Consider the following 71604-nt stretch of genomic DNA (forward strand, 5'->3'; position numbering starts at 1 on the left):
TAACCACCTAGAGTCCACTACGATCATGCATCTCTAACTATCCTAATTTGAACAGAATCTAAAAAATATGCAATTATCTAACTAATGATAAAGGAATCGGTGTTCGGCGGAACCTGGTGTGTGTATGAACAAGGATTAGGGAATGGAGAGATGGTGGGAGCGTGGTAGTGGCAGTGACACGGTGTGGCGCGGCAGTCTAGGTAGGGGCGGGGTTGGTGGCAGGGGTTGTTTGGTTTGCTGGGTTAGGGTTAAGGGTGGTTGGAAAGGAAAGAGAAAGAGGGCGAGGGGTTGTGGGTGGTGGTTATGGTTGGCGCGGTGATGGGAGGCGGCACAGTGGTGGGGTAGTGCGGAGGGGGTGTTTGGTGAGAAGGAAAGGAGGTGAGGGAAGAGAAGAAGGAAGAGATAGGGGGTGTCGTAGTGGTGGCGAGGTGGCGCGGCGCGGCGGTGATGGACGACTGGGAGTGGTGGTGGTTGGTGAGGGGGAAGGAGAGAGTGCAGAGGAGGAAGGAAAGGGGTGAGTGGGTGACGCGAAGGGGTAGGGTTTCGCGTAGGTGGGTTAAGCGAATTCGAATCGACGCGAACACGTGGGGCACGCGAATGCGTGAGTAGAATGAAAGGGGTTTGACGCGGTCACGTGATTGACGCGATCGCGTTAGTTGGGTAGAGGATAAGTGACGCGAATGCGTGGAGCACGCGAACACATCGCTGTAAATTGTGCTAGACGCATAGTTCCAGTGTCGTTTCAGCGCAACTCTCTGTTTCCATTTAGGGGGCCATAATATTCACGCGACGCGGATGCGTCGCTCACGCTTTCACATGGAATGAGTGTTGCACGAACTGACGCGAACGCGTGGGCCATGTTGTGCTAAACGCACACCATCCGCACGATTCCAGCCCAACTTTCTGGGCGTTGAATCTTTACGCCGATTTCCATTCGACACCCACGAGTGGCTTACGCGCTCGCGTGGGGTTTTTTTTGATGCAGTATGCCAAATGCAGAATGCAATGAATGTTATGCACAATTCCAGGTTCAATCAAAATTCAAAAACAGATTAAAATGGAAAAGGAACGATCATACCATGGTGGGTTGTCTCCCACCTAGCACTTTTAGTTAAAGTCCTTAAGTTGGATAGTTGATGAGCTTCCTATTATGGTGGCTTGTGCTTGAATTCATCCAGAAATCTCCACAATGTTTGGAATGCCAACAGCCTCTGGGGTTCCAAACAAGGCACGTAAAGCCCTTGAGCAGTTTCAAACAGGTTCTTAGGCTTCCAGTGTGCTGAATGTCAGAACAGACTCCAGGATCCCAAACTTTATTTTTATACCCATTTTTATCTTGATCTGCATTTTTCCAGCCGGGTGATAAGTAATTTGAATTCTCACTGCAGTGACCAAACTGCTTCCGAGACCCATACAATTGAGCTTGACACCAATCCATGCACCTCAAATCGAAGTACGAAACCTCATTGAATCTCGCATATCAGCTCTGAGTGCGAGTCATTTCCCTTTTACTCTTAAAGCTGCAAAGAGCTTTAAGCTGGCCATCTGTTTCAAATAAACCATATTCAAGTGGAAAAGTAAAGATAACAGTTAAGGATTTTACCCACTTGAAGTTTGTATTGGGCGGTAATGGCCTTAGGATAGGTGTTTCCAGTGGTTTTGCAAGCTCTACTCCCTTGTGGTCTTCTGTGAATTCCTCCACTTCTTTGCAAACTTCTTCAATTTCAACCATGTCTTGATCAAAGTCTTCGATATCTTTCCCATCACTTGAGTCATAATTGGGAGGTTGAGAGAATTCTACCTCTGCATCATCTTCGTATTCACTTGGGGAAGATTTTTCTATCTCAAAGAATTCACTTGCGGATGTAAGTTCATTACTAAGAGAACTTGACTTGTGATTATCATCATCAAGGAAACTTACGTCTTGGGTTATTCTGTCCAGTTCTTCATAAGATACATGCTTCAGGGGTTGTGCACTATCCTCCTTGGCATCAATTGTAACGTCCTTGACGGAATTCTCCACAACTCTGGATTCCCATTGGGGTTCAGCATCTCCTAAATCTTCAATCAACTCTTCTTCTTCTTCTACAATGATAGCTTCCTCCAATTGTTCCAGAACAAGGTCATGCTCCTTACTGTCTACTGGAGTTTCTAGTGTCTCCTTCATGCTACGTTCTTCATTAGATTCTCCACATGAAGTCATGGGGATTCCTTGAGTGTCCGAACGTCTGGAAGATAATTGATTTATTACTTGCTCCAGTTGATGAAAGGTTGCATGAAATTGATCTACTGATTCTTCGAAGCGAGCCTATTATTCTTGAGGTGATGGATATGGACATGGTACATGGAAAGTGGTGGTTCTTGGGAGTAATTGGATTGGAATTGGGGCGGATAAGGATCATACGGTGGTGAATGGTAAAAAAGGAGCTTGTGAGTGTGGTGGTTCAAAGTTATGTTGAGAGGATGGTCTATGAGCACAGGGTGGGGCTTGTTGGTAACTACCAGGGGGTCCACCATATCTATCATCTTGATATACATTGTAGAATGGTCTTTGTCCATGATATCTTGGAAGGAGTTGTTGCCTAAAGGGTTGATGATATCCTCTTGGCTCTATCGATCTTTGATTGCTTTGACCGTGATGCATAGTCCTATTATAGCTTCCATTCCTTTCAACAAAATTAGAACCAAACTAAAAGCGAGAGGGGTGAGAACTCATAGTAGCTATTAGAAATAGAAACGGAAAACGAAAATAAAAACAAATAAACAAGTAAAAGAAAAATATTTACAATAACCAATAATAAGGCACACATTTGCAATTCCCCGGCAACGACGCCATTTTGACGATCGGATTTCTATCGGTAAAAAAATTCACAAATATATAATCGCGTTGTAAGTATAGCTTCTAAACCAACAGAAAATCCTTTCGTACAAACATTTTGGTTGTTACAAGTAACAAACCCCTGATAAAATTGATAACCGAAGTATATAAACATCGGGTCATCTTCTCAAGGAATTGCAGGGAAGTATGATTTATTATTGGTTATACAAAGGTATATTTTGGGATTTTGAAAAGGTTTAAACAAGTAATTTAATTGATAAGAAAAATAAATTAATAATTAATAAAACTCTTGGCAAGGTATGAAAACTGGAAGTCCTATCCTAGTTATCCTTATCAATGGTGATGAGAATTATATCTTGCTCCCACTAAGTCAACCTCTAAATATGAAGGTAAGTCAAGTAGAAAAATCAATTTAACACCTAAAGTCCTAGTCAACTCCTAAGGAAAGACTAGAGTTATAGGAATCTAAATCAATCAATAAAGATAACAATTATCAATCACGATGAGTTTGATAACTCAAGAGTTACCAATTAACCAACTAGAACCAAGAATATAAGAAACTAAATAAAAGTCATATGTCTAAAATACCTCAAATATTAATAAAAGAAATCAAATCCAACATGGAAAAGTTCATAAGTCAAATTGGGAAAATAAAAGGAACATTAAACCTGTGATGAAGAGAAGTAGTCTGAACATAATAGAAATCCTAAATCCTAATCCTAATTCCTAAGAGAGATGAAAGAACCTCTTTCTCTAAAAACTACATCTAAATCCTAAAACTATGTATGAATGTATGTTGTATCATGTATCTTGATGAATGGATGGATTCCCCAATTTATAGCCTTTAATTTGTGTTTTCTGGGCTTGGATCTAGACCAAAAAGGGTCCATCAGTTGCTGCGGCCGACTTCTGCAATTTCTGCAGATCGCGCATGTCACGCGTCCGCGTGGGTCACGCGGTCACGTCATCTGGAGTGTTGCTCTTCCACGCGATTGTGTCAGTCACGCGTCCGCGTCATCTGTGTTTCGCATGAGCCACGCGTTCGTGCCATGTACGCGTTCGGGCAGATGCCACTTTTCGCAAAGCACGCGTTCGCGTCGTCCACGCGAACCCGTCGCTGCCAGTTTCTTCAATAACTCTATTTTGTGCTTTCCTTCCATTTTTGTATGTTTCCTTTCCATCCTTTAAGTCATTCCTACCCTATAAAACCTGAAAATACTCAACACACAAATCACGGCATCGAATGGTAATAAAGGATAATTAAATTTAATATTTTTAAAGCATAGAAAATATGTTTTCTCATATGTCATATCATAAGGAAGGGATTGTAAAAGCATGTAAATTCATATGAATAAGTGGGTGAAGAGTTGATAAAAACATTCAATTTAAGCACAAGATGAATCATAAAATAGGGGTTTATCAGTGCTACCGCCTTCTGTTTTGCCAACCACATCTTTCTGTAAGTTGGCTTGAACCCGTACGTTCCTTCAGTTGCTTCTTGCAACACCTTTATCGATTCCGCCGCATTGGCTCAAACCAGAGGAAAGATCTTCGCATAGATCACGTGATAATCTAGTCGTCGGTGGTCGCTTGATATCGATGTAGCCAAGCATGTGTGTGGTTCGTTGTACTGTCGAACCTCCTAGGTTCCCTTCCGTGCTCGAAGACTGATGCGAATCATCCACATGCAACCCTTCCCGAAGTCCTTGCATCTTCCATGGTACTTAAGATGATCCAACTCCATCACTCTGTACTCAACACCTCGCCGAATGCTGTAATCCTTTACAGTAAGCACCGCTTCCTCTTTATTGTAGAAAGATTGGCCAACTTCAAATTCCGCTACAGAATTTCCCTCGTGCAACCCTTGACCCCCAAAAGTTGGTGCTGACTCCGTCGATTGGCAGATGGCTTCCAGATACAGGATAGAATAATATGCAGGTTGCTCATGTGTGCCGGCACTTGACGGTGGTTGACATGTTGCTAGGTTTGTCAGAATTTCATCATCGCTTTCCCTTCCAATGTCAGTAGGCTCTTCGTCGGAATCATCCTCTAGCATAGCATTTTCCACCGATCCGGTTTCCCCTCACATCCTACATCTGGAGATGGATGAGTTGAGGTGAATAGCCCACCCGGACTGGCTGGCCGATACTCCAACAAACACTCAGGTGCAATGACGGGCATCGAGGTGGAGGCACCCCATTGTGGTAGACTGAGGGTTTGGAGCGGATGCACCAGAACTATCGATCCCATGTTCTAGCTTCGCAAACAACTCATGTATCATCACTTCCGGAAAACTCTGACGACAATGAAACAACACCTGCATATCTTCATCTGTTCGTAACACGAACGTTTCATATTGCACGCCGATTGACACAACCGCAATAGGAATCTTGTAGAACAGCTTCTTCACCCACTTTGTGCCACCCGCGCCCAACTTCTGCAGTATACTGCTCTTCAGATCCAACAGTGTATCAGACGACCTGACGAAAATACTCAGTGGTTCTCTATCTGTAAACTTCACACCGTGCCTCTTACTCTTTTTTATTTTTCCAGAATGGTGCACTAACACCAAAAATCTCTCTTCACTCTCCATTCTTCAAGTTATGAATGAATGAAAATGACACTCTACACAACTTGTTGGGTATATATAGGCATCTTCTCAACCTTCCACACTCTTCATAATCTGCTAAAGGGTGTAGCGGATTATGAGTATATCACCATATGAGCATAAACCGCTACAGGGTGTAGCAGTTTATGAGTAATGCAGTCTTCAACGTAATCCGTGATAGCCTGTAGCGGATTACGTGCAATTGGGTTTCGCTACAGGATGTAGCGGATTACATACAATTGCGTTTGATGCATTTGCGTATGAAATTTGCTAATGTTGTATTTGTGTAAAGATTTCGTTCATTTATTTATTTGTGTAAATTGCCCTATTTGATAATACCAATTTTATTTTAAACTACAAATTCATCGACTAACTGCATAAAAAACTTAATAATAATCATATTATATTAGGTACGTCAAATTTAATTATTTTTCTATAATATAAAACTATCATATTAATTATTCAAATTATATATCTGTATTTAAATTTTTAAAAAATTCTGTTGTATGTATAGCCTCCAGATTTAGCGTGCGCATAAAAGACAATTCTTCAAAAATACTGGTTTACTAGTTCATTTGATATCTCTACCACATTTGTCTCTATAGCGCCATAAGCTTGATCCTCGTCTTTATTTGGATAAACAATCGCATAGTTACTTTCAAACCCCTCCTTGCTGTCTCTGTTGTAGTCTCTCCATTCAATATTTCGATCGGTTTCAAATTATTCAAACACAATGTATAACTCGATAAATGGCACTTGTGATCTAGTTCATCTCTTGCATGCTCGCTTATCAGTGACATACATAGATTGAAAATGAACAAACCCACCAAATACTGATATAGAATGTCTGTGCAAAATTTAAGGATCTATCTTTTCACAAATTACACATTTTAATTCTTCAAATGACAATATAAAATGAACAATAAGATCAGACGAATTCTCACATACAAATCTCTCACTCTATCAGATATTTGTAATAAAATCTAACAATGATAATATACTCTTAACATAATTCTATCATCTATTTTTTTAATACATTATCACTCACATTCTAATCTTGGTAGTAATAAAATCTAGTTCTATTTTGAATTTGTTTTTTTTATTTACATACAAATCTTATCCATTTAATTGTCTTTGGGTTAAAATAAAAAAAAAATCACAAATGACCCCACAATTCAAACTTATCTAACTAGAAATCTGACTTGTAAATTTCAATTTAATTTTTATCTCTATAAATCTGAGGCTCTGATTTAATAATTTAAATTAAAACAAAATTCACCTTCATATTAAATTAAAACACAACTTTTTTATAATTGAGGATAACACAACAACAACTTCCATTAGTTAAAAAAATGAGCCGTTTTAGGACATTCAGTAAAATGCAATTGGAAAATACCTTGCTCCAAATAATGGGTTGACCTGTACCTTAAATGATTAGTTGTTATCAATGAAGGATATCCAAAGTGCTAGAAGTAATGAGTAACACTAGTTTAATAAATAGAAAAAAGAACTAACTAATAGATATTTTAGAAAATAATATTATAAATAGAGATAAGATAAGTGCTGATTTACTAGGTGTAATCGAACTGGACTCAATTATTATTAGAGATAGAATTAGATAATAAATATTAATAAAAGTAGTATAAATAAGAAATAAGTATTGTAATACTAAATTAGTAAATAGAGGTAATGACCAATTCGATACTCGAAAGATTCAAATGCTGACATTTTAGTATTTGACTATTGTTATTGACAAAAAAGTACCTAAATGTTTAAAATTTTTGTCAAGCGTGTCCACGTGTTTGCTGGACCATAGCTCCGGTGAGTACGATGCTTACCTGGACGCTGGTTTTTGCTAACAAGATGAGTTTTATATTAGATGAAATTAGTAATTAAAATTATGCTTATCCTAACTAGAAATTAAGTTAACCTAATTAATCTAGTTTTTGTCCCAATTTAATTTTGTCCTAAAACCTAATTAGCAAATGCTATAGAGTAGTTACTGAATTACTGTGACTTAGTGTGTCACTGCTAGTAAAACTCAAAGGTCACGTAGAGAGGGAGAGACGTTGCTTTGGAAGCTTGGCGCAAAGAAGAACGATACTAGGCGAAAGACATTGTCGAATCAAGTGGCATCGTTGGATCACTATTCTTTGCTAGGAGCAACCCTACGAAGAGGTACGTTCTGCTTCATGTTCTTTGTTTAAGTACTGCTTTATTGTGTTTGCTTGTGACATCTTGTTTATTCATTGTATCTTCCCTCTACTATTTCTTAGATGGATCGTGTAGTAACGTTTGTGTATCATCACATGGGTTGCTTGAAAAGGGTTAGAGATGGTAGTGTGATATACGAAGGGAGTTTAGTAACTGAGATACACAGGGTGAATGTGGAGACATGTAATTTATTTTTTGTTGAGGGATTATTTTTAGACCTGGGTTACCCTGGATAAAATAAAGCGTATTGGCTAGAACCTGATTTCGAATTAGGTAAGGGTCTTAGAGTGCTTAGGATAGATGCTGAAGTGATGAGGATGTGTGAGAGTGCGATTAAAAATGACAACACTGTCCATCTCTATTTTGATCACCCCATTGATGCCAACCATGAAATCTTTGATGACAATGTGGTGTCTGATGGTAGTAATGAGAGTGTGGTTGAGGTCAATCCACCTGGTGATGAGAGGAAAACTGAAGTTGTGAATGAGGCCACTGGTGAGGTTAATCAGTTGAATAAGGCTTTGATAGTTGATGTGAAGGAGACTTTGAATGAAGATGTGACTGAGGAGGCTGTTGATGTTAACGAGTCGGATAAATGTGAGGGTGGTGATATGAATGATGGTGTGAATCACGGGAATAGGGATAAAGACACTGAACAACCTGCAGCTACAGAGAAAGTTGTTAAGAGGGTGAGAAAGAGGCATCCAAGACCACCACCAAATGGTTTATCCCAAGAAAGAAGAGCTGCTGAATCTGAACAGCCTGAGGGTGATCCTCGAGAAGCTGAAACAGTAGATGAACAAACACATGAGACCAATGATGATGATGCACATGTTGCCAATGAAGGTGCTAACACTGAAAAACCAGTGGTGGATGAGTTGAGGGCAGAGAAAGCAGCTACAGAAAATGCAACAGGTAAAATCAATGTTTCTGTTTTGTAAAATCACTGTATCCAATCACTGGTACTCTTATATTCTTATTTGAGTAAATTAAATCTATTAATGCTAATTGGTGAGTTTACCTATGAATACAGGGATTGATACCAGCATTACAGGATGTGATGCCAGGTGTGAAACACAGATTTTGTTGTATGCATATGTGGAGAAACCTGAACAAACGATGGAAGGATAAGGAACTTAACGGAGCATTCTGGCAATGTGCAAAAGCAACTACTGATCAAGAGTTCAAAGATGCAATGGCTAATGTGAAATGGATCAATAAACAGGCGTGGGAGTATTTGGACAAATTTGAGCAAGAACAGTGGTCGAGAAGCAGGTTTTCTGAGTGGCCAAAGGTAGATAGTTTGAGTAGAAATAACTGTGAATCGTTTAACTCAACCATGGTGGGTCTGCGTGGGAAAAGCATATTGACAATGCTTGAGGAGCTCAGGTTCTATATCATGAAGATGATGGCAACTCATAAGGACGCACTGATGGCTTACACTGGACAAATAACCCCTATACAAGTCAGTAGATTAAAGAAGGAGAAAAAAAAGCTAACTATTGGGAGGCACAATGATGTGGTGATGATGAGCACAACGAATTTGAAGTTAGAAAGTGGCAACATAGAGTGAGGGTGAACACACGAGACAGAACATATTCTTGCAGAAAATGGCACCTGACTGGACTACCATGCTGTCATGGTATTGCAGCAATCCAGAAGAAGAATGAGAAGCCTGAAGACTATGTCCATCACAAGCTCACCATTGAGGCATACAACAGGACTTACCAGTTTCACATTAACAGCATACCAAGTCAAGAGTATTGGGAGCATCATGAAGGGTTGCCTTGTCTGCCTCCTCCATACAAGAGGCCTATTGGCAGACCTTCAAAGAAAAGGAAGAAGGACAGCAGCGAACAAAATTTTAGGAGCCAATACAATGCCAAGAAATGATATGGCCAGATAACATGTCAAACCTGCAAGAGAGTAAGTCAAACAAATTTATTCTCTACTATTTACTTACATAATATCATTGAATCATTTCTAAATTTGATGAATGTTGATTTACTTTATTCATTGTGTGTCTGCAAGGTTGGACATAATAGTAGAACTTGTCCTGAGAGATCAACTGGAGTAGCAGCTGAAGAAGAAGGAATTGATGACGATGAAGCTAGAGAGCAAAAAGCTAATTGGGAGGAGATCATATAGGCTGCACATGCTGCACATGTTGCAGATGAGGAAGACCTTACTCAAAATCACCCAGAAAGTCAGCCTGATGAGGTAAATAATTGTGTTTTAGCCAACTTTATTCTTTGCAAAATGTTGGACCTGAAATTGAGAAAGCCTTTTTTTTTAAAACTAAACACCCTATTGATACATAACACTGAGCCTGATGTGTTTACTACAACAACTGATGCACCCCCTAATGCCAATACTACACCAGCAACCATATTAGAAGCAGCACCTCCAGTGGCAGCAAGGCCACTAGCACCAACACCATCAATACCACCAACAAGAGGAAGGGGCAAGACCACTCGAAGAGGAACAATAGCAAGCTCAGCAACACCTCCCACTCTCACACAAAATGTTGCAGCTGCACCACCACCCCTACTCAACCTAGGGTTGTCAGGCATGCTGCTGGGTCTAAATCTCAGATCCCACATCCTCCAACCAATGCTGCAGGACCAAGTATTGGGTATGGGTCAATGCCACAAGGTCCATTGGTTAAGCCCACTCTTCAAGTCCAACCTTCAGCCACATTTAAGCCACCAACTGTGACTAGGAAAACCATGGCAGCAACGAGCCTAGCCACACAGAGCAGGTTCACAGGCTTCATGCCCACCCCATCCTTAAAGAAGAAAAAGCAAACTGGACCACCACCATCAAAGCCTTCAGCAAGCAACAAGAAGTGACCTTACTTTTTTGGGTTTTTATTTTGTTTTTAGTTTCATGTTGGACCTGATGTAGTTATTTTGCACCTAAGTGCCATTATGGCATGTTAAGTGCTAATCAAGTTTTTTGTGATTTTGTTACTGTTGGGATTAGTAGTACTTGCTATTTGCATAAGTGTCACTATGCCATGTTAGATTTTTTTGGGGCTGGCTTGTGTTATTTGGGTCTAAAGTATGTTAATCTGAATACTTACGGATTATGATTTCATGCTATGAGACAAGTCTTTTATTCAGCTTCTGATTATGGCATCTTTTCTTAAATGCTTACCTATCTTATATATAGCTTGCTCACAATTCAGCAACAATAACTCAGTCACAGAATAATAATAACATAGCATCCATTACTTCATCTCAATTACAATGAGGAGAACCTTACAAAGAAATAAAATTTCATTCTTAACTCTTAAATTTAACCATTGTCTTCCTACTTAGCCAAACAAAGCATACTCAAAACCAAATTTAACCCAAACAATATACAGATAACAATCAACAACAACTCAACCCGCTTCAACTGCTCCTTCATGTCATTCACAACAGAGAGCACCATCATCAGCCTATCCATTTCCCGGCCATCATTACACTCCAGATTGATTCTGCTTTTCTTCTTTGGTTCTGCTATGCCCACCATGTTGCTATTTTCTGAAGAAACTTCTCCTTTCACATATTGCTATTCTATTTCATCCAACCATTGAAAATACCCCCAACGTCTTTGTGTGTTCTAGCACGGCACAAAAATTTTATGAATCAGAGTGCGATCGAAAACTAAATCTAAATAAGTGGAGAAAACAAACCCAATAAGATTGTATCATTTTGTCACGTATCCATCAACATTCTAAGCTTACTTTCCACATAGGGCAAGGTAGAAACTATCTATCAGGGTTGCTACTTGTCTTCGACTTCAACGGAACCACTAGAAGGGGACAAAAGCAACACCCATCGTAGATTTTACTCACAATTCCTGAACCCCCATCCACGTCGAAGGCTTGAATGGATGAGTGCTTTCTCACTGTTCCACCTTTTTCACGAGTCCTAGTTGCTTGCATCTTTCCGATTGGGATCCTGCTCTACGAGTGAACGAAAAGAGCAAAATTGAGTTTTAGGAAAAGATTAAATTAAGACAAAAACTAGATTAATTAGGTTAACTTAATTTCCAGCTAGGATAAGCATAGTTTTAATTAGAAATTTCATCTAATATAAAACTCATCTTATCAGCAAAAACCGGCGTCCACGTAAACATCGTATTCACCGGAGCTATGGTCCGGCAAGCACGTGGACACGCTTGACAAAAATTTTAAACATTTAAGTACCTTTTTGTCAATAACAATAGTCAAATATTAAAATATTAGTGTTTGAATCTTTCGAGTACCAAATTGGTCATTACCTCTTAGTAAATATGTTAATTATAAAATATTTTAGAACGTTCCTCATTCATCCTAATTCTCTCGTTTATCTGATTAATTATTTTTTTTTCGGTTCCTAATTTTCTAATTAAAATAAGTTCATTTTTTATACCATTACAATATAGGTGCAACAATAATGACCGATACATTTTATTTCATCTTTCTTAAGGTTATAATTGAATGTATATGTATTATTATATTTCACATGTATTATAATTTTAAAAGGTTGATCCTTGAACATCCTTATTAAACAATGAATGTTGTATTTTTAGTTTATTAATAATAGGTGATTTTTTTAGAAATACTTTATTTTTTTTTATTTTTGGCCATTACACAAATCACGTACCTACTCACTCATACTAAGGTTATTAAACTCCATTCCAATCCCTTTGAAAATCGAATTTGGTGCAGCTCTTCAAGAGACACTTCAAGAGACAGTCAAATTTACCATCTCATCCAAGCTTCAGCTGCACTATATTCTTATTATTTTAACGAGTAAATAGTTAAATTAATCCTTAAAAAATTATTCATATTTTAAATTGGTCTCTGAAAGATTTTTTTAATTAAATTTATTTTTTAAAAATTTTAAATTAGTCATGTTAATACTTCCATCATTTTGTTTGTTAATAATATCAAAATTTGCTAATGTAACGTTAAATGACACCTCAATACACACCTAAAAATCTTAATAGACTATTAACATGATTAGTTTATTAAATTAGATCAAATCAACTCCAAATTGAGAGATTCTAATTCCTCAAGTTTCTCCCTACAAATAAGTTTTGATTTGATCTAATTTCATAAATTTATTATCTTAATAGTCAATTAAGATTCTTAGATGTGTTTTCAGAGGCGGAGCTAGACTAACTATTTAGGGAAAACGGTGTTTAATAATTTACTAAAAAGTTATTTTATATTACTATTTCTATTGATAAAATTAAAAAAATTAAATATATAATCTCAATCAAAGTAAGACAATAATAATATATAAAAGTTACCACTTACAATTTTGTATCATGAAAAGGCTATTCGACGTTTTTTTTATTTTTAAAATCATCTATAATTGAATTTGTGTCGAAAATAGCTGCTAATTCTTTTTCTATATAAATGACCGAATTGTCTATAAGAAATTCATCAGCCACATCTTACTTCGAAGTCTTATCTTAACAATTTTCATTGCTGAAAAAGTTCTTTCTGTTGTTGCTGTAGATACTGGTAGAGTCAAAACACGACATATTAATCTATCAACCATATGATAAGTTCTTGATTTTTCCATTTCTTGTAACTTATTGCACAATTCAAAAAGTGTACTAATGCCTTTCAAATAATTTGGTATATCATGCTGATAATGTTACAACTGAGATTTGAAAATATTTAGCTCATTAGAAGAAAAGTCAAAGGGATAAATCTTCTCTACTAACTTGCTAATTTCTTCAATATTAAATGATTTGAAATTGTTCTTAGAATCCAAAGCACAACTCAAAGTCAAAAGCTCTATTGTTTGCTCATTAAATCTACTATTCAACTCTTGTATTTGAGAGTCAATTGTTGCTAAGAATACATCTATTCGATAATGATGCTCAACTATCACACTTGGTTGACGAAATCGACCTCTTCCAAAAACATATTGTGCGCTTATATTAGGGACTTCAATTTCATACTTTTCACAAAAATCTTTAACATTTGCAAGAAAATTGCACTATCCACTATCTCTTAATTGTTGAGGAAGTAACTTTGATGCAGAAACAATATGCATTGCATTAAGAATATATTGAGATTGTTGTTGCAGTGCTTGGCAAAGAACATTAGTAATTCCCATAATCTCTTTCATCAAGTGTAAAGTGAAAACAAATTCAAATAACAATAATATTTTACTAACACCATAAGCCTAATCTCTTTGTGCATAAGTTGTCTCGTCTTTAATAATATTATTGAGAACAATGTTGGTAGCAGTAAACATTTTTACCAAATTGCAAATAGAATTAAAGTGAGAGCTCCATCGAGTATTCCCATCTCTTTGTAAAATGCTTATTTGATTCGTACCTTTGCTTGTTTCTAATTCATTTTGAGCAACCAACTTTGCATTTTCAATTGCTTGAGCTTCTTGTAATTGATCATGTCTTTTTGAAGAAGCACTAACAATAGTAACAATATAGTTTAATTGAGTAAAAAATTCACGAATTTGAAGTATCTCTCTTGAAGCTGCCACCAATGCTAATTGTAACCTATGAGCAAAACAATGTACATAATATGCTTGTGGAGAATCTTTAAGAAACAAAGCACGCAAACCATTCCACTCACCCCGCATGTTGCTAGCACCATCATACCCTTGACCCCTAATATTTTCAACTTGGAGGTTATAATGAGAAAGGACAGAAATCAATTCTTTCTTTAAAGTTGTTGCACAAGATCAGAGAATCTCTCTTTAACAAAACCATCTAGAGTAACAAATCTTAAAACAATGGCCATTTGCTCCTTTTTAGATTCATCTCTAGCTTCATCAACAATAATACAAAATTTGGCATATCCAATCTCTTCTCTAATTGAATTTCTCACCTTAGTAGCAAGAATATGTAGAATTTCTTTTTGGACATCATTTGAAGTATACTTAGCATTTTTTGGAGCATTTCTCAAAACATTCTTTTTCACTCTTTCATTGTAAGATCCAAAAAATTTCAACATTTTAAAAAAATTACTCCTATTGCTTGAACTTTGGCTTTCATCATGTCCTCTGTATGCGCAACCTTAAAATGTCAACCATCTAATGCAATCTATAAATGCTCCTAGTCGAGTTCATTTCTTTTCAATCTCTTCTTATGTTTGCTTATGAAGAAGTCTGTCAATATGTTGTGATTGTTTCATCAAATCATCACATGATTTCAGCGCCTTATGATGAAATGAGTTGGGACCTTTGCCAATGTGATTCAAAAGAGCACATTCTTTTCCACTATTTACTTTCTTTCAATTCCTGAAACCATTCTCAATAAAATCATTTGAACCCGTATTGATTGAAGGTTCCTTAGCAAAAAGAAAGCATGGAAAACAATATATAGTATCATCTTCTATAGAATATTCTAACCAAGATGGGAACAATTTAAACCAAGAAGCTTGAAAGCGACAATGACTTTTATCACCAGAAAATGAATAATTATCAAGAATTGGTTGATTTGGCCCAACTTTAATATAAGCCCGACGGATTTCATCTCTTTGATTTGGAGGAAACTTCCAAATCATTGGTCGCATTCCAGGATCTCTTTCCAGACGAAAAACATCCAGTTGATTTGGAAGAAATCGTGGACGCTTTGAGCTATTCAATGAAAAACTTGAAGTAATAAAATTTGATGATCCCTCAAGCATTGGAGTAGTAATAGTAGAAGCATTTTCATTCTCTTGATCTTTTCTTTTAAAAAATGTATCAATGGTTTTGAACTTATTCATAATTCAAATGGCCAAATAAATTCCTATAATTAAAAATATATTTAGCAAAAAGTGTAAGTTACAATCTAAATCTTTATAAAATATAAAAATTATAATTAAATAGTTAACTAATAAAAAAACTAAATATACAAACTAACATATAATAACATAAACTTAATTAACAAATAATAATAAATTAAGTAAATAACTAAATATATAAAAAACATAAAAAAATTAGACAAGACTAACAAAAAATAACAAAAAATATAAAAGAAAATTATAATGGTAGATTAAATACAATTCATTTGTTCTATTTTTGTATGACTATGTGTCTTTATTATTAGTTTAATAATTTTATTGAAATAAAAAAGAATAAAAATAGAACTTTTTTGAAAAAGAAGAGTGAAGAATCACTTGTTAAACTACTATATCTTTTTTTAATATGCAAAAAAAAAAAAAACAAGAGTCAAAGAGGTAAAAGATAAAAAGATTAAAGAGATAAAGAAGAAGAATAGAAAAAGTCAAAAGTTGTTACCTGCAAAGTGAAAGTGGGAATAGTACGAACAAAAAGGAGGGACTGAAAAAGTGTACGAACAAAAAGGGAGGAGGGCTGAGAAATAAAAAAAGGGGCAGAAAATAGGCTATTGGACTTTTTTTTTGTATGAATTATAAGAGGGGCTGAAAAAGTGTACGAACAAAAAGGGAGAGGTTGGAAAATAAAAAAAGGGGGGCTAGACTATTTTTTTTAAATAAAAATTAAAATTTTGGGAGGGCGATTGCCCCCTTTAGTAGTATGTATCTCCGTCCTTTAGTGTTTTAGAGTGTCACTTAATGTGTCACATTAGTAAATTTTAACTTTATCAATAAACAAAGTGACGAAATGACTAATATGATTAATTTAAAATTTTTAAAGAATGAATTTGATTAAAAAAATTTTTTGAAGACAATTTAAAGAACGAATGAGTTAAGGCTCATTGCTAGAGTTCAATTTTGTTTTTGGTTAATATCCAAAAAAAAGAGAGTTCTATTTTGTTTTTGGATATATGAAATGAAGTTCTATTTTATTTTTGGGCCTAAGTGACTTTCTAAGCCCAGCCCAATGCATCTGAGAATAAGATCAAGAAAAAAAAAACGAGACTCAGCTAAGAACAAGAACAAGTGAACAACAAACAAAGGAAAACCGCTTCCTCCCGTGCCGTCGTCGTAGGGGTTGCTTCCGCTCTGTCGTTCTTCCGTCGCTGCCTCTGTTCTAGGTCCTCTCTCCTCTGATCCCTTGCTCTGGATTTTATTTCTATTTAAGCCCTTTGATTAGCTTTGATGCTTACAATTGAAAATTTCATTGTATAATATATCACGATGTTCAAGCAATTGTTTAATTTTCTTTGCTCGTGGAGTTTTTGAGTTTACATTTTTGTCTTGAATACTAATATGCATCATTTTGTTTTCTAGGTATTCCGATATAACAAGCACAACAGTGACACATTTTTCACCTGATAACCAACTTAGGTAAGTAATGAAATTGTGAAGGCTACCTATGCTTTAATAATAGGAATCAAATACAGTGAATAATGATGTTGAATTTTTTAACTTTTTGTGCATTTTTTTAGATTTACATTAGAATATATTTATGTTTTTGTGTTGATTATTGGTGATTATGTATTATTTCATTATAATTAGGTTATTCTGTTGAACTAGTTGAACATCTATAGACGGAATGGTTCGATGTACTGTTCGATTTTCAGAACATTGTAGCATTCTCTCTGCCTCTTGTAAAGGGTTAAAAACAGAGATATTGGTCCTCTATGTCATAGTTGTAAGAACCGGATCGGACCGGCCAGTTCGACCAGAAAATCGGTGAACCAGTCATTTGGCCGGTCCGGTTGAGTAAATCGACCGCATAACTGCATAAGGAACAAAATCGGAGAGAACCGTTTAAACCGCCCGGTTTTGGATTAAAACCGGTAAACCGGTGATTTTGTGAAACCCGGCCGGTTCGGAAATCTCTTCTTTTTTCTTTTCTTTTCTTACCGAAAAAGCTGTCGTTTTGTTTCTTTAAAGAGAAAAAGCCCTAACCCTGCCTAAACGGCTACCCCAATCCCCAGTACCCGTCCCCTGACCCCTGGACCTGGAGGCTGGTGCTCTGGAAGCCTCTCTTCCTCACCTCATCACACCAACAATCTCGAGTCTCAACTTCTCGAGTCTCTTCCTCCCCTCATCACACCAACACTCTCTTCCTCGCAGTCTCTCTCAGTCTCGAAGACTCTCTTCCTCTGCTTCGTCTCGCCGGCTTCACGGTGTGTCCGAGTACGTCGGGTTCGTGGCTTCGCGTCTCTCGTCATCGTCGTCGCGTCTCCTGTGTCGCTGCTGCGGTGCTACCTCTCCGTCGCGTCTCCTCCGTCGCTGCTGCGGTGCTGTCTCTCCGTCGCCGGAATCTGCCTCATCCAGGTTGGTCTCCCAACTGTGAAATATGTTCTCTGTTTTTTAGTTATTTAGTTGGATTTTAATTTGATGAAGGGAGTGAATAACTGATAGGTTAATGGCAGATTGTTGATTATGTATATATTGTTTGAGTTATACTTGTTATATTGTTGAACTAGTTAATGGCAGATTGTTGATTTTTTTGTTCTGATTCGTAGTGGGTATAGTTGTTTTTGTTGATGTAACATTGCTGTGCCAGAATCTGTCTCATCCAGATCGATCTGCAAACTAGATTTTAATTTGTTGAAGGGAGTGAATAACTGATAACTTAATGGCAGATTGTTGATCATGTATATATTGTTGAGTTATAACTTGTTATATTGTTGAACTAGTTAATGGCAGATTGTTGATTTTTTTGTTGATGGTGATGCCTTTAATAATAATGTTGCTGCATAGTGTTGGAAAATTTATTGTTAGTTTTGAAATTAGAAAAAAGAATCAATAGTATAATGTGATTTTGAAAGGCTTTTAAGACTTTAATTTGAATAATGTGACCATATATATGAACTAAAACTATATGACAAGGATAGGATTATTATTATTATTATTACCTGCTATAAGTTGGATGAACATGCCATGATGGTGAATTCAGGAGTGATTGAATATTGTCCGAGAACATTAATTCAATTGTAGTAGTACAACTAATTTTAAAGATTATTATTTTTATTGTGTCAAATTAAGATACTATTGATGATATGTATTTTAAAATTTTAAAATTTTTTACTATTTTATATTTTTTATTTATGTGGGACCAGTTTTATCGGTTTAACCAATAATTTATCGGTTGAACCAGTAAATTAGTAAACCAGTCTAACCGGTTTGATCACCGGTTCGGTTCTTACAATTATGCTCTATGTAAAGTGCAGCATCCACTTTAGAGGATAAAGTGAATCACCATAGTCATTACTCGGAAAATTAAGGATCTAGGGTTTAATCTGATACAAGTCTGCCATTGGATTAATACTTTTAAATATCATGCACACATAGTGTTGAAGGACTTGAGTTCAGCAAGTATTTTTATTATGTAGCCTTTGTATTCGATACCTCTTTTGGTGAATGCTGACTATCATATAACTTGGTCTTGGTTTCTTTTCAGGAGAAATTCTTGAAGCAATAGGTTACACATCATGGTTAATGCCATTAAAGGAGTTTTCATTTCCTGGTAACATTTTTCTTTCTTAGTGCATGTTGTTCCTATTTGAAAAGCTTTCTTATGTACTGTTAGATTTATTAATGGAGAGAGTAGTAAGTGATTTGCTCTTATTTGTTGAAGAATTTTGTGTCATTAGATTTGGTTTTCTGATAGTTAGCTGAGATAATAGCAGTCACAGTTGCAGATCTATATTCTGTTTTCTGCTAAAAAGATTAGCAAAATTGGCTTGTGCAGTGACATACCTATGGCTCAATATATCATCAATATGAATGCTTCACTTCCTGCATCTGACAAATTCATCATACATATTTTGGATAGTACCCACATGTTTGTTCAACCCCAGGTGGAACTAATGATAAGAAGTCAAATTGCCAAGTTTAGAGAGGACAATACATATGTCAAGCCCAATTGATTCCAAAAGGGCTTCTATGTCATCATCATATCATGTTATACCTGCATTGAACTACAATGAACATGTTTACACTTTTTTTTTTTTAATTGAATCTGTTATGGCCCTTTCTTGTAACCAAACTTCTTCACAGGGAAATATGATATATTGTTGTTAATATTGAATTTGTGTGCTTTTACACACCAAAGGAACCATGCACTTTAGAGGTTCCATCTTCTATATGCTTGTTTTTGCTTATTGTTCTTTCGTGCATGATTAATCTTCATTGCAGCCATTTTTTTGCCAAAAAAGAAACCAAACCATATAAATCTTGATAGGGGTGAGGGACTAATTCCTTGTGTTTCAAACTTACAAAAAATGTTATTATTTTAAAGCTCTCTGCAACTTTTGTGCACTTTGAATTGTGTTGCAATTTCCTTTGAATAGTGAATGTATTGATTCCAAGTATTGACATCCAAGTAATCCGAATAATAATCAAATCAAATATTTAAACAGGACTTGGTTTATTCTATAGTAAAATTAAATAGTGTTATTGATCAGATATAGCTCATACAGTACAACTCCAAAACCTACAAACTACAACATCACCATTACTGAGATTTGGTGCAACAAGAATAGGTTTAATAGATATGTAGTGCACATAACAACAGTATATTGCTACTAATTAGTTGCACTAGTTTCCTCAACCTTCGGAGCATCTTCTGCCACAGCCACTTCCTTTTGTTGAGCTTCTTGGTTATGATCATGATGATGGTGATGGTGGTGGCGGCGACATGGATGGTGGCCAGCATAACATGCCCTATGGCAGTGGAAATTTCTTGCACCTCTACTCATTAGGGCTCCAAACATGGTTCCAAAGCCGAAAGCAGCGCCTAGCTTAAGAGGAGTACTCATATTAATTGTGATATATTAAGGGTTCAAGATGACAAAAATCTAGTGGAATTTAATTAACTGAAGTGAAGTTTATGATGGTAAAGTGAAACAAAGTATGATATATATAATGAATGAGTATTGAGTATTCTATACTGTCGTGATGCTCACGCTTAGTTTGGGGTGACCTAGTCAAATTTACATAATATTCAGAAATATATATTTTAAAAGAAAAAAAAAAAGAAAAGATACCCCTTCTTCAAGGTTCAAGTTAAGAGAGAAATACTTGCACGACAAGACGGACCCAAACCTTAGTTTAGTACCTTACAACCACATGGCATTTTTTTCAACGTCTTGCTATATATTACAGAAACGGTTCAAAGTTTTCTCAACACTTTTCTAGCCCTTTTGACTAACAACAAATGTATTGTTTTATTTGAGAAACATCTAAATTCCAAGACCCCAAACAAAAAAACAAGAATAAACATCTAAATTGATTTAAAAGAAAAAATTAGATTGGACACTTTTTGGTTCTCGGCAAATTTTTGTTATTCAGAAAGTCTTTCAGGATTATTCCAAGGATTGATCTCTCTGCTGCTTACAATTATATTTTAGTATGTGTTTGATAAATAAGTTTTTAACAAACTTTATTATAAAATAATTAAATTTTTTAAAAATATCGCTATAAAATAAATTAATTTCTGGAGGAATCAATCCTTTTAACCGGAAAAATTCTTGAACATTTCTAAATTAAAAAAAATATATATTAAAAAATAAAATACCTGATCTAAAATTTTTTAATAACCAATTTAGTTGTTTATTCAATTTTTTATTTCATATTCTTTTTAAGTTTTTATTTCTTAAGCCCATATTTTATTTCATATTCACATGATCGTTGTTAGCTGTACCGTGTGCAAGCCCGAGGAACTATGTGTATTGGGTATGATTTTACATGAATGATTCTTTCCTCCTTAAGTCTTTATGGGCCTTGTTATTAGCCCAGATTAACAAGTAATTATGCTTAAAAAATAACGCAAAAATATATATATAATTAAGGTAAAAATAAGATCAAAACTAGTTAAGGTAACAGGTTAAGAACTAATTCGTCGCGAATCTGAGCTCCATTTAAGAGTCTATCGCTGACACTTGCTTAAACGGACGAGTGAGCTGATCACTCGACCAACCAAGTTGGTTTCCAACATGTAGTTGATGTGAATTATCACGTATCTATGAGATAATTTATTATAAAAATTATTAGAAAAAATAGGCTATATATCTTGTATAGTATTGCAAGTTAGTTATAATATTTGCGATCAATATATAATAGTTTAAGAGATAGATTTGTATATGTGTATATACGTCGACAAATACTTGATTATACAACCCTAAAACAAGTAACACCAAATTGTTGGTTGTTACTTGCTTTTGAATTGTATAATTAATATTTCCCATATAAGTTCCAACAAAGTTTTACATTATAGCAAATTATGAGACTACTCATGCATCTTTTTACCATTTTAAAACTGCATTCGGCTTTATTTGGTTTTCAGTTAAATGAGAACCTCTGTTTCCATTATTGACAATTAATATGTAGTTAAGCAAACCAAACTTATTCTCTACTCAATCAAATCGTGAAAATGGAGAATTTACATAGCTAGAGGTTGATGCAATTGGCATCTAATAATGGCAATTAAAAACTATAGAAATGGATCTGATATTGTTTAAAAAAAAAAAAAAACACTTTGCAGCATATGCTGAGAGAGCAACCTTTTTTTATTTTGGTATTGAAAATTTTAAGTAGGTTTGATATCTGTTATCTTACAAGTTAAAATATGTTTGTCAGCTTCTTTGAATATTTGCAAATATACTTATATATATTACTTACTAAAGTGTTCTGCTTTGAGCTACAAAGCTTTAAAAAAACTATGGCTACAAAAGATAATTGTTATGGTAAAATAGTTCAGGATCTTATATTTGGTTTTGGTTATAGGCGTTGCCCTTTTGAGACTCTTTTTTAAGTATTGGTCTTACGAAACTTATAATATAGCACTTTTTTTAAGAGCTGCCATCCGAATAACTTTACGACATTTCACTCGATCTTCTACTGATCAGAACCCCTTCTATAGATCTATTTTGATTGACTGCTTTCAATAAAAGTACCAGTGTAATAAGTTACACAATTTTAAGAGAACAATTACGTTATTATAATGGGAGAGCTCAAAATTTTTTTTTCTTGGTTCAGACCTCAAGGCTTAATATACCAATATTGGCCTTCATGTAGAATTTTTTTTTTCAGGTATTGATCCTATGAAACTCATAACATGCTCTTCATGTCAGTAGCTGATTTTTGAGTTGATTTTTACTAAAATTGTTTACTATATAAACAAAAATGCAAGACATATATGATAAATAATAGTTTTTGGAGGGAAAAATATCTAGGTGTTAAATTGAAAGCATGAAGTAGATGGTAGGGTCTTCAGAATGGACTAAGCAGCCCAAAAAGCTGATGGGCCCTTATTGTTTGTTGAAGGATAAAAGAAAGTTGGGTAGCATTACCATGTTGAAAACCAACTTGAGTTGGTCGAGTGGTCAGTTTACTCGTCCGCTTAAATAAGTGTTGGGGGTTTTCGCCTTGTATATACAGTAATTTATTGGTCAGCGACAAACCTTTAAATGAAATTCAGATCTGCGACAAATCAGTCCTTAACTTGTCAGATTGAAGATACGGCGGACAAAAAAAAAAAAAAAACCAATACCATGTTATATACTTATATTCCTTCTTGCACTAGCACTACCACCAAATCTTTGGCATACCAAGAAACCCTAATTCTGCTATAGTACTCCATATATGATATATCTATCCTTCTTTGATCCCCCTTTAAAAGCACACCAAAATCTTCCATAAAAGTGAAAGAACTGAATATCACCTTTTTAGGGGGTTGCTCCTTTAAATTTAAAATTGCATGTGGAAAGAGACACCTTCCTCTTTCTAATCCCATATGCCACCAACCCACCACCATCTCATTCTTTCTATCCCTTGTTTATTTAAATCATGACATACCACACAAAACCTAATTTGTTTAAACCTTTATATCAATCTGAGAAATAGTAAGATTCTCACAGCACTTGATTGTGTTTGTACCAGATCCAAAGCCGTTATACATATATATGATTTTATATTACAATGCGCTTATTAGTTAAATATAGACGAGTTTAATTCTTATACATTATTGGTAGTGATGTAAAAGTAACATACAAATATTCTATCAAAATGTATTATTTAAATCAAAATAGTTGATTTTTTTGTGCTATTTTTAATGCAGGAAAAGAATTACCAGAAAAAAATTAATTTTAGTGGCGATGTATTATTTTCAACGACAAAAATAACTGCTAACATATTATACTAACAATTAAATATTAATCGTGTTTTGTTACTAAAATATTGATAAAGACATCTTTTATAATTGTAAAAATTCTATAATTTTATCGTTATAATTCAAATTTCGCCTTATGCATGCAGCAACCAATTAGTCAGTGACAAACCCTTAAATAGAGCTCAGTACCGCAACGGATTAGTCCTTATCCTGTCGGATCGAGGATACCATAGAAAAAAAGAAAACTCAAGAAAATAATAGCCGTTGTTGTCACTTAAAGTTTGCTACTAAAACTAATTTTAACAAAGTATTAAAAAATCAAATTATAATTTAAAGGAGATTTATTTTGTTAATTAATGGTTAATGATGTAGCAATAGTTAGGGAAGATTGGAGTAGTAGATGGAGGGAATGGTACGTGGTGATTTAAAAAGGAGTAGCACAGAAACAAAAGCACATAAAAAGTTTATTCTTGTCTTGTTATTATTCCATGTTCATTCAATTCCCTCTTTATTCCCTTCCCCTCTTCAGAAACTACAATGAAATTGCCCTCTCTTTCTCTCTCTTCAACTTCATTTATATGTTTTAGCTTTATTATTGCATGCATGTCCCATGAAAGAAAAAGAACAAGTATATATCTATAGAATTAACACATGCACGTTACACATACACTCTCTCTCTTTCTCTTTCTTTCTCTCTCAATGGGATAACTACATCTATCTTTATTACTCTATAATAAATAATAATAATAATAATACATATTCAGGGGAAAAAAAGCTCGAATCTAAGACAGAATAAAGCAATAAAGAAGCCTATGTCTCTTAGTAATATCACTCTCTCTTATCTCTTTCTTATTAAGAAGAACCAAACATGAGAAAGAAGAAAAGATAGAAACTTCTTCACCAATAAAATCTAACTTGCATTGTTTTGTTTATTCAAAATCAAACTAAAGATTTTGTTCATCAAGGGTTTTGAACTTCGGTTCCCTCCTCCTCTATCATATCAATTTGTTGATAAATGTCTTTAGTAAAGTGGAGCTTAAAGAGAACATATATAGGTGAAAACTCAGGTGCAGTCGATTTCACGTGAAGTTGATAGATGAGAGTCGTTAGATGAAAATTTAGTCAAATCAGTCAAATTATTTAACAGCTCTCAGATATAAACTTCACGTGAAATCGACTGCACCTGAGTTATAGTCATCTTCATTCATTTACTCATTTTCATGTTATGTACAAAAGAGAAAATAATTAAATTGTTGGTATATTTTATGATAATTAAGCTAAGGGACCCATGGAAACTAAAAGATCTTATTGAACTTCATCTCTTAAAGTAAATTTTCTTTCTATTAAGAAAAAAACCTCATCAACACTAGTATAAAAGGCTCCAAGCTAAGAGTGTTCTTAGTTATTAGTGCAGATTATTAATATATGCATGAGAAAGCATAACATGGTGTAGTAGACATGCATGGAGATTAGTGATATGGGATGTGCAAAGTAAGTTATAATTAATTGCTTTCTAAGCAACTTCTTAATGAGTAAGGAATGAATTAAACTATGGGAAACTTTATACATTATGAAGATGTTTTGAATGAAAAGTATATTAAACGTAAATATGAATCAAATAAAAAATTTTATTGTATAAATAAAGGAATTACAATAATAATTGATTAAATAATATAAATGATAAAGATATAAAATTCAGCATAAAATCAACTAAATTAGATCAAATTCTAACTACTTTAATTTAAATCATAGTAAATTAAACGCATTGCTTGTTACATGTTGTGCATATTCCAAAGAAAATCAAGGTACCAAATGCAAAATAAACTTGTATATATACATGTTCAATTTTGGTCTCCCTCAAAATTTAATTGGCCTAAAATTGTTCCTTAAATTTAACTACCCACTTCTCCTTTTTGAGATACTGAATCAGGTCTTGAAAATTGAAGAGAAAAAATTGAAAAACAAAGTTAAATTTAAAGAACTATTTTAGATTAATTGAAATTTGAAAGACTACATTGAGTCATGTGTGAAATTTGAAAATTCAATTACCTGAATCTTTACTCACGAAATATTAATCATTAATAGTATATTTTCTAAAGCATTTGTGGTGTATATATATATGTCACATCCCACGTTTTGAAAGGCATGTGATATTATGATATCATGTACAAATTTTTTGATCAGTAATATTAGAAAGATAAACAATAATTAGTTTAAACAGTTTAAAATTATTTTATTTAATATTTATTTATTATATAATACATTAAATAAAAATAAAAAATTTTAAAAGTTTTTTATTAATATTTTTTTATTGTCAAATATTTTCATTTTGCGACAAATTAACAACTATAATTTGAAACTGACACCACACTTAATCTGAAATTCTTGCACCGCTTGAGGTACCATGTAAAGCTCCTAATCAATAATAAAATTTCTAAAAGATAAAGTGAAAGCTACATGATTCCTTTCTAAACCTTTCAAAAAATGTGAAAAAGAAGTAGAGAAGGTAAAGCTCTATGACATACTCTTTTGCCCATTTTCATTCCTCTATACACAAATATATAGAAACATAAAAGGGACTAGTATAAGAATAATTTATACTTTGCTATATATAATTAATAATAACAAAGTGAGTAACGACCAAAGCACAAGTAACAAGGTGGTTTGCAGTTTGCACAAACTCATTGCTATATATTTCTATTATAAATTAAAGATATAAAAAAAGAGAGAAAAGTGAAAAATAAATTGTACAAACATTTATAGAAATAATAAAATAATAATATGAATACTAGGTAGGGGATATATATATAGGCAACTACTCCCATGAAGATGGCAAAAACATCTTCTCATGATGATCCTTGTTCAAAAAGTGTAACTTATTTATTTAGCAACATTTTAAATAAAAGTAACACTTTTACTTCAAATCAAATCAAGCCCTACAATCTATCATCCAATGGTCAAAATGATGTATCTTCACATGATGATAATCATTAAATCTTCATTGGAGTAGCCACCATATATATATATATTGTAATCAAAATAGTGATGATTTTTATGCATCTTTGGTTCTTTGTTCCTCTCTATATGTTCTTGTCAGAACTAAGAGCAGCTTTTCTTGGTGTTTCTTTTCTTTTCTCTTCTTTGATTTTCTTTCCTTTTCCTCTTTGTTCTTTCTGTTTTTTTTTTTCTCCCCTTTTCTTTCCAGCTTGTCCAGTGTAAAACACTGTTATAATTATAAACAGGCCTCATTGGAAAAGAAAGAAAAAGAGAAAAAAAAATATAATTTAAAAAAAAGGAAAAAAAAAAGAAAACTATTTGGATGATGATTTCCTTGTCCTTTTCTTGTTGAAAGGAAACTTAAGGGAGGCTTCAAGCATTAATGATGATGACAATGATGGTGTCTCTGTGGTTTTGTTTATTCTCTCTTTCTTCTCCCTTTTTTCTTTTTTTTTTTAAAAAAATATTGATTGACTCTTTGTTCTACCCATGATGATCCGGGTTGTCAGGGTCTGGCCAATAGGAAGAGTATTTCAACCATTCAGCTTCTTGTGGGTTTGTGATGGATGACTCCTACATACAAAAATCAAAAGATTAGGGTTAGGGTTTAGTTTTATGTATAATGAAAATAAAATAATAATAATTTAATATCATGTTCTCTTTTTTATCAACCACAAGACAAGAAAATGGATTTTGTCTGGAATAATATCATCTTTTCCAATTCATAGTCAAAAGTCAAGGGTATTATATTTTGCTAATTAGCAAGCTAAGTCCAAAGAATGGATTTTAAAAAGAAAGGAGAATTTTAACTCATTATTACCTTTAACCAAATTTAACTTATTTATAATTACAATAATAGGCTTAGTGAAAGACCCTAAGAGCTTACAAAACCTTTATTTTAAAGAAACTTTCCCAATATAGTTATTAGTTAGCTAATCTTTAAAATTAGGTTTTAAAAAATTATAAAAATTAAATTGCTTGCGTTGAAAATTATAGAAGCATAAAATATTGCATTCCTTGAATTCTTAACCGAAAATCTTAGAAAAACTCCATTCATTATAATAAAAAATATAAAAAATTAATTTTTAATTAATCAATATTTTTTCATTTTAAAATTTTTTATTTTTGGAAATATTAAAATTTAAGATTTATAGTTAAGAATTTATTATTTAAGATATATAAATAAAATCATTTTGAGAAATTAATTAATACTGGAAAAAAAATTAAGCTCTAGCATTATTCTCATTATAATATTTAGAAAACAAAATGTTAGGGAGAAAATTTGATTGGTTTAGCTTTAGCATATATAAACACACACACTATCTGTCTTCTCTTTTTGTTAGAATTGCATTGGCATTATGACACACAAAGTAGTTCAATTCATAGAATTCGGAGTCAAAAAAGGGTTACATATTTATATATACCTCTTTGATATCAGAAGAAGTGCACCCCATGATGAGTTCCTCCAAACCAGACGCAGACCTTGCTCCAATTTTATGATGATGCTGTTGATGTTGTTGTTGTTGTTGCTGCCATGCCATGTGTATCCATATCATAGTTCCATTTTCAAAGGGTCAATATAACAATCAAGATTTCAAAACACACTTCTCAATCATAATGTTCAACACACACACACAATAATAAATTATTAGTAATAACATACAAAAAGTGAAAAAGACAGTTTTCAATGCTTGTGTTTTAGCAAGCACTCAAAAAATAAACCCTTTAATTTCAACTATACTTGATGGCTCTTGACTCATGCACAATGCCATGCACAACTTAATTGCTTCCTATACTACTACTCTCTCATCACATCTTAACTCATTCTTTTTTAATTTATTGCACCACAAATATACCATAAATTAAATAACTTTTTCTTCTCTCCTTTTTAATTATTATTTACTACTATTATATATTTTTATACATTATAGATTATGAACTCCTCTCTTTCTACTTAGCATCTTTTGCACCTTGATTTTTTACTCTTTTTTTTCACTAGTATTATTATTATAGATTTATTTTAAGATATAATTGCTTTTTATTTGCATAAAAATCTTTCCATGACTATTTTAAACTTAAAAGCATCATGCTAAGGGATAATAAAAAATCATTTATTAAATTAATTATTTATACAAAATACATATTATAATATAAAATACACATTAAAAATAAATAAAATAATATACAAATAACTAGTTTTTTATATACATAGTATTTTTTTATAATAAATTAAATATAGTTTTAATATGTTGGAAATTTTTTTTACTAATTGTACATAGATAGATAATAAGAGAGAGAGGGAGAGGGAAAAAGAAATAGTTGTTGAAAAAGAAATACTGCTAATTAACTCCATGCTTTGATTTCTTTTAATATGATTTAATGTATATAATAAATTTGTAAAAAATGAGTATTACTAGATAAAATTAATTACTAACCTGGAAATGTTCATTTTGGAGCATTATTCTGGAGACTTGGTAGGAATTATCGTCTAAGATGATGGATGTGTGGTGAAGTGGTGGTGGAGATATCAAGGTAGAGATTGGATGTGAAGGCCTACTTATATGGAATGCCGATGTTGCAATTTGATGATGATGATGATGATGTTGTTGTTGTTGTTGATGATGATGATGATTTACATGTTCATGTACTACTTCATCACATGACCCTGATGCTTGAACTTCTCTTGCTGTTGAAGCCTCTCCTATTCCAACCTGATGAAAATCCTCCCAACCATATGATATATCATTTGCAACTGTTAATTAAACCGTCACTACTCAAATACATACATATCACTTTTTTCTTTTCGTTAATTATATGAATTTTGCATGAGTCTATATATGCTTCTAATTTTCTGTTAATTAATTAGTTAGAGAATTTTCAGTGGTAGGTGAAGAAAAACAATTAGTGGTTGGGAATGACACTGATCTATGATCACACGCCATGTCCATACAACACAATTTCATGCGTTCTACCCAAGCAAAATATATATTTATATGCTATATATTTTTAAATTGTTGAAAAAATCCAGTGACTTATTATATGTTTGGTGGATCAATCAACAACAATAAAGCTTATCATTATAAGTGAAACATCTTCATCACTGATATTAATTCATAAAGGTGGCTAAAATCCATCAAATTTCAACACAATTACTTATAAGAACTTCATCCTAATTCATAATAAATATTTAAACATACCTCATCAAAGCTTTTCCTAAATGGGATGAAGCTAAAATGATCCGATTTGAGGTGATGATGAATGTCCAAGGGATGAGCAAAGCTCGTGATTGGAGTATTAGTAACTCCAACCACAGCAGACATCTCATCCCTATGACCGATATTAATTTCCTTAGAAGAACAACTTCCACTTCCGCTATCTCTTCTACTATTTTGTAGTGGCTCTCCACTCCCTTCGGCCGTAGCAATGATGGTGGTGGCGCTCCGATCGGACGACCAATTACACTGCCTAGGCTGAGTTTGGTAGAATATCTTGGACACAACAAGCTCTCCTTCTTTCTCCTCCTCATGCTGCCCCAAATGGTATTGATGCATCACCCAATTCGTCTTTTCCGGCTTCCGATTCTTGCCGAAGTTAGTGTAGAGTACCAAAATCTTCTTGCAACCCTTCTGTTTTCCGTTAACCATGACCGGTCTTGTTTTACCGGTCTTATGCCACCTTGTTTCTCCACCTTGCAAGTCACACTCATTTTGAATCTTTCTCCTCTTTCTTGTTCCTGTTGTGTATGCCTTTGAAGGCCTATGGAAGAAGTGTTTACTTAATCCATCTCTTGTTACTCCTAAAAACATAATAATAATTAAAAAAAAAAATCAAAGTTAGGTTCACTTAGCTGAACTAACTTCAACAACAACACAAAACCCTTTTGCTTAAATTTCTATTTTGATCCTTTTTTTTTGTTAATACAAGGAGATATTTAATTTTGTAAATACAATAATATATGATTAATAATAATTACTATTTATAGATGTAGTCTAAACAAAAATAATTTAGAAATGTTGGCGTTTAAATGTTATAAAGTTCTCAAGTATTAAAATAATTATATAAATAAATGGATGTAACATATATACATACCTGGAAGTTTCTCAGGATGGGTGTAACAAATCCCATCTTCACCTTCAATGGTGGGAATGAATTCATCTATCAAAGGGTGTGATTTCATGTTCTTTGACTCCACTTTGGCTTCAAGATGCTCTATTAGTTCTTGATCTGTTGGATCAAACTTCACTCCTGCTGGTAAACCTAGCCAATCCTGTAATAATAATAATAATAGTTTATTTTCAAGCAAAATTCAAATTTAAATTAAAACAAAAAAAAATAAAGAAAGCAAAAGAAGGAGTAGAGAAAGAAATAAAGAAAGATAGATTGGAGAGAACAAATTAAAGAGATATCAATAAAGAGAGAGTGGATAAAAAACTTTAACACATTAATGCCAAATTAAAACTTTAATTTAGTCATGATATAATAAGTGAGTTTTTTTTAAAAAGAAATTAATTGCTTTCCATAAGGCTATGACAATAATGAGAATATTAATTATTTATCTAATATTTTTATTTTTGGATCATACCGGTTTGGATTCAAACTTGTGGCCGCAACCGGGGCACTGCTTGGATCCTCCACACAACTGATGCTCTTCAAGCTTGGCATCTATGAGATCGGAGCTACTCACGGAGCTCAAGTTGCTTATCTTATTATTATTCATGGCGGCGACTCGCAATTTACACTGTTATTGTTGTTGATATAAAAACACGAGAAGAAGAAGAAGGAAGACGAAAAAGTTGATATAGCTTCTTCAATTATTTGAAGATCTCTTTTTCTATGGAACAGTTCTCCACCACAAATGAGCATGTGTCCTTGTTTCTTCAATAATATCTTGTTGCTGCAAAAAAGAATATTGAGAATTATAACCATTCAGATCAATATATGAAAAAAATTAAAATTAAATAAAAATAAAAGATACTCGGATAGATTATATATAATAAATTGCAGTGACTTGAAAGGCATATATACCAAGAAAAAAAAATAAAATAAGAACTGGAATTTTTTTTATTTTTTGGAACAAGTTGATATATATATGAAGTATATATATTACATCAAGATATGCATGAGGAGAATGATAATTATCCGATTGAAAAAACTGGACATGAACATAAATAGATAAAACAATAATAAAAGGAAGAGAAAAATTAAAATTAAATAAATTTTTGAAAAAAAAAAACAAAGAACCTTGAATATGGACAAAAGAAGATGATTGAAAACATGAACTCGAAAAGAAAATATCTGCAAAAGAAAGAGGAGAATATGCAGGAAAAACCGGAGAAAAGGGAAAATATTGAGAAGAAAGAAGAAACTAAGAAAAAGAGGAAAAGTATGAGGCTATAAACCTGTGCTTTAAGCATGGAAATTAGCAGAGAATAGATAGAAGGAAGTGATGAATATGAATATAATAATAAAAGAAAAAGGAGAAGGAAGCACACTTACACATATAGATAGAGTAGTAGTTGCTTTAACACTTTGCTTCTAGTTAATTAAATTTTGAGATCAAGAAGAAGAAGAAGAATACGGAAAGAGAAAAGAGAGAAAACCTGGTTGGTTTTTTCTTAGCTAATTAATTAATAAAGCTCAAAGTTATTGAAGGTCTTCAATTCTTCAAGCTAAGCTAGTCCTTTCTTTTGAGAGACCCTTGACTACATCAAAAAGCAAAAAAGCTATGCCACATATACATATACATATATATATATATATATATATATATATATATATATATGTATGTATGTGTGTGTGTACACATATATATACATATATACATATATGCCTCTCATCTTCTAGTTACTATTGACGATCCCCTTTTCAAGTGTGTACCAATTACCAACCCAAGAATTTTTGTCTGTATTTCTTTACGTATATAATACATCTCCATCTAATTATTCAATTTCATATATTATTTAGCGTATCTTTCTTTTTTGATGTTTTAATTTTTTTATTGATTTTTATAATTTTAGTAAATTTATAATTAAATTTTTATATTTTTTAATTGAATTCTTTTATTGTTTTTAATTTTATGATTAATTTTTTTTATATTAAAAATATTAAAATTAACGAAATATTTCTCCTAAAAAAATAAGTGGTTAAAGATTTAATTATATTTTTAATTGTGAATATTTTTAATTTATAAAAAAATATTCAGTTAACTCTAATATTTTTAGATAAAAAAATCTTATTATAAAATTAAAAGTAGTGTAGAAACTCAATTAAAAGAAAATAAGATATATAAGCATCTAATTATAAATTTGGTGAAACTATAAGTACCAATAAAATAATTAAATATTTTTTGAAATTTTATCATTTTTTAATTATCTATTTTCACATAATTAAAATTATTTAAATTTTATTATGTGCAACTAATCAGTTATACTAAATATTGTATTTTTTTAACTATTAATAGCTATATTAACAACTCTGTTAAAAATATAATTATTTATGTATTTTTTATTAATTTAAATTAAAAATAATATTATAATATAATATTAAAATTTTTATAACTTTAGAATCTAGAGTTCTATCCTTAATTATTCCAAAAAAAAATATATAAGATAAATAAAAATTTTTATATGAAAAAACGTATTATAAATATAACCATTCTTGTGGAGATCATATCAAATGGTATATTTTTCATCCACAATTTATTTATCATAGAAAAAATTGGTCTAAATCTATTAAAAATATTATTCAGTAATAAATAAATTATGAGTTGATGATATATGTCAAAGAAATACAAATATTTTTACGCATTAAGGAGCTAAGTGTTTCTTCTATCATTAAATTACAGTAGTTTAACTCTTTTATAGTCAAACAAATTAAAGAGACAAAAAAAAGCAAATAGAAAACTAGTATCACTAATCACTAATGAAAAGGATTAGTGATTACACGTTAATAGGCGTGACGTGTCATAAGGGTAGGAGCTTAGAGTAATAACGACGACATATATATTATTAAGAGAGAAATTAATTACACTCTCATTATTATTATATATATTCACATAATAACCGATTATTGATTAATATAAAAAGAGAGAAAGAGAGATATGGGAAAAAGGGATGATAGGAACTCACATGGGTTTTGAGGTGGATGGAGTGCTGAAAATGGATCATGATGATGCTTTTGCCATGAATGTTTTATGCACAAACACTCACACATTGCAAGAGAGAGAGAGAGATTGATTATTTAGGGGGTTGCTTGATAAACAAGACAAAGCAGTGTGTGTATAGTACTTGATGGACCACGCCACCACCTCTTCTAATTAGTTACCTACCTATACAATTTACCTTAAATATAATTATTATCTAAAATATAATTAAATAGTAATAATCTATGCTTGTAACTTGGATTACAAGTACCAAATTGTTTTTTAACAGTTTTGAAAACAAATTTACTTGGCATTATATATTTATATTTCCTTTATTTATCTATATAAAATAGGTTAAGATGGAGGGAAAAGTGAAAAAGTGGTAGACTTAAATAATTCTTTGGGACGATAGCAATATTGCTACAGAAATTAAAGTTGTCTTTATTCATATTTATTTTTTATATGCTGAATCAATACATATTTTTTAATAATGATTTTTTATGATCAAATTATTTTAATAATTATATTTGTTTAATGTTTATTAACACAATAAACAATAGTTGAAGAAAAAAGAGAAATTGTATTAAAAAATTAGATAAATCTGATTATAAAAATAATTTGTTCATTTAATATTTCAAAATAATTGTCTATTTATATTTAAACAATAATTTTAATTTAAATGTGATAATTAAATAAAATTATTTTGTCTATATAATTTTAAATATTACAAAAATTCATTTAATTCTTTTCTTACCATGTATTTTTTGGAGAATTATCCTAAAATAGAAAAAAATAATATATAAATTGTTGTAGCTACATTTTATTAACAATAAAATATATGCACACATTAATTTGATGTATGAAATTAAATAAAATTAGTATAGAAAATTTTTTCTATTACTATAAGATCAAGAGTGTAGCTTTTCCAACATCATAACAGTTACAAAGATTTTGTTTATAGCAATGACCATATTCAAGAATAGGAGTATAGGAGCACCATTATTTAGTCTCTTCTTTTTTCTTTTTTCTTTTTTCCCTTTTGTTATGTGCCATGTTCTTGGCTTGTGTTATTTCCATTCAAGGCTTATATAAAGTATTGATATCACGAGAACAGAAATTATGTAGTTCACAAATGTATGAAGCAAGAAGTGGGTCCACACCACTATGTATGTGTATGTATGTGGGTCCACCATGGAAATCTTATGCTCCCATAAAGTATCCCAATCAGATGATGGTTAGGTTTCACGTTTATAACAACATTCTTTGGAGCAGTCAATACAAAAATTATGATGGAGCCTCTAATGATGTTTGCATATACATAGATGGCTATCATTGCCCCTTTGTCTATTAGTAAATTTTTTTTGCTAAAAAATATTTTAAATTTTTTATACGATTTAATTTTAATGCACTGATAATATAAGATATTTAATATTTTTATATAATTATATTTATTTTTTTAAATAATTATTCATGTCATTAATATAAAAAATTATTATTTTTATTTATGTTGTATTACGTAATTAAATGTATCTGTATATATAAAAATAAATTTATATTTATATACGTTGGTTTTATATAATTTTAATATGTATTTTATATTTTAAAATAAAGATATTCTATATGATTATTAATTTAATAATTATTTTTTTTTCTTTTTACAAATTGCAAGAATTAAGTAGCTTTTCTTTTCATGTCATGGACGACTTAAGATTGAGAAGGGGAATTTTTGCTTAAATAGCATAGACAAACCTTGGGAATCTTTCATCAAGGGTATACGTATGTATCTAGGAGAAATTTGGATCAAGAAGGAAGAGGACCAAAGAAAACAATAAATATAATAATTGAAGTTGCAAAATTATTATTATTTGACACATGTATTTTCTCATCAATAAAGTTTAAGGTTCAAAAGGAAGAAAGAAAGAAAGAAATTAGAACGATGTTTGGATCAGTCAATACAAAAATTATGATGGAGCCTCTCTAATGATGTGTTTGCATATAGATAGATGGCTATCATTGTCCTTTGTCTATTAGTAAATTTTTTTTCTAAAAAATATTATAAATAATCGACAGTTATGTATTTGTGTATATTTATATACGTTAATTTTATATAATTTTAATAAATTTAATTTTTATGTATTTTTAATATCAAATAATTTTATACGTATATTTAATTACATAATACTACAATATTAACTGTGTGAATAATTATAAAAAAATTAAATATGATTGTACAATTATATAAAATTTTATTATTATATCAAAATTAAATTTTATTTTTAATATATATTTTATATAAATTATTAATTTATTAATTAATTTTTTTATACACGTAACATTTTTTATTTTCTTGTATTTTGCAGATGGCAAGAATTAATTAAGTAGCTTTTCTTTTAATGTCATGGACTTAACATTGAGAAGTGGAATTTTTGCTTAAATAGCATAGACAAACCTTGGGAATCTATCATCAAGGCTATATGTATCAAAAGAGAAATTTGGATCAAGAAGGAAGAGGACCAAAGAAAATAATAAATAAATAATAATAATTCAAGTTGCAAAGTTATTATTATTTGACACATGTATTTAATAAAGTTTACGGTTAAATAGGAAGAAAAAAAAATTAGAATGAGAGAATTATATATAAAATTAGGTGTTTGCTACGGTACGATGACAAATTCATACGTACCGATACGTTTAAAATATAGATAAATAATAATAAGACATGTGGAATTTATTTTTCACGTCAGCATTTTTTTAAATATATAATATATCACCACTTTTACTAAAACACCCTTTTAATTAAATAAAAATAAAAAATATTTATTTATTTATCTTCGTCACTTGTGCACTCTTCAACGCCTTCCCCAACCGCCACACCACCATGCCAGAATCTGAATCCGACAACAACTCCGGCTTTGACATGACAGTAAATTTCGCCTCCGCCAGTCAACCCTGCTCCGACGCCGCCACCATAGCCATTGCAGATTCCTCGTCCTTCGCCATTAAGGTCTACATGTACGACCTTCCCATTCGGTTCACCTACGGTGTCATCGCCGCCCGGTCCGCCTCCCGAGGCGGCGGCACGCCTGAGAATCTAACCTCGCTGAGCTACCCAGGACACCAGCACATGGGAGAGTGGTTTCTATTCCTAGACATGAACCATCCAGAGTCAGATCGGATAGGGTCACCGGTGACCCGGGTGATGGACCCGGAAGAAGCGGAGCTGTTCTACGTGCCGTTCTTCTCGTCGCTGAGCCAGTTGGTGTCGACGAGCCAACAAGGCAATGGCTCGGAGGCGGCATACAGTGACGAGGAGACGCAGGAAGCGCTGGTGGAGTGGCTGGAGGGGCAGAAGTAGTGGCAGAGGAATGGAGGGAGGGACCACGTGTTCACGGCGGCGGACCCGAAGTCGCTGTTGCATGTGATGGATAAGGTGAAGAATAGTGTGCTTCTTGTGGTTGGGTTTGGGAGGTTGAGAGGGGACCAGGGTTCTCTGGTGAAGGATGTGGTGAGAGAGGATAGGAAGAAGAGAGAAGAAGACGAAGAAGATACAGGGTTTATCAACCCAGATGAAGAAAATTTTGGTTTTTTATTTTGTTAATATGTTTAACGCAGATAAAAAATAATTTTGATTTTTATTTTTTTAATATATTTTTATTTTGTTGTTTTAATTATTTGAAACTATAAAGTTAGAATTAATTGAATTCTAAAATTTAATTAATTTAAAAGAGTATTTTTATCTAATCAAATAAAGAAAGGATGTTTAAGTCTTTTTATAAAATTAAATAAATAAATATTTTTTAGTTTTATTTAATTAAAAGGGTGTTTTAGTAAAAGTTGTGATATACTATATATTTAAAAAAAATTTAAATGCTGACGTGAAAAATAAATTCCACATGTTTTATTATTATTTGTCCACATCTTAAACATATCGGTACACATGAATTTATCATTGTATCGTAGCAATCACCATAAAATTATATTGATTATTATCCATTTTAGTTGACCTTTGACGAACCAACCATGGAGCCCACATATCCTAACATAGCTTAATTATCTTCCATTAATTCCCACCACAAGTAGCTTTATTTGCTTTGCATGAAACTATACATACATAAATATTCCAGTGTTTATAATATTTGTCACCTATAAAATGGTTGGTGACACAGTTCCGAGGAATATATATCATCTCATGTACTAATGATAATTATATAGTAGAAAAAGAATTTAATTTGTATACACATACAAATATTCCAAAATACTTTCTCCTTTTATTTTTAATTTTCTGCATAATTCATCTTTAAGAATATTTCTTAAGGAGTACAACAGTACAATTCTTGATACGATTTTGTTTGTGTATATTCTAGAGTGCAAATGAAGATTTATCTGTGAACACTTTGTATTATTTTTAGCATTCCTATTTTAGCAACAATTATTAATATAATGAGAGAGGATTTTGGCATGTCACTATGATGGTTTTCATTCATTAAGTACGAAGTAATTAATTACGAAGTAATTAATGATTAGTAAACAATACATTAATTACACAGGTAGTTATATCCATTGGGGACTTATTCATTAATTATGCTATGCCACCCCACATTATGGACAATAATATTTGTGAGGCAATAAAAAATTAATTTAAATAATTTAAAATAATTTTATTTAATATTTATTAATTATTATTAAAATAATTATATAATTTTAAATATAATAAATATGTAATTATAAATATTGTGTATAAAATTATAAATATTATATTATATAAAGTGATTTTAGATATTGTCTTCTTAATATTATGGTAGCATATGCCACTTTTCTATTTTTCGAATAATAATTGATGATTTAGCTAAAGAAAACTATAAGAATATTGGTTAAGAGAATGACAAAAAAAAACAATTATAGTTTTTTATTTATGAAAAATTTAGAAAGTAAATGCTTTTTTTTATTATTATTTATATTTTTTATTTCTAGTAATTTTAATAAGTGTAGTTTTTTTAGTTTTATATGATATTTTTATTACTATAGATAAAGGACTAAATCATTACGAATCAGAGTTCTATTTAAAAATTTATCATTAGTTAATAAATTATTATATAGGTAAAATTTGAATATCTAACCCTTACTTAATAAGTAGATAAATGAACTAATTCTTTAACCAACCCAAAATTATTTCTTAACATGTAATATAACGAAAGAGAGCTTCAATTGTTCCAGCTAGCTATATGACATCTCTTCATGATGTCAAGTTTCATTGAACCCTAAATTTTCTTTAAGAAATGGTCAAAAGTTTTCAGTTCCCATCAACATTATTTATCAACAAAAACATATATATGTGTCCATTAAATGTCTCTATTCATATAAAAGTGCTTTCAAGAGTTTGAGGCCAAGTACTTCTCAAACTTTTGTTTTCAATTATTTTTCCAATTAAACAACTTTATGTTAACTCACATATTGAATCTGTTTTTTTTTTTTTTTTTGGGAGACACTGTTATATAAATTCTAAACTTGACATCAAATAAAGTTTTTCACCTCTTTATTTCAGTTCTCAACTTTTGTTTTCAAGAAGATTAAAACAAAATAAAGAAAGAAGATATATAACAAAAGTGAATGTCTAAAATTGGATTCAGTTAAATAAGTTATACATAGAATTTTCCTTTTTTTTTTCTCTTCCTCTTTTGAAGTCTAAACTTATTATATAACAAGTGTCTATTTTTTTTTGTTTAAATAAATTATTATTGGCATGAGCTCTATACAACGTAACATTGCTTGTGAGTTAGAATTCTTTGGTGGGTAAGAGATGCTGAAAACTTGAGGGAACACAAAGCCACCAAATTAAGACTAATAATTAGTAATAATCACTCAATTAGTCCTATTCAATTCGAGACATTTCCACAAATATGTGACCCGATTGATGAGTATATATCTAGACTCTAATTGATTGAGAATTTGAAGATTCGGATAAGAATAATTATTGAACTATATATTTATATTGAGTGATGAAAAAGAAGAACATATGGGATATATATCGGTAAGTACAGAAGTGGGTATGACCTGCTATTTATATATTATTTAATTAATTAGTTTATATGAAAATAGTTTCCTTCTATCATAATCTTCAAAATTTTGTTTTGACAAAATGGTGAAGCCATTTAAGCTACTTATTCTTGGCATGGAAGGGGAACAATAATAATGCAAGTTGTATAGAATAAGAAAGAATATAAAAATTCCAACATTTTGGCAGGAATTGAAAGAGCTTATACATTATTGGAGGCTACCATTATTTTCGAATAGGATATACATCATATACATAAACTTGAAATCTATGTATTATATGATTCTAACAAACTATTGTGTTTTCATCTTATATCTTCATTTTTTCGTGTTTATTTTAAAAATATTATATAAAAAAAAAGAAAAAAATTATAAAAACAATAGAATTTTATTTTTTGTTTTTATTTTTTTCTTTTACAAAATTTTAAAAATCTTCAATATTTGTTTACACAGATCCGTGAATTAATTATTAAACTAATTCAAGGTGGTTAGACAAAAAAAACAAAAAAACTCAAGGTGATTAGTCTCCTAAGAAATTATTACAACTTAGATTCTTTAAGTCTACTAGGCCCATCATTGTGTGAACCAATAATTTTGGCCCAAGAAAAACAATGACCTACTTAAAGTCCATCAACTTATACCCAAAAAACAAAATCATGTCCACCAACAAGTATTTATTGTTCATATGTGAAGTGGACTGTTTTACCCATTTTTTATGACCTACAAGTATTTATTCTTTTAGCTTTACCAACTTATGAGAGATGGACAGGTCAAGTAGTTTGGGGCAAGGGATTTATAGATACTTTTAGTTTGGATCAACTGAAATTTTCAGTTTTGAAAATTTAATAAAAAAAAGAGAGATTACAAAAAAAAAATACAGTCATCATTGTATATTTTATTGTTTTTCCCCTGGTCTGGATTTTCTCTCTCGCTTGGAGAGTAATTAAGAACTTCAGGTTCTTCATGAGGGAGGTTCTTCCCTTTCCCATCCCCAACTCATATTATTGAAAACATCTCCTTTAACATAACATCATTCAACTCTGAGCTTCTCACATTCTTGAAAACTTCTAACTCAACAAACACCATTTTCCCTATTTCAAGTGTTACAAAACCATCTTTTTATCAATAAAATATACCTTAACCAGAAGCTGACCCCATTCCATACTTACCTTAAAACATTGTATTCCCCTCATCTAACCACTCTTAACCTGCAGAATCATTCCTCTCAATTTTTAACTATCTATATCTAGACCTTTCATACCTTAACCTACTCAACCGTTTTTTTTTTCCTTTATACTCCCACAGTTTATCCCCTCCAAATCTCTTTCACCAAATAGGCTATCTCATCTTTTGATCTCCTCTCTCAAACCTGAAACATGCCAACATGGGATTAGATCCTATTGAAGGCAAGACCATATATATGAATCCGAACCCAAGCCCAGGATATAAACATGATTGCTACAACATAGTAGGTAAAATCATGTCAGAAAAAGAAGTCAAATTCAAAATGATTAAGAACTCCATCCTAAGAATGTGAGGTAACCCAAAAGATGTCTCTATTTCAAAAGTTGCAAGAAACACTGTCCTAATCAGCTTCAAAGACAGTAACAAAGAAATGAAATCTGGGTATCCATAGATGTTACCAGGCCTCTCAACACCGGCTTCTACTTGGGCAGAGGTGAGCTTCAGGATTGCTATTGCTTTAACTGCGGTATCATCGGTCCCGAGAAACAGAACTGCAAAAATTTTAAAGCCATCCAAACTGCGGTATGATGTAGGTTTAGGAACAACCGGAGCCAAACCGCTAACCATGGAAGGAGGAAAGGAGAAGGACGAAGAAAATTGGAAACGAGACGAGGCTTATGGGAACCAAGCGAAAGAGAGGGAGAGTTGTGACAACCACAGCTCAGAGGACAATAGCAAAACCCGCTGGATATAAAGAATTTCTGAAATGGAAGTGACATCCAGAAAATTGAAAATACAAGAAGCAGGAGATTTAGGTGGCGATAAGAAAGAAACAAAAGAGAATGCAAATCCACTGTTACAAGTTAAACCCCCTGGAGACAGCAACCACAACATCATCAATCACATTGGAGCTATTACCCTTAGAGTATGTGTGGTTGGAGAAATATTACAATATTTAGATGGGAATATTTTATTATCATGTTTGTTTCAAAGTTTAAAAATATATTCTTAGATAAATTTTATTTTCTGGAATCAAAATATCACTAATTTCATTTTCATCTCTCTCTGATTATCTTTAATTTCAATGAGAATGGAATGTCTATAACAAAATAAAAAAATCAAAATACCCTTGCTAATTTAACTTTTTTCCTCTTTTTTTAGATTTTTTTCCCAACTCATTTCATCAAAAAACCAAACCTTAGCAGAGAGAGTCCTTCCTCCATGAAAACCAAATCTTAGGGAGTTTTTTTCTACAAATTCATGGAGGTCCCACCGGCGTGGCACCGCTTCGCCACCGATTTGCATGACCACCGCACTCTTTGTTTGTATTCGTGTTAATCATCACAACTCACCTCGGTTCCCTGCGACTGCATTTTCGCCGCCATCGTCGCAACTCTTCGAATCCTTCGCGTTGTGTGGAAGTGTCTGCCTCTCTCCATCTGAGCTCGGTTGCTCTCGCCTGCTTGAGTTGTGCTTTCTGTTTGTGTCGTCTCCCTTCACCCCTCTCCCTCCTCGCAATAACCATCAAAACACAGAATCTTTTTCAAGCACAGGGATTTTAACGGTTAGCGATGTATGGCTTTCTGCTAAAATTTGTGGTTTGACATTGTTTATGTTTGGATTTTTATTTGTTATTTATTTTTTTACTGAACTCTTCTATTAGAATATGGCATATATATTTGTACATATTATGGTAGATTGAATCATACGTTGAATGCTGAAGTTATAAAACAGAGTTGTTTTTTTCTACTGATTTTATTTTCAATCACATGAAATTGATAGACATATATTTTGCTGATTCTGTTTTTTCTGCTGAGGTTATAAGACATATATTTGTCCTTTGAATATTTTTTTTCCAATATTCCCCCCCTTTCAGGAATAATTATTGTATACTGTAATGATTCCATTCATATTACATAAATGAACTAAATTTGACAATTTAAAGCTATGAAAGAACACTTATTTATTCACCGTTGCTAAGAGAGAAAAATTTGTTAGCTTTCCTGGAAAGATGAATCGATTTTACTAATTCATTTTTTCAATTTTCACTTTTATTTCAATTGATTATGAGATCATTTCAAATTTTCAATACATAAATATCAGAATATGTACCATATGAATCTCACCCCACATGTTCATATTCTTTTGGTTTTAGTGATTATCTTAGTTGTTGAATTATGTAGAATCTTACAGCTTTACAAATGGTTGATATGACTTGAGTTATTGTCATTTGCTTGTTATAGATAACAATTTAAGAATTTCTCTCTAAATATTGATAATTAGTGTGACTGTTTTACTTCCTACTGATGCCTTTTTTTGCTGCTATTAATTTACATTGGGATGTATTTTATCATATTTTTTCTTATATTAGATATAAAGCATGCTTTTTCCAAAGTGCTTATTAGTTATTAATTTGTAAATGAAAAATTGTCTTATTTGTGTTATTTTCTGCTTATTAATCTATAGAGAATGGAAGAAAATTCTCAACCTGATTCAAAGCAAACTAAGCACGAAGATACAAAACTAGTTGAGTGTTTGGTGGAGCTTGCAACTACTTCTTGAAAGTGTGGCAATGACACATTCAAATCTGATTATGAAAAACATTTGAAAAAAATGCTTTATAAAAAGATCCCTCGATGTGATCTTAAGGTACAATATTTTAACATAATACTTGCTTTTCTTGTTTATAATTGTATAGTTTGTTAATTTACAATATAAAAATGCATTTTTGAATGAATTGTGGTGCCATTTATGCTATGTATAGACTAATTCACACATTGAATCAAGGGTAAAATTGCTTAAGAGACCATATTTTGCAATAGTTGAGATGATGAGCACGGCTGGGAGTGGATTTGGTTGGAACGACAAAGATAAAATAATTGTAGTGAAACGACAAATTTTCAATGAATGGAAAAGTGTAAATTCTAAACAACTTTCTTAATTCAATTTTATTTATCTTAACTTTTAAATATTTATTGCTTACTTATTTTTCTTTTAATTTCAGTCTCATCCTAATGCTAACGGCCTCTACAATAAACCATTTCCACATTTTGAAGAGTTGGAAATAACATTTGGTAGAGATAGAGCTCAAGGAGGCAATGAAGAAAATGTAACTCAAGCAGTTGCTACTATAGAGACTAAGCGCGAAGTAAACTTGAATGATCGACAAGTGAATGAAAACCCCCAAGCAAATTTGGAAGAGACTGAAATTGAATATGAAGCTGATTCTCAAGTACGTAAGTAATTGACTCTAGTTCATGTAGATAAATTCACTTATTTTTGACCCTATTATTGTGTACTTCCTTAAATTTTGGAGTGATTTTTCGTTAGTTCAATAGTTCCTATTTTTTTATTCTTAGTTAGTTCAACAAGTACTTCCTTAAATCTTGGTTCTTGATTCACTTATTCATATATTATTCTTCACTTGAAGAGCAATTTTTTATTTCAAAGTTGTGTTAATCACTCGAGTCTAAAGTTTTAAGTATAGGGTGTAACACAATTTCATTGATTGAAGAAAAAAAGATCAGTTAGAGTCTTAGAGATATTAAAGGTGTTTCTACTTCATGGCAAATTCATTTGAAATTGTAGGAACACTTTCATATGTCTAATTGATTTTTTTTTTTTCAATCAATAAAATTATGTTACATCCTATATTTAAAACTTTAGTCTCGAGTGAGTAGGGACAACTTTAAAATAAAAAATTGCTCTATAAAGGAAGAATAATATATGAATCAAGAATCAAGAAATATTAACTATTGAACTAACGAAGAATGAAAGAAAAAATATAACTATTGGACTAATGAAGAATCACTCTGAAATTCAAAAAAGTACACAATAGCTGAGTCAATAATAAGTGAATTTATATACATAAACTAGAGTCAATTGTTTACGTACTTGAGAATCAGCTTCATATTCAATTTCTGTCTCTTCCAAATTTGGTTGGGTATTTTTATTCACTTGCCGATCACTCAAGTTTGCTTCGCTCTCAGCTTCCATAGTAGCAACTGCTTGAGTTACATTTTCTAACATTGCCTCCTTGAGCCATATTTCTACCAAATGCTATTTCCAACTTTTCAAAATGTGAAAATGATTTATTGTAGAGGTCATTAACATTAGGATGAGACTGAAATTAAAAGAAAATAAGCATAAATATTAAAAAATTAAAAATAAATAAAATTGAATTAAAAAAAGTTGTTTAGAATTTACACTATTCCATTTATTAAAAATTTTTGGCTTCATTACAATCATTTTATCTTTGTAATTCCAACTAAATCCACTCCCAGCCGTGCCCATCATTTCAACTATTGCAAAATATTATCTCTTAAGCAAATTCACCCTTGATTCAATGTGTGGATTAGCCTAAACATAGCATAACAATTTAGAATTATTACTTCTAAAACTAAATTCAATAAACTGAATTTTGATACAATGACCCCACAATTCATCCAAAAAAGCATTCTATTGTAAATTAACAAACTATACAATTATAACACAGCTATATAATTATAAATGAAAAAAAAAAACAAATATTATGTTAAAAAATTATACATTAAGATCACATCCATTTTTTTCAAATATTTCCATAATCGGATTTGAACGTACCATTGTCACACTCCCAAGATCCAACAGACATTTTTCATGACGCTTAGTTTGCTTTGAATTAGGTCGAGAATTTTCTTCCATTCTTCGTAGATTAATAAGCAGAAAATAACACAAATAAAACAATTTTTCATTTACAAATTAATAACTAATAAGCACTTTGGAAAAAACATACATTATATCTAATATAAGAAAAAATATGATAAAAGCACATCCCAATGTAGATATAAATTAATAGCAGCAAAAAAGAATAGATTATTTCTCAAATCAGCAGAAAGTAAAACAGTCACAAGAGAAATTTTTAAATTGTTATCTATAACAAGCAGATGACAATAACTTAAGTCTTATCAACCATTTGTGAAGCTCCAAAATTCTACATAATCTAAGATAATCACTAAAATCAAAAGAATATGAACATTTATATGGGTACATATCCTGTATTGAAAATTTGAAATGATTTCATATAATCAATTCAAACAAAAGTGAAAATTGAACTATGAATAAGTAGAGCTCAATCGATTCACCTTTCCAGAAAAAACTAAGCTTGGACATAACTTATACACATGAACTACCAACAAACATTTCTCTCTTAGTAACAGTGAATAAATAATTGTTCTTTCACAGTCCTAAATTGCCAAATTTAGTTCACCTATGTAATGTCTTACAGTAAGCAATAATTATTCCTGAGTAGGGCAAAAAATTGGGAAAAAAGTATTCAAAGGACAAATATATGTCTTACCGTCTCAGCAGAAAAAAACAGAATCAACAGAATATATATCTATTAATTTCATGTGACTGAAAACAGAATCAACAGAGAAAAATACAATTCTATTTTATAACATCAGCATTCAACATTTGATTTAATCCACAATAATATGTATAAATATATGTCATATTCAATTTAGCATGCCATATTCTGGCAGAAATAGAATTCAGGGAAAAAAAATAAATAACAAATAAAAATAAAAATCCAAACATAAACAATGTCAAACCACAAGTTCTAGCAGAAAGTCTTACAGCGCTAGCAGTGTAAAATCCTTACCTCAAGAAGATTATTTGCTTGAAAAAGATTCTATGCTTTGATGGTTATTGTTGAGACGTGAGGAGAGAAAGAGGCGAGAGAGACCACACAAACAGGGAGCACAACTCGAGCATCGCGGAGGCGAGAGGCGCGGGAGCAACCGAGGTCAGACGGAGGAGAGAGGCCAGACGCGACAACACAACGCAAAGGATCCGAACAGAGTCGTGACGATGGCGAAAATGCAGTCGCGGTGAACCGAGGTGAGCTGTGATGACGAACACGAACGCAAACAAGGAGCACGGTGGTCATGCAAATCCAAATCGGCGGCAAAGCGGCGCCGATGGAGCCTCCATGAATTTGGGGAGAAAACTCGCTAAGGTTTGGTTTTCATGGAGGAAGGGCTCTGCTAGGGTTTGGTTTTTTTTGATGAATGAGTTGGAAAAAATCTAAAAAAAGAGAAAAAGAGTTAAATTAGTAAAGATATTTTAGTCTTTTTATTTTGTTATACACATTCTATTTCCATTGGAATTGAAGATAACTAGGAGGAAGATGGGAATGAAATTGGTGATATTTTGATTCCAGAGAATAAAATTTATCTGAGAATATTTTTTTTAACTTTAAAACAAACATAAAAAAAATATTCTCATCTAAATATTTCTGAAAATACTCTAATATTCCCTTAACCACACACACCCTAAAGGAAGTCAATGCCAAAACCACATGGAAAAGAGATGGGGCACAAATTCAACATGAGCAATATACAGGAGAATGTATAGCTGAACCATCAAAGTGGACAAATTCAACATAGAAAACCAAACCCAAATAGCAAGTAACAATGAGATGAATATGGACCTACAAAAAAATCAAGTAGGTTCCGCATGGGCCAAAAATAAGCAAACCTCTCCCCAAAATGTCTCAAACAAAGAAAAGGCCCCAAAGACTATCATCTCCCCCTTTCCAACTTACAAGAGCACCGAATGGGAAAAAGAAGACAATGAGAAAATTACAGTACAAGAGGCCATGCCATAAGAATTTTTCGATCAAAATGGGAGATAAGAGGGAAAGAAGCAATGAAGTACTCTCCGAACAACAAGAAGGAAAAGCAAACTCACAAAACAGAAAAAGGAGAAACCTACTTTGTAGAGCCAGCATCGGATAATGAAGAGAAAGACTCAGAGGCCAACAACCAAAAGAGCAGGGACATGGCAAGCTGGGAGGAAGTGCTTAGCAGAGGCTTCAAAAAAAATCTGAAGATAAAAAGAGAGAGAGACAACACTATCCCCATGAGATTAACTGAACAGAGTTGGGAAGAAGACCAACAATCAAGAGTTAACAAGAAAAGCAAGGCAGGAAATGAACAAGGGATAAGCAACAGAGATACTGCTGACCAAGGAGCGCAATCTATGGCCGAAGAGGCGGGCCTTATGATGCCCCCAACTCAGCCATGATCATTCTCAGTTGGAACTGTTGTGGAGTGGCAGCTTTTGCGACAGTTTTTGAGTTAAAAGATCTGTGCAAACAGTACAAGCTGGTCATTATCTATCTTATGGAAACTAAAGCCAAAGAAGTAAAGACTAGGAAGTTAGCTAGGAGTTTACATTTCAAGAATGCATTTTGTGTAGAGCCCAGGGCTTATCTGAAGGGCTATGTGACTTGAGGAATGAAAAAGTGGATGTTTCAGTTTATTCTTGGTGCCATAATTTTATCATAGCTGAGATAAAAGACAATGCTAGCTAACCAACCATGAAAGTGTCGTTTTACTTATGGCAATCCCATTTTTCAGCAAAGGAGGAAAACTTGGAAGCTGCTGGCCGAAGCCAGTGACTTGGCAGATGACCCATGTTGCTTTATTGGTGATTTCAATGATATCTTAAATCAGGAGGAGAAAACCGGCAACCACCCCAAGACCAAAAACCAAATTGAGAAGTTCAGAGAGCTAGTTAATAAGAGGAAGCTCATGAATATTGACCTTAAGGGGAGTAAATTCACATGGCTTAGCAATCCAAGAGACAGTATTGTCACCCGAGAAAGAATCAACAGAGCATTAGTGAATTGGGGTTGGAGAAAAATGTTTGAACATGTCACACTCATAGCTACACCAGCTATTTCATCTAACCACTGGCCCCTCCTTCTCAACACTAAACCAGAGCAGAGAAGACCTAGAATGTTCAGATATGAATCATATTGGGATGACAGGAAAGACTATTGATACGTGAGCATTTTTCTTATCTTTTCTTAGTAATTTGCATGTGGATTTGCTATATTATTCTGAGATTTAGGTGTTTTAAGCCACCATGAATGCTACTTTGAGTTGTTTTGCAATTTGATTTATTACAGGTGGCATTCGGGCGAGTTTGGCAAAGTGCAAAGAGAATTTATTACATGAATGCTAACTTCCAGAGCTTTCCAACGATATATAATAATTTATACTTACTCGCCACTAGAAAGCTAACTTCCAGAACTTTCCAACGATATATAATAGTTTATACTTACTCGCTGGATTTGGAGCAGAAGGTGGCGCCAAACGCCACGTCACGGCGTTTGGCGCCATGTTGAACGCCATACATCACAAGTCCTCAAGCCAAACGCCTGGATTACCAAGTATGGCGCCATGTGCATCCCAAGCCTCTCAAGTATGGCGCCTGGATTACCAAGTATAGCGCCACACCTACTCCTCAAGTTGGACGCCACTCTCTCTAAGCCAAACGCCATGCACTCAAGTGATGCTCAAGTTAGGCACCACTTCTTCCGAGTATGGCGCCACCAACTGCACCCAGAATGGTCCCCAGGATGGTCACACCATGAGCAACTAATCCATCATTGTTAAGGTTAGGAGCTCTGTTTATTTGGATGGATTAATAACTATTGTTTCCTACTTCTGATTTATGCATTGATTTACATTCAAGAATCAGTTTCGTTCTCCATCCAAAGAATTAGAGTATATTGGAAAATAACTCTTTTCTAACTTGAATTCTTGTTGACTCTTGGAAAAGTTATCTCACCTGAATAACAGCTTGAAACTGAATTCTCATAACTCTCTAATTATCTGAATTTAATGTGATATGTGACATATAATCATATCATCTCTGGATCTTTAGGGTTTTATGTGGCTTATAAACTAGGATTTGAACCTAAACCCTCTAATTAGATTAAGTGACCAAGAAATTGGCGTTCGATTAAGTTAGAGAAGGATTAAATTACCAAGGAATTGAAATCTAATCACTTAAAGTTTGCTGTGAATTGAATCTTTGCATAATCAAAGTGGTTAGTAAGAATTGTTAATCCTGAAATTTGAACATCTCCAAAACCTTAACTGTTTTCTCACATTATTTTTCACAACCAATTTACTGTTTGCTTTCTTAAACTTTCTAATTTACTGTTTAATGCAATTTGAATTCACTTGTCTGATTAAGTGAATCACTCAACTATTATTGCTTGGTTCATCAATCCTTGTGGGATCGACCCTCACTACCTGGTTTTCAAAATCCGCATCAACTGCAAAGAGGTTATTAGGAAAGGTTGGTAAAATGGAAGCAAGTCGGGAAAAGAATGGGAGACACTGATCAACAAAACTAAAAGGTGTATAATTGACCTAAAAGAATGGAATAGAAGAAATTTCAAAAGGGCAGACAAAGAAATCTCAAGATGGAAACTAAAAGTTCAGCACTTCCAAAATTCTCCACACACAACTCACCAACAAAATCAGATCAAGGAAGCCAAACAGAAGATAAAAGAGCTTTGGAATCAGGATGAGAAATTTTGGGGACAAAGGGCTAGAATTAGATGGCTTAAGTTAGGTGACAGCAACACTGTTTTTTCATGCGTCAACTATCCAAAGGAGGGACACCACATTGACAGGTTGAAGGATACAAGAGGTAATTGGGTTCAAAACCAAACTGATATCCTAAGAAAGATCGAAGAGTACAACAAGGAACTATACAAAACCAGAGGCAAGGTTGATTTAACACAATGCATCAAAGTCATCCCTAATAGAGTGACCGAAGAGATGAACAGGAATCTCCTCCAAGAGCTCACAATGGAGGAAATAAAAGATGTGGCATTGAGCATGGAGGAGAATCGAGCACTAGGGTCCGATGGCTTAGGAGGCCAATTTTGCCAAAAACACTGGGACACCATCAAAGAAGATATCTGCTCTGTGGTCAAGCATTTCTTTCAGGTTGCTACAATACCCAAGGAAGTCAATGAAACTCAGGTGGTTCTAGTGCCAAAAACCAAACAAGCAGAATCATTGAACCAATTGAGAGCTATAAGCTGTTGTAACTTTATTTATAAGATCATCTCCAAGGTCATGGTGGCTAGTCTTAGGAATATCATGAACAAGCTCATCTCTCTAACTCAGAGCGCCTTTCTTAGAGGAAGAATGATACAAGACAACATCATAATAGTTCAGGAGGCCTTCCATAAAATAACCAAAAAAGGGAAAGAAAGTTTTCAAGATCTTACTATCAAACTGGACATGAACAAAGCATATGACAGAATGGAGTGAGATTACTTAGAGGAGGTACTTAGAGCTTTTGGCTTCCACCAGAAGTGGATCAAGCTGATGATAGAATGCATTAGAAGTGTGAGCTACAAGTTCAAAATCAATGGAGTCCTCACAAATGAAATCATCCCGCAAAAATGATTGAGACAGGGAGACCCTCTATCCCCTTATATCTTCATTATTGCTTCGGAAGTTCTTACTATTCTAATGGACAAAGCTCTTAATAAAAATTTGATTTCAGGAATAAAATTAGCCCCATCAGCCCCTTATTATAACTCATTTACTCTTTGCTGATGATTGCATTATCTTTTCAGGAGCCAAGGAAAAAGAGATGTATCAAATCATTCAAGTATTAAATCACTACACCTCCGCATAAGGACAAGTAATCAATCTGGAGAAATCAGGAATAACCTTTGGCAATCATGTTACTATCCAAACCAGAGTCAACATAGAAAAAATTTTGAACATTCCGACATGGGATAGACCGGGAAAATACTTAGGTTTACTAGCCCACTGGGGTAGATAAAAGAACAAATCCCTGGAGTGGATTGCGAAAAAGGTAGAAGGTAAAATCGAAGGGTGGAAAGAGAGTCTCTTAAACCAAGCCGGAAAAGAGGTCCTCATCAAAGTAGTTATTCAAGCTATCCCAACGTATGCAATGAGCGTCCTCAAATTCCCAAAAAAATTCTGCAACAAGCTGTGCGCAAAAGTGACTAGATTTTGGTGGAAAAACCATGGAAAAGAAAGAGGAATTCATTGGAAAGAATGGTCTAAATTATGCACTAGCAAAAAAGGAGGCATTGGATTCAAGGAATTTCATCACCAGAACATAGCTCAGTTAACAAAGCAAGCTTGGAGAATCGTCAAAAGCACAGATGCTATTTGGGTTAAAATTCTCAAAGCTATTTATTTTCCCAATTGTGATTTCTGGGAGGTGGAAAAACAAAGAAAAGGCTCTTGAATGTGGAATAGTATACTTCGGGGAAGGGAGCTCCTAAAAAATCATGCGAAATGGAGTATAGGTCAGGGTGATAAGATAAACGTCTCCAGAGACAATTGGATTCATGATCTTACTTATCCCTTAAATAAAGAAAATCCCTCCGATTTTAAAGTGGAAGAGCTCCTCACTAATGCTAGAGAATGAGATGCATCCAAAGTTCAAAGCATATTTTCATCCTACATAGCTGAAAAAATACTTCGAATCCCAGTATGCAGGATTAGAAGTCAAGACAAGCTGATTTGGCCTTTCAGACAGGATGGAGAATATACGGTGAAGACTGGGTATCACATAGCAAAAAAAGAGGAGGAATATGCACAAATAAGCATGTCACCAGGGAGCAATAGGTTGGAGGACTTATGGAAAGGAATTTGGCAGATGAAGGTCCCACAAAAAATAAAAATGTTCTTATGGCGAGCAACTCATGACATCTTACCGGTAAGAACAAATTTAATAAAAAAGAAAGTCACTCACTACAGTATATGTCCTATTTGTATGCAGGAGGAAGAAACTATTGTACACGCCCTTTTACTTTGTGACTGGACTAGAGCAGTTTGGTTCAGCTCACAAACTCAGCACATACCAACTAGGAAAACAGTAACATCAGTTGCAGTATGGTTACAACAAGAGCTCAACAAATTAAAAACAGGAGACACAAAAGAAAAGAAAGTGAATTGGAGTAGAATTGGAGTCACTACCTAGACAATATGGAAAGCAAGGAATAACAAGCAATTTCAACAAGCAGATCCGAATCGAATATCTACTCTAATACAAGCAAGAATCATTGAGCAAGAAATATATAAATCCTTAGACTCTCACACAAACAGTACCACAAGCAAAGAGGATCAAGAGTTGTACCAGTAATTTGGAGAGCTTCCCCACAAGGTTGGCTCAAGATCAATGTGAGCGCGGCCTTCTCGATTACTTCCAAAAAAGGGGGCTGCAGTGGTAGTCATTAGAGACAGTAATGGGAGGATAAGAGGTGGAACATCTGCAACCTTTCACGCAAACTCCAGCCTGGCAGCAGAAGCATGGGCAATCAAGGAAGCAACAATCTTAGCAGCTAATCTTAACATGGAAAGAGTGACCATAGAGTCCGACTGCCTACCTTTGGTGGAAGCCCTCAAGTCTAGAAGAGCCATCTGGTAAATAGACCCCTTCCTGCAAGACATCAGAAACCAATTGGCTCACATAATTGCCAATCTGAAATTACAAGGTCAAATTAACAAGAATTGGATTTTATCTCCAACTAATCAAATTGCAAGTATCTCAAGAAAAGATAGGATGGGCATACCGCAATCAGGGAACTGAAATGCATATCAGGTATCTTTATCTATCGATCTTCTCCAGCATCAGTCTATCCGCTTAGAGTTTGGAGCTGCCCTTTTGCTTTGTGTGCCTCTGCCTATACCAGATTCTATCATTTGCACAGCAAGCCCATCTCCTTTTCCTTGAGTCGTTTTGCCCTAACTCTTCAAATTGGTAAGTTGTTGGTTTCCTCCCTCAGTCTCGTCCGTGGGGCAGCATCTCCGCTCATCAAGAGTGTCACGCGGAATCGGTGTCCCTATTATCTCATCCATCCGCCGCTGACCTGCAAGTAGTCATCTTCTTTGGGTTTAGCATCGAACAGCAGGAAGAATTTGTGGAGAGAGGATCCGCACCAGAGAACGGTTGGACGGAGAGCATCTAGAGCAGCTAAATTTATCATCCAATTCTGGTGCTTTTTGCTGCGAATCCATAATCAATGCCGGCGATAATGACTTGCTGATGGTGGTGTTTAGGATTTGGTGTCGCTGAAGTGAAGAGAGGGAAGGAGTGGGTCTTTCTCTTTTGAATGTAGGATTTGGGTCAGGGTGCCTTTCGGACGGGTCGGATCTGCTCGACCTTACTCACGTCCGAAAAAAAAGGTTAGAAAAAGTTATTATTTATATATTTTTTTAAAATTTGATTAAGCAAATACGGTTTTGTTTTGTTATTTCAATTTTAGTCTATTTTGCTATGGGAGAAAAAATGTAACAAAAACAAAAACAAAAAAAATTGATAATAATAATAATAGTAGTATATGTAGGATATTCTATGTCGATGATTCATCAAATCTTCAACTTCTTTAATACACACGGAATTGTTATTTATTTTTGTGTTCCTTTTCACTGTTTATTGAACATAGTTTTAATATAAATTAATCTATTTTTTTTTTCAAATAATAATTTTATTCCAATGGCGCAATAACCTTGAATCCGGCATCAAATTAGGTTGAACTTCCAATGGCTATGATAACAACAACTTGCCTTCAAAACCATTACTAGTATTTTCTTAATCCAAAGTGCTTGTAATAATTAGTTGAAAGCGTAATTTTTTCTCATTGGCCTCGGATCAATGCAACTATATCTTCTAAGTACCTCAAAAGATTGAATACAATTAAATGTGTAAACTTGGATCTTTTAGAAACAAATCTTTCATGCAATGAATAATGGTAACCACCATTTTTTCTTTCATGTTACATGGTAATTATTAAGTTTGAATCTAAGAACTTATGCATGCAATCCAAATTTCTTAGCACTAGACCAACTCTAATAGCTTTGGTAGCCAGTAACCACACATTCTCATTAAACTATAACCAAAGTCCAAAGTAGAGAAAATCGAAATGTTATGTAAAGTCAAAAGTATAAATAAATTATATACGTAAAACACATATAACCAAGAGAAAACAGTGTCCTCATCGATCTCTTTTTCCTAGCAACAATGAGGCTATGAATTAAAGAGATTAACCGAATTTTATCTAGAAGGTGAATATTGCCACTTTCAAATTTTCAATTGATAAAATTGTTATAAAATGTGCTTTGTAATAAGAGTAAAACCTCTTAAATATATGATATATTATATATACCCTACGTGCCAAAACGAGCAACATAATACACTGGTTGGGGCCAAGAAAACGATGTGTACCAACCATGAGAGATATTGATTAATGTTGAGAGTGACAGAGGAACATCACACTATATCACAAAGATTCCCCACTTTCATTCCCACTACGTAATTTCCTCTTGGTGCTGCAAGACAGAACAGGGAATAGAGATAAAAATCACAGCTTAGATTTGCAACAACCTTCATTGTTTTGTGGCACAAATATAGGGAAAAGAAAGTTGAATTAGCTTTCAATTTTAGTAACGGCCTTCCCATAAATGCATCTTAGTTTGGTAAGAAGTGCACAGATTCTGTTGGTTTCACCTTAAATGTTACTTTTACTGACACGAGGGTTTCACTTGGATTAACAAACAAAACATACTTTATTTATCAACAAAACATGTATTTACTTCAAGGACAAGTAAACTGTGTTTGAAATTTATGTACACGGAGACAGGACTACAAACATGTTCCTATAATATCTTCACACACAACATTGGAGAAATATTTCCCTCCTTTTCTTTCTTCCTATACATCATTCTTTCATGTTCTAACACTGGAAATGATCAGAATTTATTTATTTCCATGATCATGTCATTGTGAACCATACCTCTTTGTACAGGCCCCTGCTTGAAGGGTAAAAGTTTAGATTAAGTGCTTCAGTTGCTGGTGGTGCTGCCCTCTAACTAAAACATAAAAAGTAATCTATTTGAAAGCAAGGGATTAAAGTAGGGGTTGAAATGGTTAAGAGAAAAACAAAAAACAATTCACTCCTTTGGTTTTTATTGGAGATGAGCACCACAAGCATACAAAGAACTTCATCTAAGTTTCATTCCCCTAGCTTGCAATGTTCATCTCAAGCTAGCTTTAGCAAGCAAGTGCCTCGGATACTGGCAGCCGCCGGGATGTCGGTACACTGCTACCTGAAACTTTCAACGATGTAAACAGGCAAGACAATCTTGCTATCATGGGCATGGTCTTTTTCGTGACTTTAGGTACAATGGCCAGTTCCATACCAGCATGGCATGTGCTATGGTAGCCTTCAAGATCGTCTTTGGTTATAAGAACTGCATCTGCAGAGGGAGAGTAGGGCAAAGAAGCAGCTCTATGCTTGCTATACTTTTGCACAGCCTGCATATCATGATCAACAAGCAAGAATATGTAATACTAAAAGGGTACAATCATAGAGAAGAAGAAAAACTCCAATATTTACACCATACCTTCCATTGAGACGGTGCCAATAGCACTCTAGGCCTCCGAGAACGCACATATTCCATTGCAGCAGCAGGTGTCATGTGCTTGTATTCAACCTATAAAATATGAGGAAACTTATCAGTATCAAACGCTTTAACTAATGCCCCAGGCAAACATAACTACTAGTCTTCAGGACTAAACATTACCAAATAACAAAGAACAATTGTTGTACTCCTCCCTCGCCCAGCTTTACAGTGAACATAAGTAGTTCTTCCACTACTTGCATTCTCTGTATAGAAAAAAAGAAGATAGTATTAAGCTCCAAAACGGGAAAACTGCATCGGGCAAAACATATTTCTATAGGTAGATAGGTACATTTACCCCCTCCCCCCTTCCGAAACTTAAATAAATCACTCACGATGAATGAATTGAACAGCCTTGCTTATATCAGCAAAAGACGGGGCAAAGAGATAATCCCTTGTAGGAATTACCAGATGATCAATCCCATAAGTCTGAAACAAATAAAATATGAACCAAGAATATTAACAACCATTAAGAGTAGAACGGATCCACCAATTTATACACGCAACCCGGTGAAAGTGAGAAATCACTTACATGATATAACTTAGAAGGCACCAAAGTTTCATAAGGCTCATTTAGAGTAATTACACCACCCACTCCGAGTTTCTTCAAGTGTGGAACATCTTTTGGGAATGGAACAGCGCCCAGTAACACAAACTGCAGGGGGGAAAAAAATCAACAGAACAGCAACTATAAGCTAAGTTTAACCACAAAGACGATCAAAATTGAAACCGGAAGCAGCAGCAGCAAACTAGTAGAATTCAGTGATAGGATAGCATCCATGGAAACTAAATGAGATCAATTATGAAACATTGATCATACTCATAACAATCCTCCCATTGCAAAGAATCAAAACATCAAAATCTCATTTATCCGAGCAACACAAACACAAATTCAAGGCACAAGAAAAAAAAATCCAAACATAAAAACCCCATTCTCAACCTCAATATTGCAACAATCACAACCAATTTCCCTTTTTAAGAAAAAAAAAAGTCAACCACGCTTAAGCCAGAGGGAAAAAATTAACAAACTGTAAGAACCACCATAAAAAAAAATAAAGGTTGGAGTGAGAGTAAAACCTCATCAACTTCATCCCACCACCTGAACTCAGCTTCAATCTTATTCCGAAGCACATTGTACAAAAGCGTAGGGTAAAACAGGATCCTTGCACCCGCTCCAACCAACGCTCTCTTCGCATCAACCCTCACGATCTGCCTCTCGTGATACCCTCTTTCATCCATAACACACTCCCCATCCTCCAATTCCTCAATCTTCATCACCAGGCACAGCGAATTCACGAAACCCTAAAATAAAAACGAAGAAATATATTATAAAAAAAAAAACAACAACAACAATCGGTTAAAACAGAAACTTGTAGAAACTTACAAAATGTGCGAAAACGAGAACTTACTACTGACTTGGGAATCAAGGAAGATGAAAAACTGAATCTTGAAGCAGAATCAGCTAGGGGGAAAAACGGATCGGAGAAATGGGAATTACGGTTTTTTGAGGTGCGAAATTAAAAATTAGAAACTGAATCTAAAAGGTTTTGATGGATTCTAAACGGAAGAGTTAGTGTAACGAGGGGTTTGGAAGAGAGTATGAAAAAGCATGGTTTTGCAGAGAAGAACCAAATCGAGAGAGATGCTATAATAAATGGAATTGAATGTTGTGAGAACGCTACAAGAACCAATAAAATGTTGAATATGAATGAGTATATTTAACACAAATATCATCTTTTTTCAAAATAATATTTATTATATATTTTTGTTATAAATATTTAATAAATAAATTTAATTTTTATTTTTAATATCCGGATAATATAAAAATATATATTATCATATAATAAAAATAATTATTTTTAAATTTACTAATTAAAAAATTATTTAAACACATGAATATTAAATCTAATTAGATGACAATATTTTGTAATTATACATGTATTAAAATTAAATTCATAATAAATATATAAAAAATAATAAAAAATTAAATTTTAATAAGATAATAGAACTTCATTTGATGCGTAAAACATACAATTATTTTTTTTTGAATGTCTATTTACTTAAGTTAATATAAAAAAAAGTTATTTTTTGTGAATTATTTTTTTTGATATGATATTATATGATTCGATACATGCTTTTACAGTTTATATTGATAGTATATTAAAATTAAATTCTCAAGCAATATTAGCCAATTTTTATTTTAAATACTAAAAATATTATTTTTTAAAAAATGTAGAATTTAAAATTTATAATTAAGTAAAATAAAGAATTTATCAGTTAAAATTTAAAATTTAAGATAAATAAAATAATTTTAAAAAATTTAATTAATATTAGTTAACAAATTTTATTTTCTAATATTACTCTAAATATATTAAGAAATTAAATTTTTTATATCTTTTATAAAAAAATTAATTAATTAATAATCTTAATTTATTATCTTTCGATTATAATTTACATGTTACATTTAATTTTGGATAACTAAAATTGAATCGTCTGTTTTGTATTATGATATAGTGACATTTACACAGATACATGATTCGTAGTCACATAAATTTTAAAATTTTATAAGACATGGAGATACGGTGTATACATAAAATATAAAATAATTTTTAGATAAATTATAATGATATTTTGATATTTTATTGATTAAAATATGAAATTATTTTTAACTATATAAAGTATTTAAAATATTTTTTATTTTAATAAATAATAATATATATAATTTATAAATTCATTTCAAGAATATATGTTAAAAATAAAACTGGACACACTAACATGGTATTTCGATATGTTTAAATATATTTGCAAAAGAATTTTTATTTTTTTATAAAAATATAATTAGACACAACTAACACGCATATCAAACAAATATCAATAAATATTATATTTAAAATATATCTGACATACAAATATGACAACTCAATAAAATACTTTATAACATATTAAAATTTAGAAGGATTTCAAGACATAATAAATAGTTAAATACCTTCATCTTCTGTTTTTATCACCAAAATACTCTGATGTTAATTTAGTTTGTATTTTTACTTTTAATTTTATTCCTAAGATTTTTTGTTTTAACATTTTGTCAATAAACATATAAAAATCTGAGTGATATAAGAAATTTTTTTACAGAATTTTAAAAATAAAAATACAAAATAAAAACAAAAACTAAATTTGAATATTTTTTTAGTATTTGTGGTCACCGTAGTGGATGAAAACTCCCATTATGTGTTCACCCTTCACTCGTTCACACCTAGTCGCCCCTTAGTTGATTTTGCTTTTCCTTTTTTTAATTAAAGGGAAAATATCATTATAATCCTACACTATTAAATTTTATACCATTAAAAATATTATTAATAATTATTTAATAGATACAAATTACAAAAATTATTCGGCCTAACAGCTAACACTTCTCTTAAACAGATAAGTATAACTATTATTTTTCTTCAATATCCAAAACTTTTATGGATATTTTAACCCCATTGGCAGCAATTATAACAGAAATCTATAGAAATAAATCAATTTAGGAAAAAGAATTTGTTGACTTAACTACAAGAAGTAAATTACAATTTGATGATAATGGAATGTTATATTTTAATAAATAAACTGAAAAAGTATATATGAAAATTAATTATTTATCCCTTTTATTTTGGAAAAAATCCAAAACCGCTTCTTCTAATTTTTCCAGGTTCATTACTGTGAAATGATTCGCTTAAACGTAATATTCCTTACGCGATGAAAAACAGAAATCAAATAATCTCAAATTATAATGTGGTGTTGACGTTGATGTTGTAAACTTGCAATTGTAAAATAAGATAAATAGAAGTAAAGCAAGTTAAAATATTTTGGGCCAATTGTTGATAGGCTTATGCTTTTATTGGACTATGAATTGATGGTAATGTTTTGAAGGTCATCTTATCTTCTACAAAGTAAAGTTTTGATGGTTCTGTATCTATTTGATCTTGGATTTTATGGATTTACTTCTCAAAGTAGCAACTTATATGGGCCCCACAACCCTAATATGAAAGTAAATGGTTTCTACTATCAATTTGGCATAACATACTTTTTATCTTGGGCCACGGATTGGCCCACTAGAAATTTTTTTTGTTTTCCAATCAACCAAATACGAAATTAAATTATTTTTTTAATACATAATTGTCGGACTAAATTTTCAAAGTGATTCTTGAGAGTGGACCTGCGCACCAATTTTACCAATGAGTTTTTAATTACATTATTATGATCCTAGAGATTAAATTCTGTGCTCTATAAAAGTCCTCAAATCCATTTCTAGCATGAGTTAAAAAATCGAAATGCTGATGTGACAAGTTACTACTACTGTGGCATTATGTGGTGATCATACTCTAATGTAATCTCTATCTTTATTTATAAATACTAAACACAATCTGAATTCTATCTTTTTCTTTTTTTTACTTCTGTTTTCTCTATTTCTTTCTTTCATTTTCTGTTGATGATTCTTCTTCTAACTCTAGTTTTTTATTTTCATTTTTTCTATGGTTCTCGTCTTCTTTAAGTTAAAAATTCTATAATAATGCTTGTTCTCTCTACTTTCTTTCACCCTCTTTATTCTTACTCTTTTACTCTACATCTGCGACCAACAAGCTCTACCAAGTTGTTTGACTGCTGTCCTGCCATCGATCTGAACGCCACTGCAGGATAGCACACCACCAATCGGAACAAATAATTGTTAGCCAGATTGTCTTCTGACAAAGTTATCGAAATCTTTTGTCTATAAGTCGTTCACTCCAATAGAAAAAGTTCGTGGTTGTCAACCTATCCAAGGAGTTCTATCCCATCGACAATATAGGTTCTGTTTTTAGGTTTTTGTATATTTTAGTTTTTCTTTTCGGCTCTTGTCTTCTACCTTTTCTTTTTTTAAAATTAAAAAAAAAGTTATGTGAAAAACGAGAAATTTAATCCTAAAGAGAAGTTGCAATGGTTAGGATACCGTATTTTTTGAATGTTAGCTTCCAGAACATTCTTCACGTTTGTATCTATCTCTTTTTCTCTTTCTTAATATGCTACACACTTAAGAGCGTTGGCGATGTTTTTTTCACCTCTACCATAGAAGAAAGAAACACTTTAGTGGAGTTCATGCTGTTATTGGTAAGGATCTATTGTTACAAATTTACAATATTGAGTTTAGAGCTAAATACTTTTACCAAGTAAGACTTATTTAAGTATAATTTCAATTCTAAAAAGGGAGAAAAAGTTTGTATGATCAAAATATGAATGTCTCTAACGTTTTGTTTACCTTATCCATCTAAAATGGTGATGTTTTTATCTCACTAGATACTAAAACCTTAAACGACGTCGTCCTTATATCTAGCGTGGCAGTGACTTGCCACATCAGTAGTCCAATTTATTGATTCGTGCCCGGAATAGACTTGAGGGCTTTTATCGAGTCTAGAATTCATTCTCGAGGATCAAAATAGCACAATTAAAAATTTATGAGTAAAATTAATGCAGGACCAAATACGAAGGATCACTTTAAAAATTTAGTCATAATTATTGTCTAGACACTTTTTTAAATGTTAATGAAACTCAAATAATAAACAAAAAAAATTTATCCAATAAAAATACTTTTGAAGCGTATTAAACTATTTTTTAAAATTTTTAGGATATACTTTTGTCTCTTCTATAATTTTTATATATTTTTGTCTATCTACTTGTTTTACTTGTTTTTTTGTTTTACAATCTTAATTCAAAGAGTAGAAATGACTCTTTTTGTGAGTGTCTCAAAGTCTCAATTGTAGTTTCAAAAGTAAAATTAAAGATAAAAAAATATGCAAGGTGCCGGGGGTAAAGTAAAATGCAGAAATTAAAAGAGAATGGAAAAAGAAGATGAAGACGAACAAATAAAAATAAAGAACTTTAATTAAAAATAGAAAATAAAGTACAAATTTGAGTTCAGACTTTAGAGGAATTATTTAAAATTTTCAGTTTTACTCTGTGATGCTAGGGAGGCTGAAAGTGTTTTTGAGTTTCCAAGTATTTTTCAAGAAGTACTAAACTTATTACAATGTTTGCCCAAAACTCTATTTATAAACTAATCTAATGTCAATTGACAGTTACTTTTATAATGATCTTCGTCAGTTTTCAAATTTGAATAACCGTCCACACTTGTTTCCTTGACGACCGTTTTGCATTCTACTTTGACGCTCTATGTTGATAACTGCTCCTGCACATAGCATGCCCTATAATTCAGACCTAACTCAAATTTTGCATAAAATTGCTCTTTGCTAGTATTAATTAAAAACTTCTCTTAAAATATATTGAAACTGATTTAATAAATTGATAATAATATTATATTATATTTATTTACTTAAAATAACTCTTTTTTTAAGTAATAATATTTTAGAAACTGATTTAATAAATTGATAATAATATTATATTATATTTATTTACTTAAAATAACTCTTTTTTTAAGTAATAATATTTTATTGTCTAACAAGATGCCTTTAAGATTTTTCATTTGAAGATATACAATGATTGAAAAGTGAAAAAAATATATTTGTTTGTTGACATTTATCTTATTTTTAACACTTAAGTCAATTGACACTTTAGATACATCTACTTGACAAATTAAATGTTTACTAGTATTAGACTTAACAGAATTTCTAAGCCTATAAAGCTAGCTTTTACATTAATAGTTAAACTATCAATGGAGTTTATTCTTTTTTACGAAGCTTTTAAGTGTATCAAATGATATCTATTCTAAATTTGGCACATTAAATGTGTGTCAATTGACCTTTTTTTTAACCTTTGACATTTCAGTTGAGAGTTTTTGACACATACACTTTCATTGCTCTAATTGACACAATTTTTATAACTTCAGAAGTAACAGAATCCTAACTTCGTGAAGTCATCTCTTTCATATGTTAAGCTCTAGTTGCCAATTAGATTTGATAAAATTTCTAATCCTATAAAATCTTGACACTAAAATTCTAATAGTTTTAACTCTAAGCACTAATAGACTTAACAGAATTTTTAAGTCAATTAGGTTTTTATATTTATGAATTACATACCCAAATGTCAATGAGAGATTATTTTTGTCTAAGATTTTAAACTTGATGCATTTAAAAAAAATCATAACAGGATAAATAAAAGTTAGAACCAAAAGATAAGAAAGAAATAGAAATTTAAAAGATAAGAAAAATGAGAAAGATAAAGCAAAGAAAATTAGGATGAATAGAAAAGAGAAAAGAGATAAAGAAACGAAGAAAGAAGAGAGAAAAGAAAAAATAAAGATAAGAATAAAAAAAATAAAAGCTAATAAAAAACAAAAAAGATGAGATTATTTTTTGTCATATTTTTTTGTTTATCAAAATTACCCCCTTATTTGCAGAAAAGTATTTATCTTGTACTTCAAAAAAAAATTTTCGATCATCCTCTATATGGCTTACTTAATGAGATGTTTGATGAATATTCAATCTTTCTTTTATCATCTCTTTATATTTCGCTTCTTTCTCAACTTTTAACTATTCAATTTGTCTAACATTTTCAGTAAGTTAAGTCATGTTATGATAGTGTTGATTTACAATCTTCTTCCTAATTCCAAATTTTAATTCATTTATAGTTATTTTGACAATTTCAGAGTTTGAAACTGGAGTAAAGCATCCATTTCTCATGTTTTTGAACCTAGCCAAATACTTATCAATTGATTCTTCGACATTGCGTTTGATAGAGAATAAATCACTTAAATTAATTCTTAATTCATTACGAAAAAACTGTTTATGAAAATCTTTTTCTAATTGCATCCAAGAGTGAATTGAATTTGGCTTTAGGTTAGAAAACAATAAAGGCATTTCTTGTCAATAAAGAGAAAAAAATTTTATCTTTAAATACTCATTTGATGCCACTTCGTTGATTTCGACAGTATAGCGAGCAATGTGCTCTACTAACGATTCTTCATCTTTCCCGGAGAATGTAATTAGTGACTTAGGAAACTTCCATCCCTCAGGCAATTTAGTTTGTTGGATAAATTCAGAAAAAAGAAAACATAAACTGAAGTTGTTTTGCAAATCAAACATTAAATCCCAATCTTTTTAGAATTTGTTCAATCACTTGATTGACATCTTGCCCCCCTCGATATTGTTTTGCCTAAATCTTTTTAACATACTACCATCATTTTGACCATGTTTAGACATATGAATATCATAATTAAGAATTGCTCCATTATTTTGGTTGACATTATCAAATCCTAAACTATAGTTGTCATTTTCTTCTAAATTGACCATAGTAGCAATTCTATTAACTTTCCTATTTAACTGTTCAATTCTAATATTTGTATTTTCTAAGAAAAGACTCAAAACAGTCACTATTTGATGAGTTAACATATTTATTAGATTATGGTGACTTTCATCCATCTGTTGTCTAATATTTACTAAAGATCCAATGGTTTGACTAAGTTGATTAATATGCATTGCTCTTGATATGTCAGAAAACATAGACCTGTAATTTTCTATCCTAGTAACAGTAGGTGTAGTAGAATTAGATGCACTGTTATTTCCTGTGTTAATAACATGTGAAAAATTTTGTTGTGACATATGTGAACCTGACACCTCAGAAATAGGTACATTTGACATACCATATGGATTCTGCTAAAGAAGATTTTGAAAAGTTCAGTAGAGAGGCACATGTAATCCTTGTGTTACCATGGGGGGACATACTCCAGTGGCAAGCCATAAAGCGGTCATCCCACAGTATTTAGGTGAGTTGTATTTAACCCTGGATGGGCATGACCAACACCATCATGTCTCATTAACAGCAAGGTAGGCTCTGCGTTTGAAATCACGGGAGAATTTTCTAACTCATTTCCTTTAGTCTCTTCGCTGGAAGTAGAAGAAGATGCTATAGATGTATTTGACATGGCAACTGATGCTGATTTCTTGGTCTCTGGAAATACAATCTTCCCACTACGTAACCACATGCAAATTCAAAACTCCTTATTTTTCTTTTGACAAACTACAATCTATTGATAAGGTCCCACTGGATGTGCCAATTTGTTTTACTCGATTTTTTGTTTCACGATATTAATTCAAGGAGTGGAAACAACTCCTTTTGTGGGTGTCTCAATTATAGTTTCAAAAGTAAAATTAAAGATAAAAAAATATGCAAGGTGTCGGAAGTAAAGTAAAATGCAGAAATTAAAAGAGAATGGAAGAAAAAGATGAAGACGAACAAATAAAAATAAAGAACTTTGATTAAAAATAGAAAATAAAGTACAAGTTTGAGTTCAGATTTCAGAGAAATTACTTAAAATTTTCAATTTTACTCTGTGATGCTAGGGAGGCTGAGAGCGTTTTTGAGTTTCAAAATGTTTTTCAAGAAGAACTGAACTGATTATAATATTTACCCAAAATTCTATTTATAAACTAATCTAATGTCAACTGACAATTACTCATATAATGATTTTCATAAGTTTCGCACTTGTTTTCTTGACGACCATTCTGCACCCTACTTTAACGCTCTATGTTAATAACTGCTCCTGCACATAACATGTCCTATAATCCATACCTAATTCAAATTTTGCATAAAATTACTCCTTTGCTAGTGTTAATTTAAAGCTTTTTTAAAAATATATTGAAACTGACTTCATAAATTGATAATAATATTATATTATATTTATTGATTTAAAATAATTCTTTTTTTTAAATAAATAATTGAGTTGATTCAACTAAAACAATTAGTTATTAAATTAAGTATTTCTCTAGCTCCATGTATATATTTTCTATTAAATTATCTAAACTACCTTATTCACATAATTTTTTTTTATATTATACGCTAAAAATCGTATATTAAAATAATTTTTAATATAAAATTTTCAGAAATATAAAAACATCACACAAACCATATTCGCTAAAAATTCGAGTTATAGAACTAAGATTCCTATCACATAGATTTCAATCTTATCCTCCCAAAAGACAAAAATGAAAGGAAAAAAAAGATAAAAATCTTATCCTCCCGCATTTTGCACGCATTATATATTTTATTATTTTAATCTTAGCAATATTGTTAGCTTTCCAATTCTGTCAATGATTGAAACTTTTTGTAGTTACCCATTATACGAAAAATGAAAAAAGTCTTAATATATAGTCTTATTTCCTAAGTCCTATAATTTTCTCAACTTAGGAACCCAGAAAATCATAATCACAAAACGATATATTTTTCTAATTCTCTTGTACCATTTATTTTGCTAGTCCTAATTTTGCAAACAATGGAACGGTAGTAATTAAATGCAGCATACCAAGATCCGTATGAACAATAACAATAATAGACGGAGAATTAAAAGCCAAGGCACATACGTGACCCACATTTATGGACAAACCTACTAATATGTTATATTTATATGTATATATATGGGACCTAAATCAAACTCATGTTGCATTAATTATCTGAGACCACACTACACCTAATCTCTTCTAAGTTCTAACCCTATTCTTATTGGAGAAAGAGCATGCAACTTAGTTTTTTTGCTGTAGAAGAGAATGTGAAGAATATCCATACACCATGGAGACTAGAAATATAGATATAACGTTTATGTATGATAATAGTCATTTATTTGCAGTAAATAACCTATAGCCTTTGCATAAGCTTTTTGTCCAATAGATGCATACCAATTTGGAATAATTTATTGTTTATGCCTATTAATCGATATTGAATTATTGTTTCACATTCTCATTCTCTTATTTATTTTTTCCTTGGTGAATTGACTCAAAGTATGGTGCTTCATAGTTATTATTATTTTTTCTTTGGCATTCCATAGTTAATACTTAATACCAAATTACCAATAGTAGGTTGACTAAGTGACAAACAAATTTGTGCCTCGAGGATAAAAATAGGGCTTGAATCATTGGATTAGGGTGGCTTGGCCCAATGATTGGTGTACATAGTCAATGAATGATTATCTTCTTGAAAAACGTAAAGTTAGAGGATAAGCTCTTTTAGCGGTGTAGATCACCTTTGTTCTCTCTCAGGAGAATCTTCCTTTTAGGAGTGTCTTCATTCATCTCTCTTTTATATGACATTTCTGCTTTCTTTACTCTCGTATTTCTTGTCATGGCACAAGCAAAGGAGCTGTTTATCGAGGGAGATGTGGTCCGTCTCAACCCAGCATATGATGAGAGCTTTATTGAAGGAAATCTGAACATGGTAGGTAAGATTATCTCTGACAAGGAAGTCAGCTTCAACACGTGCAAAGCAGCACTGCTGGGAATTTGGGGAAATCCGGAGGGAGTGGCCATTACAGAGGTGGGCAGAAATAAGGTTCTGATCAGCTTCAGAGACGCCAGCAAGAGTGTTCAGATACGGAAAGGTGGACCTTGGAGCATCAGAGGGAATCTTGTGAACCTGCAGATGTGGAATGGCAGACAGTCAGTATATGATGTTGACCACAAAACCATGGAGTTATGGGTACAAATTCATGGGCTTCCACTTCAGTACATAACAACCAAATCAGCAGAAATCATTGGTAAAAGACTAGGAGTTGTGATGGAAACAAAAAACCCTAGATGGAATAACATCCTTCAAAGAACCTTTTTGAGAGTTAAGGTAACTTTGAATATCACTAAACCTTTACCTACTGGTTTTTGGCTAGCTAGAGAAAACGCTCCTGACCTGGGGATTGATTTGAAGTATGAAAGGATTCAGGATAGCTATTGCCTAAACTGTGGAATTCTTGGTCATAATAAGAAGGACTGTAGGAACCCAATGGCAACAGCATGTTGGGACCCTTTGAAACCAAGGTATGCTCCGGGGTTGGGGGTTAACAGAGCTAAGCCTATTCCATCCAGGGTTTAGAGCTAAGAGAAGATGAGGAGAACATGGTGGTGTCGGAGAATAAACAAGCGGGTGGTGGAGAGTGCAGAGAATGGGAGGTTCCCAAGGGGAGAGGGGCAGATGCAAGGTGTTCGGGTGACAGGGTAGGGGGAGCATTTCAGAGAACTTTTGAATGTGTTATGGAGCAAAAAAATTTCAGTCATAGAGAGAGCCAGGGATCAAGGGTGCAGATCGATGATGATTCAGTAAGTATATCACCCAGGTGTGATTTGTATGAAGACAAACAGTCAGGATCGGGTGGGAAGCTAGCAGACCTTTTAAACAGAACTAGGAAAGGGAAGGATAAGCTTCAAGCGTCAGGAGGGGATAATTGGGATGGTGGACAAAGGGATGACGGCAATCAGATCTGTGCACAAGTGTATGAAAATAATGAGGCCCTACCTTTTATTATGAAAACAACAAAGAATGAGGTTGGATTAGCTGGCCTAACGGTAACTCAGAAAGAGACAGCAAGCAAGCAGGTAGAGGAAGGCAGCAAAGATAATATTAGGCACTTATCAATTAGACAATAGTTGAATGAGCTCTTTGGCAAGAAAGAATTCAAGCAGATCATCAACTCAATGATGGAATGCTGCAATTAACAGGGAGGGGGACACATTGTTTGAGTCAAGTTGCTGATCAGTTGTGGAGCTACAGGGAAAAACCAAAAATGAAAAGAGTTATCAATGCAGGTGCCAGAACTGTGTTTCAGAGGGTGGGAACTAGGGAGAAGTATTTTGTTGAGCTACCAGAGGATCAGCAAGAAATGGAACAGGATTGCGTTGCAAAGGCTCAGAAGAAGAATGATGTCAAATGGGCCTTGGAGCTGGCTTACAACTTGGGAATGCATCTGAATCTCAAAAGGAAAAGAGGATTATGCATCAATGCAGATTATGAGGAGGAGATAAAAAATTCCAAGGAAATTTGTGTGCAGCAACCAGGTAAGAAGTACAAATCTGAGGCTGGAACAGACATGGCTGAGGAGGCGGGCCTTGACATGCCCCACCATCAGCCATGATTGTTGTCAGCTGGAACTGTCGAGGAATGGCGGCCCCTTCGACAGTGCATGAGCTAAAAAGTATTTGTAAATACCACAGGCCGTCTATTTTGTTTCTTATGGAAACTAAAGCTAGTAAAGCAAGTTGTGATAGGGTTAGGAGAAAGTTATGTTTTGATAACTTGTTTTGTGTAGAATCCCGGGGGTTATCCGGAGGTCTTTGTATTTTCTGGAAAAATAATGTAAATATTCATGTTTATGCCTGGTGTGATAATTTTATTAAAACTAGAGTTAGTAGTGGTAATAATGAGGATTGGGAGTCTACTTTTGTTTATGGGCATCCGGATTATAAGAAAAGAAAGGAGTTATGGAAGGAATTATCCTTCGTAGATAATAACTTGACACTGCCAAGAATTTTGATTGGGGATTTCAATGATGTTATTTCACAAGATGAGAAAGTAGGTCTGCACCCTAAACCGAGTAGTCACATCGAATCTTTCAGGAATTTTGTTCATGAGAATGCTATCTTGGATTTGGAGCTACAAGGGATGAAATACACCTGGTTTAGTAATCCAAGGAATGGTTGTGTCACGAAGGAAAGGCTAGATAGGGTTCTTGCCAATTGGGAATGGAGAAAAATGTTCCAAAATGCTACGCTCTCAGCCTTACCCCCTATTAGTTCGGATCATACTCCTTTAATTCTCAATGTTAATCCTAGAAGACGAAGGAGGAAAAATTTTAAGTTCGAGGCTTTTTGGGTGGACCATGCTGATTGCGACTCTGTTATAAGGAGAGGATGGAGCAGTGCTGCAAATATTGGGGATGACATTTGGACAAATCTGACTCGAAGGACACAAAATTGTAAGGAAGAATTGGTCAAATGGAGTAGAGACAGTTTTAAGAGGGCTGATGTTGAAATAGGAAATTTAAAGTGTCGCCTCAAACATCTGCAGGAAGCCGATTATTCTGAGGCTCGGCAAGAGGAAATTAACAATCTGAAATTAGGGATTACCAAATTATGGAGGCAAGAGGAGAAATATTGGGGTCAGAGGTCGAGGGTAAAATAGTTGAAATTTGGGGACAAGAATACATCTTTCTTTCACGCCTTTACCATTCAAAGAAGGGACAGAAATCGGATAGAGAGTTTAAAGGATTCTACAGGAAATTGGGTGTCAGGAGAAAGGGATATTCTCAAGCTAGCAGTAGGGCACTTTCAGAATCTGTTTAAGGCCTCGGAGAACTTGGATATGTCTGCTTGCATTCGCCATATTCCTGTTAGAGTGACCGAGGATATGAATGTGGAGCTCATGAAGGAGGTTACTGATCAGGAAATCAAAGAGGCTACTTTCAGCCTAGGAAGTCTTAAGGCGCCAGGTCCGGACGGTGTCAATGGTCTCTTTTATCAGAAGTACTGGACAATTATTAGTAAAGAAGTCTGTGATGTTGTTAAGAGGTTTTTTCATGATGGTAATCTACCAAGCAGTGTTGGGGAAACCTTTATAGTCTTGGCTCCTAAGATTAATCACCCGGAAACCCTCAATCAGCTAAGACCGATTAGTTGCTGCAACTTTATATATAAGATTATTTCTAGAATGTTGGTTATTAGGCTTAGGAAAATAATAGATAAGATCATTTCCCCCATCCAGAGTGCTTTTGTGGGTGGCCGCCTAATCCAAGATAACTTGGTTATAGTTCAGGAAATGTTTCATGATCTAAATAGGAAAGGGACAAAGGCTTCCAGGAACTTAGCTATTAAGATTGATATGAACAAAGCTTATGATAGGGTGGAGTGGTCTTTCTTAGAAGCAACTTTGAGGGCTTTTGGGTTTAACCCGCATTGGATAAAGTTGTTGATGAAGTGTGTGAGCCAAGTAAGTTATAAGATTAAGATTAATGGATTGTTATCGACGACTTTTGAGCCGGGGAGGGGTCTTAGGCAGGGGGATCCCCTATCACCGTACCTTTTTATAATAGTAGCTGAGGTTTTTACCATTCTTATGGATAAGGCTAAAGAAGATGGTAGAATTTCAAGAGTTAAAATCGCCCCTACGGCACCAGCCATCTCACATCTCCTCTTTGTAGATGACTGTATAATCTTCTCCAAAGACAATGAGGAGGAAATTTACCAGCTCATTACCATCTTGAATTTGTACACCGAAGCTTCAGGGCAGAGAATCAACTTGGACAAGTCTGGGATCACGTTTGGAAACCTAATTCCTATCAAGACTAGAGTAGAAATAGAGGAGATTTTGGGCTTGTCAGCTTGGGATAATCCAGGTAAGTATCTTGGGATTCCTGCCCACTGGGGAAGATCTAAGAATAGTGCTCTTAGTTGGATTGAGGACAGAGTGGTGGATAAGTTAGGAGGGTGGAAACAAAAACTTCTTAATCAAGCTGGGAAGGAGGTCCTCATCAAATCAATTGTTCAAGCGTTACCTGC

General features: G+C 32.8%; 6 protein-coding genes and 2 long non-coding RNA genes across 16 annotated transcripts; 5 read left to right on the forward strand and 3 right to left on the reverse strand.

The window, feature by feature from the left end:
* Window positions 1-16491: 16491 nt before the first annotated feature.
* On the forward strand, window positions 16492-19573 carry LOC112802052 (general transcription and DNA repair factor IIH subunit TFB5). 4 transcript variants are annotated; one of them, XM_025845049.3, is made up of 5 exons: window positions 16492-16622; window positions 16819-16875; window positions 17047-17814; window positions 18944-19009; window positions 19235-19573. In XM_025845049.3, exons 4-5 carry the CDS (start codon window positions 18975-18977, stop codon window positions 19410-19412), a joined length of 213 nt encoding a protein of 70 aa, XP_025700834.1. In that variant the 5' UTR covers window positions 16492-16622; window positions 16819-16875; window positions 17047-17814; window positions 18944-18974; the 3' UTR covers window positions 19413-19573. The 4 variants fall into 4 exon arrangements, with proteins under 4 accessions (XP_025700834.1, XP_025700835.1, XP_025700836.1 ...); XM_025845050.3 differs by having other exon boundaries at window positions 17065-17814; XM_025845051.3 differs by having other exon boundaries at window positions 17611-17814.
* Window positions 19574-26236: 6663 nt separating this feature from the next.
* LOC112802053 (NAC domain-containing protein 75) lies at window positions 26237-32376 on the reverse strand. 3 transcript variants are annotated; one of them, XM_025845053.3, is made up of 7 exons: window positions 32147-32359; window positions 31233-31544; window positions 30740-30917; window positions 29848-30446; window positions 29086-29361; window positions 28075-28179; window positions 26237-27223 (listed from the first exon to the last, which is right to left on the reverse strand). In XM_025845053.3, the coding sequence occupies exons 2-7, from the start codon at window positions 31365-31367 to the stop codon at window positions 27134-27136; spliced, it is 1383 nt and encodes a 460-aa protein (XP_025700838.1). In that variant the 5' UTR covers window positions 31368-31544; window positions 32147-32359; the 3' UTR covers window positions 26237-27133. The 3 variants fall into 3 exon arrangements, with proteins under 3 accessions (XP_025700838.1, XP_025700840.1, XP_025700839.1); XM_025845055.3 differs by having other exon boundaries at window positions 26668-27223; window positions 32251-32376; XM_025845054.3 differs by lacking the exon at window positions 32147-32359 and adding an exon at window positions 31892-32020 and having other exon boundaries at window positions 26668-27223.
* Window positions 32377-36669: 4293 nt separating this feature from the next.
* On the forward strand, window positions 36670-37146 carry LOC140173245 (probable arabinosyltransferase ARAD1). Its single transcript, XM_072196040.1, has one exon. The coding sequence runs from the start codon at window positions 36670-36672 to the stop codon at window positions 37144-37146; it is 477 nt and encodes a 158-aa protein (XP_072052141.1).
* Window positions 37147-40651: 3505 nt separating this feature from the next.
* On the reverse strand, window positions 40652-54011 carry LOC140184729 (uncharacterized). The gene is made up of 4 exons (XR_011882267.1): window positions 53443-54011; window positions 53257-53309; window positions 53007-53165; window positions 40652-41211 (listed from the first exon to the last, which is right to left on the reverse strand). It is a non-coding gene; the product is annotated as an uncharacterized lncRNA (long non-coding RNA).
* LOC114927781 (uncharacterized) lies at window positions 41211-44409 on the forward strand. Of its 2 annotated transcripts, XM_072237480.1 has the most exons (5): window positions 41211-41952; window positions 42189-42600; window positions 43494-43676; window positions 43792-43944; window positions 44032-44409. In XM_072237480.1, the coding sequence occupies exons 3-5, from the start codon at window positions 43641-43643 to the stop codon at window positions 44269-44271; spliced, it is 429 nt and encodes a 142-aa protein (XP_072093581.1). In that variant the 5' UTR covers window positions 41211-41952; window positions 42189-42600; window positions 43494-43640; the 3' UTR covers window positions 44272-44409. The 2 variants fall into 2 exon arrangements, with proteins under 2 accessions (XP_072093581.1, XP_029154569.2); XM_029298736.2 differs by lacking the exon at window positions 41211-41952 and having other exon boundaries at window positions 42238-42591.
* On the forward strand, window positions 47644-49704 carry LOC140184730 (uncharacterized). The gene is made up of 2 exons (XR_011882269.1): window positions 47644-48859; window positions 48985-49704. It is a non-coding gene; the product is annotated as an uncharacterized lncRNA (long non-coding RNA).
* A 1400-nt stretch (window positions 54012-55411) lies between the features above and the next one.
* Window positions 55412-58074, reverse strand: LOC112802054 (phosphatidylglycerophosphate phosphatase PTPMT2). 3 transcript variants are annotated; one of them, XM_025845057.2, is made up of 7 exons: window positions 57739-58074; window positions 57407-57631; window positions 56862-56984; window positions 56665-56758; window positions 56453-56535; window positions 56273-56362; window positions 55412-56183 (listed from the first exon to the last, which is right to left on the reverse strand). In XM_025845057.2, exons 2-7 carry the CDS (start codon window positions 57602-57604, stop codon window positions 55920-55922), a joined length of 852 nt encoding a protein of 283 aa, XP_025700842.1. In that variant the 5' UTR covers window positions 57605-57631; window positions 57739-58074; the 3' UTR covers window positions 55412-55919. The 3 variants fall into 3 exon arrangements, with proteins under 3 accessions (XP_025700842.1, XP_025700843.1, XP_025700844.1); XM_025845058.2 differs by having other exon boundaries at window positions 57714-58062; XM_025845059.3 differs by having other exon boundaries at window positions 57746-58022.
* A 9334-nt stretch (window positions 58075-67408) lies between these two features.
* LOC140173246 (uncharacterized protein At4g02000-like) lies at window positions 67409-68149 on the forward strand. The gene has a single exon (XM_072196041.1). The coding sequence runs from the start codon at window positions 67409-67411 to the stop codon at window positions 68147-68149; it is 741 nt and encodes a 246-aa protein (XP_072052142.1).
* The last annotated feature ends 3455 nt before the right edge of the window (window positions 68150-71604 follow it).

The sequence above is a fragment of the Arachis hypogaea genome, chromosome 5 (assembly GCF_003086295.3).
Source record: "Arachis hypogaea cultivar Tifrunner chromosome 5, arahy.Tifrunner.gnm2.J5K5, whole genome shotgun sequence".
NCBI classification, from domain to species: domain Eukaryota; kingdom Viridiplantae; phylum Streptophyta; class Magnoliopsida; order Fabales; family Fabaceae; genus Arachis; species Arachis hypogaea.

What these genes read in the sequence shown, in the direction of transcription:
- LOC112802054 (XM_025845057.2), bottom strand. Translation starts at nt 57,604, where the DNA reads ATGAAGATTGAGGAATTGGAGGATGGGGAGTGTGTTATGGATGAAAGA. An exon ending in CAATTGTTCTTTGTTATTTG is followed by an intron (nt 56,363 to 56,452) that starts GTAATGTTTAGT and finishes CATATTTTATAG; the next exon opens with GTTGAATACAAGCACATGAC. An exon ending in TGGCACCGTCTCAATGGAAG is followed by an intron (nt 56,184 to 56,272) that starts GTATGGTGTAAA and finishes CATGATATGCAG; the next exon opens with GCTGTGCAAAAGTATAGCAA.
- LOC112802053 (XM_025845053.3), bottom strand. Translation starts at nt 31,367, where the DNA reads ATGAATAATAATAAGATAAGCAACTTGAGCTCCGTGAGTAGCTCCGAT. An exon ending in CCATCCTGAGAAACTTCCAG is followed by an intron (nt 30,447 to 30,739) that starts GTATGTATATAT and finishes TTATGTTTTTAG; the next exon opens with GAGTAACAAGAGATGGATTA. An exon ending in TCCAAAATGAACATTTCCAG is followed by an intron (nt 28,180 to 29,085) that starts GTTAGTAATTAA and finishes ATGGCATGGCAG; the next exon opens with CAACAACAACAACAACATCA.
- LOC140173245 (XM_072196040.1), top strand. Translation starts at nt 36,670, where the DNA reads ATGCCAGAATCTGAATCCGACAACAACTCCGGCTTTGACATGACAGTA.
- LOC112802052 (XM_025845049.3), top strand. Translation starts at nt 18,975, where the DNA reads ATGGTTAATGCCATTAAAGGAGTTTTCATTTCCTG. An exon ending in AAAGGAGTTTTCATTTCCTG is followed by an intron (nt 19,010 to 19,234) that starts GTAACATTTTTC and finishes TGGCTTGTGCAG; the next exon opens with TGACATACCTATGGCTCAAT.
- LOC114927781 (XM_072237480.1), top strand. Translation starts at nt 43,641, where the DNA reads ATGCTTTATAAAAAGATCCCTCGATGTGATCTTAAG. An exon ending in TCCCTCGATGTGATCTTAAG is followed by an intron (nt 43,677 to 43,791) that starts GTACAATATTTT and finishes TGCTATGTATAG; the next exon opens with ACTAATTCACACATTGAATC. An exon ending in TTTTCAATGAATGGAAAAGT is followed by an intron (nt 43,945 to 44,031) that starts GTAAATTCTAAA and finishes TTTTAATTTCAG; the next exon opens with TCTCATCCTAATGCTAACGG.
- LOC140173246 (XM_072196041.1), top strand. Translation starts at nt 67,409, where the DNA reads ATGGCACAAGCAAAGGAGCTGTTTATCGAGGGAGATGTGGTCCGTCTC.